Genomic DNA, 72,089 nt, shown 5'->3' on the forward strand with positions numbered 1-72,089 from the left:
TCACTGTTTTACACCACCACAGGAATAACTTGCTCAGGCAAGAATTATCAATGGATGCTAAAACTATGGGCTAGTTTGATGAGGAATAATAAGTTATTTATGTGAACTCTGTGAAAGCCACTCAGTCATGTCCAACTCTTTGCAACCCCATGGTCTATACAGTCCATGGAATTCTCCAGGCCAGAATACTTAAGTGGGTAGCCTTTCCCCTCTCCAGGGGATGTTCCCAACCCAGGGATCAAACCCAGGTCTCCCACATTGCAGGCGGATTCTTTACCAGCTGAGCCACAAGGGAAGCCCAAGAATACTGGAGTGGATAGCCTATTCCTTCTCCAGCAAAATCTTTCCAACCCAGGAATTGAACTGGGGTCTCCCGCATTGCAGGTGATTCTTTACCAACTGAGCTATCAGGGAAGCCCAAATTAGAGTTTATCAGGGAAAGTGAAAGTTAAGTCGCTCAGTCATGTCCAACTCTTTGCAGCCCCATGGACAGTAGCCCACCAGGATTCTCTGTCCATGAGATTCACCAGGCAAGAATACTGGAATGGGTTGCCATTTCCTTCTCCAGGGGATCTTCCTGACCCAGGGATCGAACCCAGGTCTCCCGCATTGCAGACAGACACTTTAACCTCTTGTGCCACCAGGGAAGCCCAGGGAGATAAACCCAATTATCTCCCCCACAACCTACTTATTAGCAAAAGGGAAGATGTTTACTAGATAGTGGAGAGACACAGTACATACCACTTGAATCAAGTATCAAAGTTAATGTCAACAATAATGAGACAACACATCACACACCTCCCAATGTGAGGCTTTGTGGACCTATTATTATTGCTTATGTTGTAGTCAAAATGTAACCAAAAATGTATAGTGAGTCAAGTCATGAGGAGAACAACCCTAAATAGGAGTGGAATTCACAAAATGACTGGCATCTAAACTTCAAAAATATCAGTACTACAAAAGACAAAAAGAACAGCTGAGAAACTATTTCAGACTAAAAAAGATAGACATTAAAGCTAAATGCAATGAACTGGTTTCCAAACTTAAGAATATAAAAAAAAAAGTTGCTATAAAAGGACATTTAACAGAATAACATTTGAATAAAAGCTTTAGATTAAAATATTGTACCACTGTTTTCAGATTTTGATAATTATTTTATGCTTATATGGGTGACTGTCCTTGTTTTAAGAACTATACCCCCAAATACTTAAGAGGGTAAAGGGGAGTGAGGTCTGCAACTTATGTTTTCAAATGGTTCACGAAAGTGTCTGATGAGAGAAATGACAAAGAAGCTGTGGCCAAACGTTAACTACTATAAATCTGGATGAAAACGATTTCTGGGTTCTTCACACTATCCTTACAATTGTCCTACCATCTGCAATTATTTCAGAATCAGAAGTGAAAACACTGAGCGTATTTTTATTTACTCTACATTATCAGTTAATACTTGCGAGTCCATGCTTACCAAGGTGAAGAAGAGCAATAAGCAGTAGGGGAAACGTACTGGAACTCTTCATGAGCTAAGAGAAAAGGAACTGAGGCGCAACCTCGAGGACGGGCATGTGTTCGTACTGAAAATACTCAGTCACAGAAATGTAAATTTTTCATTTTATTCAAAGTTGGTACAGAAGTGCTAACGTTTCCATAAAATAATTACTATACTTCAGTTACAGGACAAAATACCACAGAAAGGAATATACTTTGCAAGAAATGTAGTTCATCTTAAGTTTCCAAATACTTTTAAAGGCTAATGCAGCAGCTGGCAAAATAACACACAGTACACAGAGAACAGTGTATTTTACAGAGTCAGTAATGAAAACTGACAGCTCTTTAGCAGATATGCTTCATTTTTTTTTAAAACAATAACACTTTTAAAAACACATTAAACCAAGATCATACATGTCTACAATTTAAAAAATCAGATTGTATACAATAGAAGAGTCAAGTTAGAATTGTCATGTATGGTTAACAATCCTAAATCTACAATTTCAATTGTATTCCTTTCAATATGGAAGTTACCTGGTTTATACCAAATTCTTCTTTCTGTTCGCAACTAAAACATTATACAATGAGATGGACTTGGTAAGTCAAACCTTAAAAAAGAGAAAAAAAAAAACAAACACGCTGCAGACAATGACGGGTACACTGGAAATCAGTTTACAATTCAAAAAACTCACCAATAACTCAACAACTTCATTTAACATCACATTTGGTCTACAATGCATAACTGACGAAACAATCCATGTACACAATACACACCCCAGTGCACAGACTGGTCTCATAGAACGTGTGAACAAAGCTTTAATAGGCAGGACACTGGGAAAAACATTTTTCATTGTAGACATCTGTTAAAAATGCGTTAATACTTACATATCAAAATTACTAGATAGAAGGCAGCAGTACTCTGCTGACATTTGGCTTAAAAATAAAGGAATGAATGAAGCAATTTCACAGGATATTAGAAAAGGAATTGGTTTTCTTCTTGAAGAAGACTACTAACTTTTGCACAGCAACTATTTTTGATATCCACCTTATCAAAAAAAAAAAAGGAGAAGCAGCAGCAGCAGCACTGAGAAACATAGCACAGTTCACATGTGACTGCCAACATAGGCCCAGGCAACAGAAATGGGACATTCAAGCAAAGAACGGGTAAATCCCTCGCTTTCATTTCTGAACTCTGTTGGCAATCCATCAACTGAAGCAATATTGGTGGGGGGAAGCAGGGCAACAGGTTCCATACCATCATCTGACACGAATGTAATATTCATTATTTAAAAAGAAAATAATAAAGCTTTTGCATATTAACAACCCCACAGAAAAGTCCATGAGCAAAAAAGACTAGTTGATCTGTTTGCCACTCAAAAGAGATCTCATAGTGAAATGAGAAAGTTCTAACTGTACGTATTTACACCGCGACAGCCACGTGCACCTATACTAAAGCAATCATTCATGGAAATTAGAGATGAAAGATATTCTGCCAAAGGCATCTTCAAAAGCATCCTTTAAGTTCTTAAAAACAATTGTAGATTTAAAAACAAAATTTAAAGGTACAGAGCACATTCTATATAGTATATAGAACTAACAGGTTATTACTCCTTTGCCTTATCCCACATGGCTAAGCCAAAGATGTTCCTCACACCTCTCCTTTTCCCTGTATTTCTCGTTCCTCTCAACTCCACCAAAGCCTGAGGTGCTACATTAACTGCTGTAGGGACACACCTGCTGGCTCTTTGCTGTAGGCCATACTCTCTCCCTCAAAGTGCTCAGGCTAATTCTTCTAAACCATGTTCCATTAGTCTACACCCGCTTGAATCTTCTTTCCATATTATTATTACAGTTGACTATCCCTAAGATAAATATATGAAACAGAGCAGAGTGGGAAAAAGGTAGTCCCTTGTCTCCATTGAGAGTTTTCCTATCTTTTGATGTATAGGCAAGATCCAAGAGAGAAATGCATTTATTCATTGCCAATAAACAGGGGCTAACTATTCAAATGAAGTGAGGAGTAAAATAAGGGCAATGCCGAGTGCAAGAAAACACATTATTTTTCTTCTTTTGCAGGCATATTCATAGATTTCATCTAACCTAGTCTTGTAACACAACAGGCAAAAGAATCCTTTAGACTCTTACAATCAATGTGAAAAGCAAAAAGTAGTTGATTTGGCAGATGTCTCACTTTGTTTGATGCTTGTGACACCTGGATCGAATTCTGCTCTATTAAAATGAAGGTAGTCAGGCATATGAAAAAATACCTTCATTAAGCTTATTAAACTTATACAAAGATTAAAGATTAGTATTTGTCCTATTAAAATGTGAGATTTCTCCATGATCTCAGGGTGCTATTGACAGGAGGTAAAATTTCCTACAGATTTATGATTAAAAAAAATAACCCAAAGGCTCTACAGCTTAAAGCATAAGTTTGTCAAAATGCTCCACCCACAGAAACCTACAAGCCTGTTCCTGTTTCTCCAGTTCGATCGTAGGGAAGAGCCCACAGGCCCCATTTTAGCTGGTAACCCCCCAGTACAACTGCAGCAGTCCTGACACTAGTATTCTCTCCTCCACCAAAGCAGAACACAGGCCCTCAGACTAGGACACTGACCCTCTTATGACTGAGGACCCCTGATTCAGGTACCTCTCACTGGCCAGGGCTTGCAGCACTGCGGTGCTCATCCCGACAACTCCGGAGATGACCCATGGCAGGCTTCTTATGCCGGGCACTTGTGGGATGCTGAGAGTACTGTTAGCCTTGTGCTTTCCACACGCGGAGTTACACACATGAGGGAACATGGTTTTGTGCTTTCTATAAAACTTACTTTAAGCTTTGTTATCATGGAATGTGAAACTCTTGTCACATGTATGTTCTCAGACATGCCTACCCAACCTACACTGGAAAATGATAAAAGTTAAAAGATACTCACAGAATAAGTAACCTTAAATCTTTAATTAAGGATATAAAGGAAACAAACACAGATGAATAAATAACATTTAAGCTGCAACACAAGCTAGACCTACCTGGTTCTTTGAACCTAAATAAAGGCTGCATGTAAAATATGTAAATATAAATGTATTTTCTTTACTAGTCATAGCAAAATTTAAAAAGAGGAATTATGTAAGAGTTATGTTTCAAGAAAGGGAAAGGTGTGAACTAGCAGATTAAATATCAGCAACTGAAAGGCGCTAATCAAAACATAAATTTCAGAAGCTGATTATATTAAGGAATACCCTACAGAATGGCCTGTGCCAGTTTGGGATTTCAATACTCTACACAGCAATGAGCTTAATTTCAGTTTCCAACTACTAAAACAAAAAAGTGAGTTATTAGTGAACATTCCACTTACAGAGGTATAGGCGACACTGATATACTGAAAAATTATCCAGACAAGTTTCTCCAGAGGCAATAAAAAAAGTAAACACTCCTTTATCCAGCAGCACTTGGGTATACAAGGTGAATTTACCAGGGAAAATACAAGTCTCCAATAAAGATGTGGTTAGCTACTCTTGATCTGTGCTGTTGCCGAAATCACTGAAAAATGTACTTCCCTCATTGATAGAGTTCACTCTCTGTAAACTGTCTGGGTGGGGGGGGGGGGTGCCATGGCTCCATTATCGGGGAAACAATTACAATCCAGGGCTTCTCTGAGGAGAGCAGGGCACTGCACCTACACTAGCAAGAATCTGAGGCCACTGTGCTTTGTCTGATTTATTCTAGCATCCCTCTACCCAAACACACCATAAATCCAGGTAGCCAAATCGAACCTCAGACGTCATTACATAAATTAAGGTTACTGGTTTAAGTCAAGTCTCAGATTATGGTCCTCCCTCCAAAAAATAAAGTGCATGAGATGAGAAATGATGCAGATATATCAAACCTTTGTGTTTACTTCTGAACAAAAGACTACATGCCAATGGTTAAGGCTATTAGTTACCAGATAAATGGGGCACTTAACCCGAAACAAAAAGCTAAACCCTATCTTTTACAAAGGACTTGAGATGGACACAAACATATAAAATTATATCAATTCACACAACATTCCTTTAAAGGTGAATCAGTAGTTTAAAGCCTTATTCCCAGCATTGGAGAGAGAAGTTTAAATAAAAACATTTATATGACAATGTGAATAATGGTGTGAGACTCAGCACTGGCAAAGCCTATCAATTATTTTGAACCTTAGCTAAATTCTGTTCTGCAGTCAAAGTAACTGAAAGTAACTCTTTCATCAGAGGTGAGAGTTTGACCAAAAAAAATACCAAATTAGGAGAAGTTAGCTTAATGGAGGAAAAGGGGGTTGGCAGCCCTGAGTTAAGTCAACCAAGAAAACCAAGCGTAGTGATTAAAACATCAACCGTAGTGATTAAAAGATTACTTCTTACATAATCCAGCTTCACACCTAACTAGTACAGAAGAGTTTCTCTATATGCCAACTGACTAGTTCCAACTTTTTACCTTTAATTGCTGCAACAAGGCTTTTTGGCATCAAAACAAACCCCATTCCTCTCTACATTGCGATACCATCATTTCCAAGGGACTGGTGTGAATTTTAACTACTTCTGCCTAATTTTTGAAAAGTGAGCTTCGAGAATAAAATTCTGATGAATTATTAGGGCTTTTGTTATTAGTGAACACAAAGTCTGAAAATAAAACTCTGGAGCATTAACAGTTTAAGCTAATAGATATTTTAGTATATTTAAACACAACTACTATTTAGTGAATCATTCTCTGGATCCAGGCCTTCAAATCTGGGGCAGAGCACCACTTGTGCACACCATGGCAATAAGCCTGAAAGTGAATTAAGCTGACAAAAGATCAAAATAGGAACATGTTAAGTGTTCAAACAAAGAATAGGTGAATTAATTAAAGCAACGTGAAAGAAGACAAATCAAGGGGAAAACCAGTCTCTCTCAATGGTAGGTGGGCCGACACACAAACAGGAGTTAAGTCCTATCTCTGACGTCTGCTCAGGCTAATGTCAACATTAAAAGGACAAGCAACTTAACACCCAGCTAATGAGAAATCTTATGAATACTGAAGCCTATGGCTGCTACACCCAGGTACTCTTCTCAGCATCTCATCTAGTAGTTTTTCCGACTTCAGAAAATCTTGTCCTGGCAGGTCTCTGTAGTAACATAATTTAACAGCAATGGTCTTTAAACATCTCTCAACCCAAACTCGGAAATGCAGAGGTGTCACTGCTAAATACCTGTGTGGTCATTTTCAGCCATCATACCTCAGATGAAAATGACACAGGGGAGTACAGCGTGAACAAAGGAATGCCAAGTGGGAACATTAATGGGTCTAACTTTTTAATAGCTAATAATATAGCAGGTCAACAGGGTGGTGAAGAATGAAAGTAACCTGTATCACGTGATCTCTAAAGAGAGAGGATCCACAAAACTCAATATAGAGAAGATAACAAGGGACCGAGAACTGTAGAGACTTAAAGGTTCTAACCACCCTGGACAAGACTTTTCCAAGCCCCTACTCAGCCTCAGGTTAGAGAACTGAGTAGCAACCTTCCTCCCCAATTCTTAAAATGTGAAATTTCATCAAGCAACAGGCCCCTGTTAATTACTTCACGTGCCATCCCTGAGAGTTAGGGCTTTGTGACCCAGGCCAGCCTCTTTCTGCAAAAAGACAATGGCGCCTTTGAGCCAAGTGAAAAAGAAGCCTTGGGAGATGAGATATGCTGGACGGAGGCCAAAGGACACAGCAGCACTGCTACTGCTTGATGCTTCTCTAACCAGAAGATAAGAGTGGTATCTTCACTAGCAAAGAAAGGCTGGGGAAAAGATTGGCTCTGCTGTTTCAAAAGCCACTTACTACCTCAGGGTAGAAAGACAAAATATTCTTCAACAGGGAAATGAGACATTCCACAAAGGAACCCATAATCACTCTGCATGCCAGGGCAACAAGCTCTTCTCATCAGATCTTGAGACTAAGACTGCCCGAGAGGACAAAATCTAAGAACTGGGGATACCAGATGAGACAGTATTTTTCTTCACCTTTGAATACCAGTGTCCTCACTTCATTCTGACTTTTAGCTAACTATTTCAGTCAATCACTCTTAGCCAGTTCTCAATCTTAGCTTGAGCCAATAAGAAAATATATACATGTTAACGTCTAGGTATCAATGTCATCACTTAGGACCCATTTAGTGTAAAGTATGACTATTTTGCTAGCTTTATGAGAGACTATGTATCATTCCATGATCATTCTAACGAAGTAAAGACTGAAGAATGGTCCCTTGAAATGAAGCGGCAATCAGGAATTCACATACTCATTCAAGCATATTATCTATTACTGGGAAGCAATAAGAAGGGCAAGCTTCAGGGACTTCAGTCTAAATAAAGTGATGTTTACACTGGCAAGAATAAACAATCCTAATGGATATGCTAACAACCATTCCTTATTTACAAACATTAGTACTCTAAACTTGACCTACTGCTATATACACACAAATAAGATACAAGATGATGTATTTTACGTATCATACTAAGACAACAGCAGAGAGAAGGCAGGGGGATGCTAAGACCCCAAACTATTAGGAGTCAACATTAAACAAAGCGGGGGAAATCCACTTAGACACCACCTATTCATTTATGCTTTTAACAGAAGAGATAAGAAGGCTGCTCAGCCAATATGTCAAACCTCACTGCTGAGTTACACAGCAATGTGTTCAAAGAAAAATTTTAATTTCTACAACTTAATGGCAATTTGAAAAATCTAAGATCTTATTATTTCCCCAAATACCAAAAGGCTGTCTCAAAAGAAGAACAGTTCCTTTGAGAAAAGAAGAGGACAAACCATAAGTCCAGACTTGGACACCTGGTTTTCTGTTCTTCCCAACAGACTTTGTAACCTTGAATATGTCACAGCCTTGGCCTCCACTTGAGGACGGTCCTTACTTTCATTTGGCCCCCAGCTTATTAAATCTTAAGAATGAAACTAAAAAAAATTTCACAAGGCACTCTAATAAGCTCTCAGAAATCATACTATTCAAACACAAATTATTTTCTCAACTACAGACTCAGTCCATCACAAAGCCCCCTGGAGATGGGAAGACATTATACTACCTAGTAATTTCTAAAACTCAACTTTGAACTAATCAAGTCCATCATAATGAACTTAGTTTACAAATACAAAAAAATTTAAAGTCATCATGACTGAGTTTTGATTCAAAATCTAAAAAGTATCTAAAAAAGTAATAATTTTCCCCTAAAGAATACAAGGTTAATAAAATCATGCAATTTAAAAAATATCAGAGATTACAGAAAAGTCAAAGAAAGTAGATACAAAATTAGTTTCCTTCATGTGCCATGGAGGAAAAAGGACAGCATGCACAAAGAACGACATCCTGTGGAGAGCTTTTCTCAAACGTCTTTTGTACCCTGTGCTCATGAAGGGGAATCCACCTGTGAAAAATGGATTCTCTTCCAGGAACGCTGGAACTGGATACTGAGCCATGCCAAGACAGAGGATCCTACAATTACACAAGTCCTGTAATCTCCATAGGACAAACTACTAAATCCGTAGAAGCTCTCTGGAATCTGTCATCCATTCTACAGAAAGGCTATACTGCAACCCCACCAGTGGCAAAGCATGCACTCTTCTGAGTTTCCTGTTACTGATGGCCTGTTTGCAATGAAATATCCTCATGCTCTAAGTCACTGTAACTGTTTAAACAAAAATGCAGAGGCTGCGTACATACGTTGTATTAAAAAAAAAATTGGAAAAAAACTTATGAAGGATACATTATGATCTCAGAATGATATTTTCACTCTAAAAACTCAACTTCAATGTATCACAATCTAATCAAGTGGGGCAACCCAACACAAAAGCCAAGTTAACTTTTCTTCAAATTTCCGGACATATCTTCCAATGGATCCACTAAGGAAGGTTAACGAATTAATAAAGAATGTTACCAAATGACAAAAACAAAGCTAGAGAATTAATGGTGTACAAGGAGTCACCTGTTCAGCTTAGCTGATCAAACACTGCTTTAGGGGATGCTAATTTTCAAACTATATAAACAATCTTAACTTGGTCAGTAAATTTGGGGATCATCAGCAATGTTAACTTCATTTTCTGCCCCCCCATAATCATTTACAATACAGTCATGACATACAACTTTATAAAGACAAGACTACTTGGTGATCATTTGAGTGTGGTTCACTTAAACTTCAGAGGAGGGAAAAAAAAGAAAAAAGAAAACAAAAACAGCTGGAACTTTCCCCCAACATTCCATATACTGGTGGTACAGGAACAGCTACAAAAAACATTCCTCTTCCTTTCTTCCAGCATACAGAATCCATAGGCTCATGCTAACAAAACGAACCTGGCAAACGAACTTGCCCTGAAACAAGTACTCCACAAGCACATGTTAGATTTTCAGTACATAATGGATTATACAATGTACAAATTCAGTTCTTTAAAATGGGAGTAGGGATTACAGAGACAGAGAAAAAACTTTAAAATGAGCAAGTCTTCTATTTCAGGGTAAGAAGGCCTACCAAGATTTGGCAGTGCAGACAGTGTATCTTACTCACGATACCTTAGCATATAACTCTGCTCTAAGTGCTCTATGAGAATAATTGGTCTCTCCTCACTTTGGTATGGAAAATTTTAAACCACATTTGCACAATTCAGTCTGTTTAAACAAGTTTTACTTCATTTAGGTTGAAAATTTACTTTCATCCATCTCTGGGAAAATAAAAGTCTTGCAAATAGATGATTTTTCTGCTAAGTAAAATTTGGCTAAAATCTACAGCGTAAACAATGCCTGAGAGATGCAACAGTTACATAAGTTTGCAGGGTTTTTTTCTGTTGTTGTTTTCCAAAGACCAGTATTTTCTTAAGTTAGTGTCTCATCATATCCTTAAAAGTTCATAAGGAGAAATAAACAAACATGAAAATTCCAAGTGAACACACAGCAAAAAGTCCAATATTGAGTATTACTTTAACTTGTGGAGGTTCTTCCAACATTTGTAAACAAACAGCCTCCTCCTCCATCAGGTCTCTGAGACTCCTCTTGCTGAGGCTCTTACTTTTAAAGCCACAAAACCAATCGATGAACTTCCAGTACCGGCTTCCGTCCTCTGCTTCTTTCTTTCTCTCTTTCTCACCCATGAGAGCTGCCTGCCCGTTGGAATACGCATCCACGGGTGTTTCTGCCTCCGAATGACCTAAGGAAGCCACTGGGTTGCCCTCCTCTCTGCAGGTCACCAACAGATTCACATCTTCCGGCTGCAGGCCCTTGATGCTGTCCTCAGACTTCCCATTGGGGATGACGTGGTTGATGGCCTCACTATTCTCACTGCATCTCAGAATGCTCTTCTCTTGCATTTTGTATGGTTCATCTTTCGGGGAGCAGCTCTCCTTGACCACCAGGCTCTTCTTAGACCAAAAAGTGGTGGTGCGAATCTGTTCCTTCGTAGGAGGTGGTGTGAGAAGGCTAACAATTACAGTAATGAGTCCTGTGATCCAAAACAACGCTGTGGCCACATACATGTAATGGATGTCTTTAATGAAGACTGGCCTGTTATCAGGTTGGTCACATTCCGGGGCACGGTAGGCAAAGGCCAGTGTCAAGCGGACTGCTCCAAGGATAAAGCCCGCCATTCCACCATAGAAAGCCCCTTGTTCATTGCAGCGCTTCCAGAAAATGGCCAGAAGGAACAGGGCTGCAACTGGGGGCGTCAGGTAGTCAGCTACCTCCTGGATGTAAAGGTACATCTGGCCTCCTTGCATCTCCACGATGATGGGCACCCACGCGATGCTGATCACCACCATGAAGGCCACAAATATCCTGCCCACGATCATCAGTTCCCGGGAACTGGCGCTCTTGCGGATGAGTTTGTACACATCGAGGGTGAATATGGTGCTGGCGCTGTTGAAGATGGAGTCCAAGTCACTCATCAGAGCGGCAATCATCACGGCCATCATCAGGCCCCGGAGGCCCACGGGAACCAGCTTCATCACGAGGCGCGGGTAGGCAATGTTAGAGCACCCAGCTCTGCTTCCACACACCTGCATGCAGTGCTCGGGGTTGATGCAAGCTATGTCATCGGCAAACAGTATCCGGGAAATCATTCCGGGGACCACTATGATAAACATTGGCAGAAGCTTCAGGAAGCCGGCCATCAGGGTGGAGCCTTTGGCATGAGCAATGTTTTTGGCTGCTAGGACCCTCTGCACGATGACCTGGTCGGCACACCAGTACCAGACTGAAGCCGGGGTCTGCCCAAGGATGAATCCAGGCCAAGGAACATCTTCATCTGTTGGGTTCCGCAACATTTTCAGTGCGTCTTTCTTGGGGTGGACATTACAAGAATTTGTGTTGGAAAGGTTGTACGTCAGCAAGATGGAAGTGACATTGGGTGAGGCCAACATGTACCTTCTCTTAACTTCCTCAAACCCGCCAATCTCCATCATGCTAATCACCATAAGTGTGAGTGCCCCAACGATCATGAGCAGAGCCTGCAAGGTGTCTGTGTAGATTACTGCGACAAGGCCTCCGGTGACGGTCAACAAAGCGGTCATGCCAATGAGCAGGATGACAGACACATAGAGGTTCCAACCCAAAGACTCCTGGATAAAGAGGGCACCCGAATACAGATCCACAGAGAGCTTGGTGAAGATATAGAGAATCAGAGACAACGCTGCGAAATAGACCTGAATCCTATGGCCACCAAATCGCTTGGACAAGTATTCAGGCATGGTGTATACCCCCGACCGGATGTAAATCGGGATGAAAACCCATCCCAGAAGTTGCAAAAGCAGCAAGGCATTGAACTCCCATGCGCCCACTGCAAATCCACTTGCCGCTCCAGATCCTGCCAGCCCAATGAAGTGCTCACTCCCAATATTGCTCACAAATAGAGAGGCACCAATTGCTACCCAGGTCATAGAGCGCCCCGCCAAGAAGTATCCACTCACGGTGCTTCTATTAGATTTCCACATGGCAAAAAAACCAATGCACATGACCAGGATAAAATACAGGGCCACTATGGCAATGTCTGCTGTCTCCAGTACAGCCCTCATGTTTGGTAACTTTGCGAATACAAGCGTCCAATGACAGAAGTGTCCGACTTTTTATTTACTCATGAGTAACCCCAGCCAAGTCTGGAAACCATACGTGAACTGGACTACACAGAGCAACACAGCAGGTCAAAGTCTTTGTCCTTTGGTTTGCTGTCTTGATGGTGGTGGTTGTGATAAACTTTGAAGGAGACAGTTTAAATTTTCCTCCGCTTCTTAATTGGGATTGAGAACTTAGCTCGTCCTCTTAATCCACTCTCCACAAGACCATCAGCATTTACTCAGGGGCTGGAGGAGACATTCTGAGTTGCAGCTAAGTCTAGTGAAGCCTACTGTACCAACCCTGCAAGGCAGCAAAGACAAAAGACAAAGATTGAATTAGAGGAGGGGCTCACCAAGCGATGAGGAAACTTTCAGTCTAACAAAACGGCGCAACAAGACATTATTGAAAAAAAAAAAAAACTTTAAAAATATATATACTTTAGTTCCACAGGAAAGAGCAATCCATGCTATCACTTAATGTCAGGAAGAATATTTATCATTTTGAACTGAAAACAAAAATACACTGTCCTAAATAAGTGGTCTAACTTCTCTGGCAACAACAACTGCCCATCATGACACTGCCCTTTCTTCTCTTACTGTGGTAGTCTCAGACTGGAAAAGCACCGAGGTCGTAAAGCAACCTGGGGGAGGGGGACTCTAATTATTCATTATAAATAAGGTCACCTATATGAATCTTCAGTCTTCCCAGGTGGCTCAGTGGTAAATAATCCGTCTGCCAATGCAGGAGACACAGGTCGATCCTTGCGTCGGGAAGATCCTCTGGAGGAGGAAATGGCAACCCACTCCAGTATTCTTGCCTGGAAAATCCCATGGACAGAGGAATCTGATGGGCTACAATCCATGGGGTCGCACACAGTTGGACACGACTTAATGACTAAATGACAACAAAATGAATCTTCAGATACTGCTGAGTTCTAAGAGTAATGAATTTTGTAGCTAAGTTAGGGTCCTGGATAGAACAGGTATTTACTAGGTATTATCATCCACTCCCAAACACAATACCAAGTATTGCTTAATCTAGGTAGACTACTGTCACAAAATTTCCCTAAATTCCTACTACAAATGTACATCTGTGCTAGTCATCACACATTAACCTAGAAACTTGACGTGACTCCTGCCTCAAAGGGAACCAGATGTTCCTACAAAGACAGCAACATACAATTTATAAACAACCCTAAATTTTTATTCTGCTAGCTAGAAAGAAGACACTGAAAAAAGTGTTTTTTCTTGTTGAAGGGTATACAAGGCAAGGAGAGGAGGGAAAAAGAGAAAAATTTTCTGGAAGACTGAAAAACAACATCATTATTGTTGTATCTTCCAAACCTAAACAAAATAGACATCTGTAAGCCATTAGGTAACAAATTATTGTCAATATTAATCAGATTTTTTCAGTCCCGGATTAAGAAAATCACTGAAAAACCGACATTTAAATTTACCTAAAATTGAGTTTATGTGAATATGACAGGTTTTCTCCTGGAAAAAGAGAGAAATTCTGAACCTTCAAAGTAATTATAATTGGAGCTGAGGAACAATATGAAAAACATTTTGTTATTCAATCTAATGCCTTCCACATGTTAACTCCTAAAGTGATTTCTCCTTTTGAGATAAGGCAACCTCAGAGTGAAATGTTTTTCTATGCTTGACAAAGCAGATGCTTTTTGATGAACCTAGATTATTTTCCTTTAAAAATTAGTAGCAAAGTTATCAAGTCCTATAAATGATACTAAAGCCATCTCTTTTCAAAACAGACCACAGTACAAGTCACTTAACAGCATACCTCTTAAGGAGCTGGAAAAAAAGCTTAAATATAAATGCTCTACTGTATTAGTTATTAAGTCTAATTAATAATAGTGCCACATAGAAATGTCTTAAACCCTTCTCTATGCCTTTTTGAAGCTTAACACACTACAACAACTATACTAAAAAAAACTGACCAAATAAAATCCTTCGTCCTAAAACTCAGTGTCAATAATGACTGGCATGAGTAAAACTGCCACAAACAAAAACACACTAAAAGCTGGGACTTGTATCACTTTATTCTTGCCAAATCCTGAAACTGGTAGTATTTCTATGACTACTTTCTCTGACCCTGAAACATTCCAGTTATTTAAAAAAAAAAAAAACAAAAACCTGGATATTATTTAGGAAGAATTACCTAAATTTCAAACAAAATCTAATCAAATAACTAATTAGCAATTATTATTTATAAAGGCACCTTTAATGTTTCACTGTAAGAACTAGGTCCTCAACTACAAAGAAAACTGTAGCTGGCAGTTACGAGATTCTTCCCTGTCATCAACAGAGCTCCCACTGCCACCCAACATCCAGCCACACCCCTGCCATTCTCTTCCAACTTACACACAGATAAGCCTAGTTCACTGGTCCGAGGGCCATTTCAAGTGTCTCTCTTCTCAACAGCAGTAGTTGGCCATCTCCTCAAGAAGGGACAAACACCCAGTGTGTTTATTTTTGTTTGGAGGGAAAGTGGAGTGGGGTACCCACTGTAGTGGCCACTACAGCAGCTTATTCGTTCAAAGAACAAAGCGCTCAGACACAAAATGAGCCCTTCCTTCTCCAATCACTAGGAAGCACTGCAAATCGACCACACTGTTTCCCATTGTCAAACATGATGCAAGTCAGACATCTAACCCATACTGCGCTCCCTGATGAACACTTAGGCTGGTCTAACCCCTAACTTCCCTAGAACAGCAAGCGGGTCAGCTAGAGAAAAGATGTTCTTTCTGCCCAGAGCAGGGGTGGCAGGAAGAGGCAAACACTAGCTCAGGGCTTGAGTTCGCAACGCTTTCTGCCTCCTCAGATCCTTCAAAAGCCACTGCCGGCAGCCCCCATCTCACAGGACACCGTCAGTCTGTGGACAGACTTAAGATTTTTCCAATTTAAACAAAAAACATCCAGAAATCAGCACCTAGTTAAGATTGGAAAAGGAAAATAGGTCAAATCAGTTTATAGAAAGATGTAAAATACTACAAGGCAATGCACCAAATTCATATCTAGTCATTTAGAGATTGTCACAGCCTTGAACTTCAGCCTTTCAGAAAATGAACTGTGCAATTCCTTAAAATGGTCTCAAATAAAACATACAGTATGTTTTGCATATTTTTTCTCACTCTTTTTAAAAGCAAACATTTCTACAACAAAAATATAATGAACACTATCCAGAGTTCCTTTACTGTTAGAAAGAAGCCACATGGAAAAATTTTTTCTCCAGCTGCTAAAAAGAAGCCTTTTAATTTATGTTTTCATATTTCTAGGACTAAGCTGGTTCACAGTTGAGAGAAATCCCTTAAGTGAGAAATGTAGGACAAGGAATAAAGTAGGTATAGTAACGATAAGTATGTGAGCTGGTTCCTTCGTAATGCATTTTTAAGAAAACAATATAAGGTAAGTAATAGTCACAGAATGTATAAAGAAATAGTCCCCTAGTTATAATGGCCACTGTAATAAATTCAGCCAATTTCAATCAAACACAAGGGTGTCGTGAAACAGAGAGACTCCTCCCAACAGGAAGGGGCTTCCTTCTCAAAAAGCAGTGTTTTATTGGGAGTTCTTCACAAAATTAGAATACAATCTTGGTACATGAAAGCACCATTTCATGTACTTGGATGAACTAAATTACAACTGAAGAATTAATCCAGATAGAGAAGCATACATAAATATTTGCTGCTTGAACTAGAATCAAATAGCAAAGACCAAATTAACATCATCTATTAAACTCCTTCATAATATATCAAAACATAATTAGTTATAATGACCAAATCTAACATCTCTCTTCTATTATCTAGGGAGACCATACAATTTATCTTCCAAACTAGCAAGTTATTCTGGGACAGTCCATCAAAATAGGATGTATGGTCACTCTAAAAAGAAAATCATCTGCTATAGAAACCAAAGAATAAGTAAAACAATTCCTAAAGCCATCAGGGCTCCAAATCATAATCAACTCAATGAGGCATGTGGACTGAAAAAGAGTAGACAATGACGATCAAAGTGACCAAACCATGATCTTTTTAGCTTTGGGCTCAAAAAGGACAATCTGAACAGGCAGAATCCAGTACTGTCAAAAGTCGGCTTGCCAAGTCTTGTGCATTTGCTGACCCAATGGTCTGATAAGGAGTAAGTAACACCTAGGAAGTATGTCATCTTGCCCGGTGCAACAGACAGGTGTTCAGTGAATGTCACTTCACCATCTACAACTTGCATAGACTGGAAGTGGTGCTATAAGCCTCTTTCAAAGTAAACTGCCAACGATACCCCTGGCATTTTAGGAGCTTCTTGTGCTGTGCCTGCTACGTGCTCAGTTGCTCCGTCATGTCCGACTCTTGTGACCCCATAGGCTGTAGCCCACCAGGCTCCTCTGTCCATGGGATTCTCCAGACAAGAATACTGGAGTGGGCTGTCATTTCCTCCTCCAGTCCAACTCTTTAGGACCCCATAGACTGTAGCCCTACAGGCTGTTCTGTCCATGGAATTTTCTAGGCAAGAATACTGGAGTGGATTGCCATTGCCTTCTCCACAGGAACATCTCAGAAATTATTTATTGATAAAAGATGAAATAATGTATTAAATACGCAGTTCTCTCACAAATATTTTAAACTGACTCCCAACCACCTCATCAACTATTAGTGCCTATCTACAACACTTCATTCAAATAAAACTCACTCAAGTAAAACTCAAGAAAAAAAAAAAAAACCTCACTAAATTTATATAAAAATCTACTTTTCAGACATATTTTTCACCTTGACTCGAAGTCCAATAAACCCAATTCCACTAGTGGGACAGGTTACTCGTCTGGGTATGTAAATGCTCGTAACAAGACCTTCCGTTGCCCAATCCCTGCTTACCTTAAAAACGTACAGTTGGCTATAAGAGCAGTTTATCAGTGACACCAAAATGAAAGCTGAGTGCTTCTAATAGAACTTAGATCAATTCCAGCCTATTCAAAATTACAAGTGGAGCTGGAGATATTATCTGTAGTCATATAACAGTCCCTAAAACTTTTAAGGAGTCTGCCCTTAAATTTCTTTGGCAAAGTATTTCAACTATGCCTACAATCTCGCTGAGCTTTTCGAAGTATATAAGAAATGTTCGAAGCCCTGAATTAAACTCAAATGGCTTATTCTGAGGGTTTATATTCTGAGGGTTCCTAGTCCCCGTGTCCCATCACAGGGGAGGGAGGTGAGGCGGAATGAGCAGGGATTAAAGCCCCACTCCAGCAGCCTCGACCAAGCAGAACTTTTCAGCCAAGTACTGGTGGGAAGGGGATTAGGAGGGATGGCTTCCCAGGTAAGTAAACTAATTCTTCAAATAAAATCTTCTTCATCTAGGAAAGTTCATAAACCATCAGACTTATCACTTCATCCATATACAAAAATCCCCTGAGATGTAGTCATTTTAATTTGTTTCTACCACTGCACAAGTGTGGCTCACAATGGCTCTTTTTGGTTTTGTTTGTTCTTCTAAAGAAGTCTCAGCGAATGAAGGCGGCCTTTTGGGTATGGGGGCAACTTTGAAACTACCACGGGTTTCAACCTTTATTGGATGATACTAGAACATGTGTATGGAGCAAACTCCAATAACCTATTTCTATGAGAGAAATGAAAACGTAAAATAACAGAGCTGTAGTGCCTATGGTACCGTATCATGTAATCCCAACGACTAAACATTGGTGTTAACTTTGAATGGGGAAGAATTCAAAAGGCTCAGCGCGGTTTGCTTATAAAAGATTGATTATCATGTTAGTTATACATAACGGAGATTAAAAAATAAAACCTTGGCACTAAGTCCTGACACCTTGCAGGTATTGTGCTTAAAGTGCTTTCTGCATTACTTTAATCCTCACAATAATTGTAGGAGAAGTACAATTATTATGATATTACACACAAGAAAACTGAAACCAGTGAGGTAGTGTAACACCCCAAGATACAGTTATTTGTGTTTACATCTGGATTTGTACTCCCATCTGTGTCTAAACTGCTTCTTCACTTAATCACCACACAATACTACCTTTAATGAAAAGGGCAATTTAATAACAGAAACAATATTAATAAAAGATCGTTCAACATCATCATCAAAAAGTTTAAAAATTTTTGAGCTTGCAGAGAAAACACCTGAGATGTATAAATAACAAATGTTAACAGAAGAGACTGCAAAAAGTACATAGGATAAAGTCCAACTTAAATATCTATGTATAATCATACGTGATGGATATATGTACAAAGAAAATAAAGAGATTAAAACAAAAATAAGTCCCAGGTACAGGCTTCCTATATAAGTACAAACATGCAGATCAGAAAATCCAGCTAGAAGACCAAGGTTTAACCAGTTTCTCATCCAAGACGAAGGCTTTTGCTTCCATTCTCTTTTTCAGCGTTAGAATTAAAAAATTAAGTCTCAAAGTCTATTCTACACCTGACCTTGTTACCATGGCTATATGAGTCTCAGTCATCCTTTCTTCTGCTAACTTCCTTCCTCTGCTAACCTCCATCTTTAAGACATTAGACTGAAAGAGTCAGCTCTATGATCTATAAACATGAGTTCTCATAGTAAAACCTAAGGACCACTTTTCTTACTGAATGAACTGTTTGTAACCACCTATCCTTTTCTCGGAGTACGCACAATTTGGCTCATCCACTCTGAAACTATTCCACTGAATTCTTCCTCATCTCAGAGAATGTCAATTCCATCCTTACTATTATTGCTCCAGTCAAAAATTAACAGCGATCCTTGAAGGCTTGGGCTTCCCTTGTGGCTCAGACGGTAGGTAAAGAATCCACCTGCAATGCAGGTGATCCAGGTTCAATCCCTGGGTTGGGGAGATCCCCTGGAGAAGGGAAAGGCTCCCCACTCCAGTATTCTGGCCTGGAGAATCCTATGAACTGCAAAGACCATGGGGTTGCGAAGTCGGACATGACTGAGTCACTTTCACTTGAAGGCTTGCTCACTTTCCCTCCACCCACACACAATCAATCATCAGCAAAATCTGCTGGCTTTATCTCAAAAATATACCCACAATCAGAACATATAATCTCAACTGCTAGCACCCTGACCATTTCCCTAATCATCTCCATCTCTCCTTAACCTGATTTATTTTTTCCCCCACAGCATGCAACACCTTCTAACATACTTTAATAAATTTTCCTTATGTATACTGTCACCTCACTACCAGAATGTAAATTCCAAGAGGGCAGAGGCTAGTTTCTCAGGTTCACAGATGTGGCTGGTCTGTCTAGATCATTATCTTACACACTACAAGGCTCAAATGTTTGTTAAATGAATCCAATATTAATGAGTAAGCACCTGATCAAGAGTATTAAACTTCCAATAGTCTATACAGTCATCAACAACTGGGTTTTAAAGCAGTATAAGAAGGTAGATTAAAAGGCCAAGAAGTAGGTCAGCATTTCCTCCCTGAGGAAAGTGATTTGCAATCTCAAACAGCAGTGGTTGAGAGTGTACAGAATGACAAGGTAAATCAGACTAGGCAAGCATGCTGCCCTTTGTTCCGATAAAAACCTCAATGGGCCATGACACAATAGAAACCTGTCTGGAGCCACCATCTCATCTATCTACCTACATTCCTTCGCTGTGCTAACTCCACTTCAGAACGTGTCCCAGATCTCACCTCTGCAATCATCAACAGCCGCTTCACCATGAGCAGTGACACGTGCTTCGTGTGTTACAGCTGTTTCCATGCTGGTGTGGGCAAGCAGCACCTCCCTCAGCTCCCTCGACACAGGCCCCAGCGTCCTGCTGATGTCAACACAGGAAGAATCTTTCCCATCTCTGCCTCTCCACTAACACCTGAAGAGTTCATTAAAAACTTACTTTAATAACTGCTACTGCTGCTAAATCACTTCAGTCCTGTCCGACTCTGTGCGACCCCATAGACAGCAGCCCACCAGGCTCCCATCCCTGGGATTCTCCAGCAAGAACACTGGAGTGGGTTGCCATGGCCTTCTCCAATGCATGGAAGTGAAAAGTCAAAGTGAAGTCGCTCAGTCGTATCCGACTCTTAGCGACCCCATGGACTGCAGCCTACCAGGCTCCTCCATCCATGGGATTTTCCAGGCAAGAGTACTGGAGTGGGGTGCCATTGCCTTCTCTGACTTTAATAACTAGCACTTCCCAACTCGAGTGCCAGGCACCACTTTTATACAACATGCACCAGATCATTTAATCCTCACAAGAGGTAGGCATGATGACTGCTCCCAATTTACAGATAAGAAAATTTGAGGACATATTAAAAGAATTACTAAGGAAGTCCAGAACCATCCTCTGCGAAGTAAAGATGAAGAATGTATCCTTTCACAACACTCCCCAGGAAGATATACGTAAAAAGTAGAAATAAATACAACTCAGAAAAAAAAAAATCTGCTAATCAATTCAGAGGAAATGAGGCCATCTGAGAATCATCTTCTGTAATCCCTAATGAAATAATGTTCTGAGGCAATGGTTATGGTTGATGCTAAAAGGTGAAAATGTCTGATGGGGACTTCAGAACAGATGGATGAAGTTGACAACAGCTGCCTTCTGACATGATGCTATACCCCAGAACTCTTGCAAAAACATCAAGTAAATACAACCTGTCGACTCTGCTGGGATTCAGATTTAAGCAAGTCAATTGTAGTGACACATCTCAGACAATTTAGGACATTTGTATATGGATATCACATGTTAAGGAATTATAGTTGGGTGGCAAAAAGGCACTGTTTTTTGTTTGTTTTTAAGCCCTTACCTTTTAGATATATACTAAATATTTACAGGTGAATTTTTGTATCTGCATTTGCTTTGAAAGACTCCAGCAAAAACTGATTTAGTATGTGCATGCACATACACACGTGTGTGTGTGAGTTGCTCAGTTGTGTCCAACTCTTTGTAACCCCAACTGATTCAGAATTATCAATAAATGCTAAATCCAATGGAAGACTGCTGGAGAAAAGAATATTCAGCATCAAGTTTGTCACTCCATAAACCACTTAATAATTTCTAAAGGAAAAAAAGTACATTAATAATGGAACAATCTGGTGGATATCACCCTAACCAAATGATTGCATGACATCCCCAAGAGTGGGACAAACTGACCTGTCTCCTGGTATAATACATTGGTATCCCTGTGTAATATTCCTGCCAAAAATGTTTAATCTATCTCTAATCATGAGAAAGCAACTAGACAAATTCAAATCGAGGGACTCTCCAGACCAGAGGTCCTGGACTCTTCAAACTAACAATGTCTTTAATGACAAAGAACGGTTCAAGATCTGTTCAAGATCAAGGAGACTACATAACAACCAAATGCATGAACCTTGATTGAATACTGAATTAAAGAACTAAAGGCTAACACTGGAATAAGGTAACCTTGAACACAAACTGAACATTCTGCAATTGCATTGCAGTAATGTCAAACCTGATTGTAATGGTCATGCTATGGTTAGAAAGTCCTTATTCCTAAGAAAGGCATGACAACAATACCTGCAACAAATGGTACAGATAAAGAGCCAATAGGGCAAATTTTAATCCCCAGTGATCTAGGGGAAAGGCATACAAGTGTTAACTGAATGGTTCTTATAACTCTTCTAAAGGTGTAAAATTTTCAGATGAAAAAATATAAAGTACTCCAGCAAAAAATAAACGAATAAAAGGAAGGGGTGGTGGAGATAAAGCAAGAATGGTAAACACTGATAACTGTTGAAGCTGGGTGATAGGTACAATACAGAGATTCGTTAAACGAGTTACTTCTGTGTATGCTCGAGCCCACGTCTTAATTCTCACTTCTACAAAACGGAAAAAAACATGTACTTCAAGTCAACATCATCAAGACAGATTACTAATCAAGGTGGATTACTAGGTAAAAGTCCTGTGGGAAAGAAGCAAGCATTAAACAACCATCATATACAGTCAATTCTTTCGGGAAAGGCTTGGAGATGACCTATAAAAGAGAAGCCTGCTAGACTGAATGCATGTTAATATAATCACCCCAACATGTCTGCACTCATCTCTGCTCTTCTGCCCACAGCTAGTGGCCAAGGCTCGCTAAAGTCTCAGCCTTGCCTGAGCACTGTAACAAAAATACATTACGCCACATTTTGTCCCTTCATCTTGATGTTTCTCTTCACAGCATCTACTAGTCTGTCTCCCTCATTAGAATGTAAGCTCCAGGAAAGCTGGAACTTTTTCCTATAGTTTACAACACAGGGTAGTGGTAGGCACTCAAAATAGATGTGAAACACTTCCTTCAGTCTAAAGTGACTTTTTAGCTCTAATACTATTACAGTGGATGCAGTGATCAAAAGTTTAGCTTCTAGCTTTGAGACTGCCTTTAGGATCCTAACTTGGCACCTTACTGAGCTGTGTGGTCCCGGGTACCTTTCTGCTTCAGTGTTTTCATGTGTAAAATGGAGAATACACACACACACACACACACACATATAATACACACACACACACAATACACACCCCTTGCTTAAACCAGCCACTGAGGATTAGGTATTACAAGCCGTAAGTTTTATAGATGTGGGACATCCAACCATGTCAACTTGTGGTGGTTTACCTTCATGTTTTCCATCTTATCTTACTTGGTTCCAATTTTATGTTCCTAGAAAAACTGTTCCTAGAAGAAGAGAGGCCAAGAAGTTTCTCATTTTTCCATGAGACTGAGGCCAGAAAACGTAAACACAAGAGTCTTCCTGGTAAACCAGATTCTAACTCCCAGGAGGCCAAGTCATAAAACAGAAGATCCTGAAATTGGGATGATTCCTCAGGCAGATGCTTTTGGTTAGAAAACTTTTAAATCTTCTAATCTTCTCAAAGGTTTGGGGAATACAGGATTTTCAAGAAATAAACAACAGGACCATAAACAGGCTAACGGTTTTTGGAAGGAATGGTCGAGATTATGCCCTGAACAGAACCTAAGAAGTGAACATAAAACTGAGGCATGGTTTTGTAGATTACAAATCCAGCTGATTTTTCTCTTACATTTCAAAGACAGAACAAGTAAAATACAGAGAAATAAGATCAGAAATGCTTTCCTTGGATGTCAGAAGGCAGGAGATCTTGAAATTGTAAGTAACTTCCAATTATTTTATCCAAATCAGGTAAAATATTTAATAAAGGAAAGGCTATTAGGAGGAATTTCTTCACTTTCATCTTCTTAAACTGGATTTGCACAAACTCCTGGTCCTCAGTCTACACATAAGAACGCATTCCTGAAACCAATCAGGCTACGAGAGTCAATGTTACAAAACTGCACTCTCGTGTCACTGCCAACAAAACAGAAAACAAACAGTATACCAGCACAAAGAATGAGAATCAGAACCACCTACTACTGGGTCATAGATTTACCTTGGTTGAAGCCAACTTTTTTAAAACGACACTTAAGTACACCTTCCCTGTAATATGTGCCTGACAAAGATCCTACCTCCAAACTTAGTTGACCACCACACAGCCAAGGTGTTCTCGTACTAAACTGCTGCTGCTGCTGCTCAGTCGCTTCAGTCGTGTCCGACTCTGTGCAACCCCATAGACGGCAGCCCGCCAGACTCAGAGCAATCTGGCTGTTATAGCTGCCCTTGGGTTTCCACACGTGACAAAATCAAAGCATTTTAATAGCCAAGGAGACATTTTCAACACTGAAGTCTAAACAAAGTTACAAAACCAGGAATTTTTTATTTTTTTTGGCTGCACCACGGGGCTTATAGGATCTTCACACTCGGCAGTGATAGCTCAGAGTCCTAACAACTGGACCACCAGGGAATTCAAAACCAGGAATTCTTGATGCTAGGGCACAGACAGGCAAATGCCAGTTTATGAGCATTGAGTGCTTCAGATGGAGGTTTTAAGAAGCCTCTGCTTTCACTTGCGATTCCATTTTTAAGCTCTCATCCATGTCAATCTCTACTGAAATGTTCCCAAAGTGGGTAGGGATTCCCTTAACTAGGGCACTGTAATCGTAATAAAAATGATGAGGGAGATGAGTGGGAACAAGTCAATTGTACCCTGGACTTGAAAGGTAGGGAAGAACAAACTGGACCCAAGTTTATCTGCAATCTGCTGTAGAGTACCTGGAGTGGGAGTGGGGAAGCAACAGTCAGGGTAATGACTTGGTTTCCGTTTATGGAAACATGAAGCCTGGCCAAAAATTGTAATGTCACATCATCCCCTTGATCTACACTCTGACTAGAGGAACACCTAATTTTTTTTCATAGTAATACTATATTCCAAGGATCATGTGTCATATAAGCTAACGTGAATTTCATAGACATACCCTGAGGAAAAATGTCATCTTCTAGATAAAGCAGACTCTTTCAAGAAGCATTATTTCAAACCTGTAGGACTTCAGTACAGCAGTTGTAAACCAAACTGTACTAAGGCATCCTTAAAATAAGCAATCACCCAGATGTCTAAAGACAAAGTGGACTATGAATACCAATTTCTGACAGTTCATACTAAGTCATACCTCAGTCTTTGTGTGACTCTCTGAAGTCTGTACACTTGGCCTAAATGGGCATACATAATCCACTAGTCCAAATAAACTGATACTCCTTTTAAAGACCTGGATGTGTTTGCCATTTACTATTAGTCCTATTGTAAATCAATGGTCAATTAACTAGATGGGTTCTGTCAATGTGAGCAGCAATTTCTGTAAGCTAAATGCTGAAAGAGGTCCAAAGGCAATTAAGGATGTCTTTAAAGAACATCTAAAACCCATTATCTAAATCAGAAATTACAAGATGTTAGCCAAACCTGACCAACAGATACATTTCCTTAGATCCATGGTGCAAACATCTAAAAATGTAACAAAGACAAAAAGTAACCCCAAAAAATCAACTTCCTGTAGTATCTGGAGTTTTGGCTAAGAATAGGATAGATAAAGACAAGCTGGCAAAACCAGGCCCGCACTCCCCATGGCAATAATACACAGTGGTAGTAGGCGCCAGCACCACCAGCATGAGCGAGCACGCACGTGCACGTGCGCACACACACCCCTGTAGCAGCTCCACCATTTTGCCACAGGCCCACTAACTCCTTTCAGTCTCTGAATTACAACATCACAAACTCCAACAAAATAATCTAAGGCTAATTCATACTTACCAGTTTTAACACACCGAAGTCACGAGAATTCAATACATAACCTTTCTATTCCTCAGACAACTTTGTTAACAGTTTTCATTGACTCATGAACATATTTACTTCACACTGCCATCTCCAAACACAATGAAAATGATTTTAAAATTACCAGCATTACTATTCAACCTTCTTGGTCACATTCTTATCTCTTCATCCACTATTATACACTCACACACATTTCTCAAATCTGCTTAATAAGTGTTCAATATTTTGTATCATCCAGTATCTCATTATGGAGCTTCAGAGTAAAATAATCCAGTACAAAGAAAGTCACAAATTAAGTCTGAAACAAAGTTGGGCTTAAGAGGCTGACAGTTAAATATACATCAAAATAAAATGTGCATTCTCTTGTAAATGGTCTTGAAGATTTGGATCATAGGTACCTCTGGCTTACAAGATAATTATTTAAAATTCAATCATGTTAATGATATATATACATTCCAGCAACATATGCTATAATGCAAAATACTTTTAGTTCTTTTATAAAAATAAAGTCTGTACCAATAGGAATGGGAAAAAAAAAACTTTTAAAAAATCAACTATTAAATGGAAAGATGTAGTCTTATAATACATTGCTCCATCAAAAATTAAAAGTTAAAAAAGTAAATGAAAAGAAAAATACTAACTGAAGGTATCACATGGCAACAGAAATCGATTAGGCTATGATCCACCAGCTCCACGCGTCGATTCTACTGAAACAGGGTCATTCCTGAAGTTTCAGCAGCAATTCAGCAAATAGAAATCAAAATTTACTTGAAGATTAAGATACTAAGCTTTCCCCTCACCTGCCTCAAATCATTTTGACACTTACAAGCCTATCTAAAGTAATTCTTTTCTTTAGATTTTCTTCACTTTCTCCAACCTTTCCTTCACTTACAATACACGTAAGTCTAACTAAGTACAAGGTCAGATGAGAGACAGAGATGAACACAAAGTCCAGCTTCAAATAGTTTAGTTCTTGATGAGGAATCCCACCCAGTGCATTCAGCCTGGCAAAGGCTGGCAGCTGCTGAATCAATGCTGCACATCTGTCTGACAGAAAGGCTGTTCCATGTGGTGGAGTTCATTCACCGGACCCCTCACATACATTCTACATTTCACGGAGGCAAAAGCTCAGCCTTACTTAATCAGCATGCAAGCTATCAGGAAGCATGGCTCATGTTCACTTCTAAAACTTTCACGTTCAATTCAAAAACTTCTGAGCAAGTGCTATATGTCAGGTTTGACTCAAGTCTTGGATTCTGGTAACTTACACATTAACAAAATTTATCTTCTGGAGTCTCTTCATTAATAAAGTGGGAATAATGGAAAATTACACAGTAAAGTTTAATACCTTACCTGAGAGAACAAAGGTACCTTAATGACACACTGAACACCTACTGCCTCCAAGGTTATGTTACCAACTTATCTTCAAAGACCCTCCAACTGACGGATCACTCCCATTTCACAGACAGAAATGAGGATCCAAGAGGGTTACGATTCCTTGTAGGCAGGTGCCAGGAACCAAACCCAGGTTCATTGTCTCTAAAGTTCTTTCTGCTGCCCCAGTGTCAGTTCTTTGTTTATTCCAACATAACACAACCAGGACCTTCATTTCAGACCTTTTGCTCTTCTATTCATTGAGAAAACAAAAACTGGAGCACTGACTAAAGTGGAAGCGTCTGTATCCAAAACAATCATACACAAAAGTATTAAGTAAAAAAGGGATTAAAGCTGCAAGAGGAAATTCTTAAAAAATCATACATACCTTAAACATTTTACCTACATTTAACATATAAGTGTATTTCCCAATCTTAGTATGGGGCCAAGCCCTTGAGAGAACGGGACTGATGACGTAGAGCTCCTTGCTGAAGTTCCTTCTGCTTGATCTAAAGCATTATCTATAAATCCATCATCTACCATCTCCATTCCAGTTGCACCAAAGTGCAAAGCTTTAAGGAGTCCTTGTAACGCAGTCTACATACAGAATCATCCTGGACTATTGTTATCTTCTCTCCAACACTTTATGGCAGCTATTCTACAGCCATTATTTTAGGGACTCACCTTCAGCATGTTTTTCCAAAGAATCCAACTTGGTTTTCGGGAGAGGAAAAAAAAAGTTTGTACTCATTTAATCAGTTTACATATTTAAATTATTATAAGAGCAAGACTACCTGCCATGAAATAGTCGTGGAAACCAACACAACTTCTGGTAAGCATACAACTCCCTCAGTGCAACATGCACTGATCTGAAAGCAACTTACTAGCACCAGAGGTCAGCATGCTGTCTCATAGTCAAGAACTGCTTTAGACTGATGAGAACAGGAAACCCCAAGGCAGCTAAATAAGCATCAACCTTGTGGGTAAAGCAGAGCAGACATGAAACAGACCTGTCCCTCAAGCACATGTACCCTACCAAAGGGGATATGAAACATTCACCAATAAACTGTAACACTAACGAGAAAGCTGTCCACGAGATAAGACACAGAAACACACCGTCCAAGTTCAAAAGAAAGATCACAATTCCTAACAGTGCAGGTCCACAGTATTTGTTTCATATACCAACTGAGTCAAAATGAACTTGAGGTATGTTTTCTTGGAGACGATCATTCCAAGAAAAGCAGTGTCACACAAGCACCAAAGGAAATTAAAGGGAATGATATTTATAGGGATATACAGCAATTTTCTTTACTCAGTACTGTACAAAAATGGAGAATGAAAGAAATTAAAAGATGAGGTTAAAATAAAAGACTGGAGTCGTATTACAGGTGGCCTTGGATGTCAGACTTCATTCCGAATATCTCTGAGAAAGAGCAGATTTCTGAACGTGCTGTAATTTGGCAATGGTGTTGACACAACCAACTGATATGGGAAGGTGATGAAGTAATCAAAAAGGCATCACTACACAATGCTTTGTAACAATGGTTTGTATTATTTCCCTAAAAATGCATCCCAATTTAACTTTCAAAGTATTTCAAGAACTTGTATCTCTGCACCCCAGAAAGCATATTTATAGGCATGGATTACCCTCCCCTCAGCAGTATGAGATCGTCTAAGAAACTGCAAGAATCCAAGCAAGAAACCTAAGTAGCTCAGCTAGAGCAGAGAAGACTATATGGGAATGAGACTGCAGGAACAAAGAGTTGGATTGGTTTAGTCCCATGTGACAGAAAACAGGAGCCACAAACAGAAACAACTCAGGCAAGTTTGGGGGTAGGCGACTCATTAAGTTTGAACCAAACCAAGTTAGCAGTGCCATGGGAATATACCAGCACAGAAAAGCACAAAATGCCAGAGTTCTTGGCTTGTTACCAAAGAAAGGCAAACCATATGAAGGTCAAACCATACGAAGGCAAAGGTACAGTATAGAAAGAGGAGGGAAAGGAAGGGATCAAAGCAGAAATCTCAGGATATAGCACCGTAGGAAGTTAAGACAAATGGTGAACCTAGGAAATTATAACTGTTTCCTCTAAATCAGGGGTCAGCAAACTTTTTTGTTGTTGTTGTAAAGGACCAGATAATAAATATAAACAAATGAATATGGTTATGTTCCAACACACCTGTATTTATGGACTCTGATATTTGAATTTCATATAACTTCCATAAAAACTTTTAATTTTTTCCCAACTACTTAAAAATGTAAAATCCTTCCTTAATCCCACAGGCCACACAATGCAGGCAACAGGTTGGATTTGGCCTGTGAGCCATACAGTTCGCCAACTGCTATTTGGAGCACAAGAAGGATATCAGGACTGGATTAACTGTCTTTTTCCAAACTTCTGACGGTAGTTTTCCCTTCAGATAAATTGGTAACTTACCAGATATTCATTAAATGTTAATGACTTCTTTAAATCTGACTAATTCCTTCAATTTGATTTCCCTGAGAAAGATTAACTACATGTGTCGGCAAACAGTCCCTGTTGGTTTAGAATTGCCTTCCACTGAACAGATGCATTCCTCATGATGAACAGATAAATCCTACCTGTACTACAAATACAATGAAGGTACTAGATGAAAAACATTACTCTAGAATTTCTTCATTGCTTTCCAACTTAAGTTTTCCTTAGAGTGATTTTATAATCTAAAGGTTGAGAAGCTTCAATGGTAGTCTGCATTGTGATTTTGAAAGGCAATAAATATCTGCTTTGAATGTGCGAGTCACAAAGAAAAAAAACAAAGTTTAGTACAGAAAGTCAACTTATGACCAGCAGTCTTCACACATACAAACCATGTTTGTTGAGGAAGGCTTCCTCAGCCCCCAGCCACTCCTTGTACCTTAGCTGTAGCTCAGGGGCGGGGACAGCATTCCTTCTTCAATCGCTTGCTGCAGCAATGAGCTGGAACCCAAGAAAATTTTAGTACCAAGTCAAAGTACGACACTGCTTGCCCACAAGGCTCAGTTCTTTCCTTACTGGGTAACTGTTTTAAGTGATCTGATTGCAAGTAGACAAAGCACGAAGGCTGGTTACTGAAGATAAAGATACAAGCTAAGCTGTTAAGGGCAGACTGGTGAGGAGGAAAAAAAAAAAAAGACCAGTCATCTGACAACTAGAACAAGGATGTTTCCATTTGAACTTCTGTCTGCCACCACCTGACAGCAAAAATACCACTAGTTCCTAGTTATCAAATATTGCCAAGCAAGCCAAGCTACAATGACCTACGGTTGGCCACTCTCATAGTGAGTTCCCAGTTAGACCCTATGCCTCCAGAAAGTATCTAAAATGCTAACAGTTTGCGGAAACTACTTTCACAAGACACTAAACTTGGGGTGCTGCTGCTGCTGCTGCTAAGTCGTTTCAGTCGTGTCCAACTCTGTGCGACCCCATGGACTGCAGCCTACCAGGCTCCTCCGTCCATGGGATTTTTCAGGCAAGAGTACTGGAGTGGGGTGCCATTGCCTTCTCCTAAACTTGGAGTATAACTCTAGAATACACTTTTGCCAGGTCTTCTAATCAAAAAAGCTTGACTGAGGAAAAATATGACAAACTCTTCCCTGCATTATCAGAAAACCTATTGCTTTGTTCAATTATAGAAACTAGAATATAATTATACTTCTATTTCTAAATGTATAAAACCTAAGTCATAAACTCGGCACGTCATAAACTCTTTACTTGCAAAGAACTATTTCAATGGGCTACCTTAAAATTTAAAATATAATCTGACTTTCAATGAAATATGAAAGATATTGAACATAAAATAACTTGTGAAATCTGTTTTAATAAAAAAGATTTTCAAAGTAGCCATCTGCTTTTACTTCTATTTGAAAAAATACACAAGAGGATATATAAATGCTATTTTATTGTACACACCTATATTTACTTACAACTAAACTAAGAATTAGAACTAATTATTGTTTAAACCATTAGCCTTTAATTCTTCATGGAAAAATTCCTGAGTAGCAATGAGAAGAGTTCAGGAAAAAATATTTTCCCAGGGCTTTTACAACTCGAAATATTCCAACTGGTTATCATCCTTTGGGCAAACGTGATAACACATGTTAAGTGTTCCTAAACTAAGTAACCAAAAAATATAAATGTTCTGCATAGATATCTTTTTAACCTCAAAATTCCTCTTCCTGAGCCTATCCCAAATGTACAAATTTTTCTACAAAGTTCAGTTTTTCAACACAGTACATGCCTTTAGTTAAAAAACTGTCGATTCATTCTTTTACCTAGCTTAAATGAAGTGCCAATCTTTTATATCAAATTTCAAAGTGAACTCAACAGACATAACCCATTTCTCAAACTCTCAAGAGAAGGGACCTCAGAAATCAGAGTCATATCTCACCCACCGAAGTCAGGACCTCTCATCTCCTCTATCGACCTAAACTTTCCACAGCAAGAGGTCAGCGGGAACGTGGAGAGAAAAATCATCTCACAGGTAATTTGTTAATTTTTCAGTTGTTGAAAAATGTCTTCCAGAGGCTGGACTGAGACTGCTTGCAGTGTATGGTCTTTCCTCTGCAGCCATGTCCTTCCACACTACAGCCTTGAATACTGTGTTTGCAAGAAGTTAATGTAACTCTCACAATGCTAATCTATGATAAGCTTCTCAAAACCTTTTTATTCTGGAAACTCTTCTACATAATGGTCTAATACTGGTCTAAGCATCCATCTTCTCAAATGGCTTTAATCATGACCTTTAAAAGTCTAATTTCACCACGTCCATGACTTTACTGCATCAATTTTCAGAATTAAAGTTATCTACTTTTCACATCAGATTACGGAAATAAGACAACTTTATATATACATGTTTAATAAAACTCAAGCTAAATGGTACCTGCAAATAAATTTCTTCTTGGGAGGTCTGGCATCTACATTCCTAAGTGCACAGACTTGCAAGTGCAAAAAAAGCAGAGACCCATGCTGACTCCCAACTGCAAACAGAGAAAAGGCACTGAAACGTTTAAGTGACTAACATACAACTGAATATAGTTCAATAAGGATTCATTCTACCTACTACACCCTGAAGTCTTCCAATGGGGACTCACAGAGAGACTGCTACAATGCAGTGGGGCTCCAACACAAGAAATGCTATGAAAGCCTCAACACAGTGTCTGCCTGTTAAATTCAACACCTCTTCTATGCTCAATTTTAAGGACTCTGAGCTAGGGAGTCAAAGGAAATTCAAGAGTTGGGAGAAGGAAAAGTAATACACCCTAAAGAGAGGAGGAATACTCTTCAGGCCTACGGTGGTGGTTTAGTCACTAAGTCACGTCCAGCTCTTTTGCAACTGCATGGACTGTAGCCAACCAGGCTCAAACGCTCTTCAGGCCTATAGAATATCCCCCCCAAAAAAGAAACAGGAAAATCTCTCTGGAAATCTATGAAAAGACTGCAAAAATTAGTCTCAATATCCGCATCTAAGAATTACCTAGAGTATTCCCTCCATTCCAAAATACATAAATGACTTGAGGGAGGTGGAAATTAAATCATCAAAAAGGTACACCATAAGAGACATACACATTTCAGAATCTAAAAATATAAAAGATGTGTTACTTAAAATTGGGGAATTACATACAACACGCTACCTACAACAGAACCACAAAACTGCTGCATATTAGAAAGGTTTCCCTAAAGCCTGTCAAAGTTCATCGTCGCATTTTTCACTTATTTCCCCCAAAGTATTGATCTTATTTTAGAACTCAATTTTCCCAAATTGAAAGCAAGCAGAACTTGGAAGACAGGAAGTTTTATGTTTGTTACTCAAATTGACAACCTACTCAAAAGTTTTATGAATACAAAAAAGAGAGGGTTTTTTTTGTTGTTGTTTAATCTTACTTTATTTAGGTCAAGGATCTCTTCAACACAACTTCATCATCGTTACAATGTCCTTATCTGCAGCCATGGAGGCCTGCGCCTCCAGGCAGGAGTTCACCTTGATTATCTGCAAAGCACCCCCACACCACACTTGCCAGGATTTCAAGAAAGGTTAATTGAATTATTATTTTAAACTGCACTATGTAGCTTATGTGAAATAAAAATATGTGTGCTCCACACCACAGATGATTGAATAGTGGTTGGTACAGGATACCAAAAAAAAAAAGTATATAACATAATAAATACATTTAACATACTAGAAGCTCTGTGAACAAATGTACAGTACTTGGCAGCTATGCTAAACATAAAGAGTTCTGAATTTTCATTTCAAAGGTTTATAGAATAAACAAACACTATACACTTTGACTCATGATACTTGCTTTCTCCCTAAAACAAGGTTAAAAGAAATTTCAATACATTTCCCAGGTTCTGATACCTCCTAAAACGGGTAAGTTAAAAGGAAGATTTTTTTTAATTGTTCCTATTCTCTTTAAGCACTACATTTTAGAGGGAAGTGGGCCAAGAAAGCGGTAATACTTAAGAGGCTAAACAATGCAACCTTACCGTCTCCCAAATTCAGGAAGAACAAGCTTGAGGCCACAACAGCATGCCTGACCAGTCTCTCCAGACCTGATCCAGAGACACTGGTGCCTTCCCAGCTCATAGTGTGCCAAGAACGTAAAAATTTCCTAATGCTCTGGGATTGGTAGTTTTCCAATAGCCCCAAATTTAAGTACCACCTAACTTTCTAACAGCTTGTTTTCAAAACTGACCCGAAATATACAATGTGCCCAAGTCTCTGGCGCTGTTAAGAAGCTAGCTATGTTCCCAAAGTCCAAACATTAACTTTTGTTGTTGTTGTCGTTATCTATACCTGCAAGGGAAGGGAGGGGGGAGGAAAAAAAAAAGCATACACCACACGCTACATTACCAAATTCACAGAAGAATGGGGGTTTCGGCGACGGCTTGAGGAGCACCTGACCCAGAACAGAGAACGAAGAGCGGCTCCGGGCTGCGGGGTCCCTGTCCTCGGCCACACCATTCCCTGGAGTAGAAAGGGCTTGCAGGATCGCTTAGCATCCCTCCAAATCTGAAATCCCCTACCTCAAGAGCAATCAAAAGCAGGGCGGGGGTAAAGTGGGGAAGCCAAGTTTCTTTCGGAAGGCGCAAAAATAAAAAATAAATAAGGCCACAACTTGGATGAATGAAAACTGGGCTAAGGGCACCCGGAGCAGGACTGCCGCTGAAGTCAGAAAAAGAGAAAGTCAAAGAATTTTTTTTTTTTTTTAACGTGAGAGCCGGTTCTACGCGACCGTGGTCCAGACACAACCGCGCGCGCACGCACGCACGCACACACACACACACACACGCTTTGGAGAAGGTGTTATTGAGCACGGACGGTTCCAGGGCGGCCGGCGGGCGCTACAGTGGAAGGCGGGCGGGCGGGCGGCGGAGGCAGGCTGAGGCGAGTGGGCGGCGGCGGAGCGGGGCCGGCGACGAGGCAGCTTCGCGACGGCGGGCGCACGGGGGGCCCCGGGCTCCGGGCCCGCGCTGGCGCGTGTCCTCCCCGCGGACCTTCTCACTGGGATCCCGAGGGCCGGCCCGTCCCCCCACCTCCCGCCGCCCGCCCGCCCTCCCGCCCGGCGAGGCCGCGTGCGAGGCACACACCCTCCCGCGCCGGCACACCCCCGCCTCCCGCGCGCACGCGGCCTCGCCGGGCCGGCGGGGGCCTCCCTCCCTCCACAAGCGCCCCCTCAAGCGAGAACGCCCCCCGCCCCGGTCCCCCCGCCTCCCTCCTCAACCTCCGGCCGCGCGGGGACTGAGGGAAGGGGCGGCGGCGGCGGCCTAGCGGGGAAGGCGGGCTCTGAGGAGAGGTGAGATGGTGGGGGGGGGGGGGGCGGTAGGAAGGTCACTTACCCGCTGCATGGCTTTCAAGATCAAAGCCAGCTCGTAGCGGGGCATGCCCGAATGGATGGCGCGCGGCTTCCGCACCGAGCCAGCTCCCGGGACACCGGAGGGGTGGGAAGGGGGTGGGCTGACCCGCGCGGAGAAGCTGACGGGCTCGGCTGACTGGGCCGGAAGGCTCCCGGGCGGCGACAGCACGCTCTGGCCGCGCGAGCCCGGGCTTAAAGGCGCTGGCAGCTGCGCAGACGGAGCTGCCACGCCCCCTCGGCGGGCCACACCCCCCACACGGGCGCCAGCCACGCCCCCTCCTTAAGGCGGCCGCGCCGCGCCCCCATCGAAAAGCCCGGCTCTCGGCGGCGTGCGGGCCCCACTGGGGCCCTTTCCCCGCCCCGCCCCAGCCCCCAGCACCCTAGCCGGGCCGGCGCGACGGAGCGGAGACGCGCCGCGGGTCTCTCCGGCCGGAAGCCGCAGGCAGCCGCCGGCAGCCACCGATAGCCTCCCTCCGACCCTGCGCTGGCTACGTACGCTTCTCGAACCAGCTGGAACTTTCCAGGCCTCCCGTCGCGTCCTGGGCGGCGGGCGATCCTGCCCCCCCGTGTGCGCGTGCGCTGCGGTGCGGTGCGATGCGGTCCGTGCGCGCGCGCGCGCGCGCGCGTCCCTACTCCGCGACTCCGGAGCGCGAGGGGCCTGGTCCACGGCCACGCTTCTCCGCGCGGGAATGTCTGCGGGACACGGGGTTCTCCTTCCCCGCACCCCCCGCCCCACCCAGGTTCTGGAACGTTCTGCGGCTTGGATTTGCGCCCCCCTCCACACACCACCACCCCCGACTCCGCAGGGGGTGCTACCAGGGTGGGCTGCCCTAAGCGCCCTTGCCCACAAGCTCTCCTTTTCCAGCGTGGCTGCCCGGGGGCGGCTTCCCGGGACCCCTTCGCCGGGAAAAGTGGGCGCCTGGCGCCGGCAGTGGTGGGAGGACTCCCCTATTCGCCCCATCCCTCGCGGGCTGCCTGACCTTGGGGCCGGCTCCTGCATAAAAGGGGGATGTGAAAGACACTTTCTAGGGGCCGTGATAACCTGCGAGTGACTTGATGCTCATAAGCCGCTGAGAACGATGCCTGGCACACACTGGCATTTGTTGTTGTGTCGCATAGCCTGACCCACGTGTTGTTGCTAAGGACAGGCTAATACTCCGGCTCAAACCGATATTCTTTGAATGTTTACTGGGCGTTCACTTAGAGAACCAAGCTGAAAGCTTGGAAGGCCATTTGGTAACCGTCTGGGATCGTGCGTGCCCTGGACGCAGTGCCACTCCACCCCCCAAACATGCACACAGCTCACTGCCCAACAGCCTTGGCTGTGCTCGCCCTGGCACGTGGTGGTGGTGGTGGTTTAGTCGCTAAGTCGTGTCCGACTCTTGTGACCGCATGGACTGTAGCCCGCCAGGCTCCTCTGTCCGTGGGATTTTCCAGGCAAGGATACTGGAGTGGGTTGCCATTTCCTTCCCCGGGGGATCTGCCAGACCCAGGAATAAAACCAGGAAGGGAACCGGGGGTCTCCTGCATCACAGGCGGATTCCTGCATTGCAGGCGGATTCTCTACCAACTGAGGCAGGAGTTGGACTCAATGCATCTTTCTCAAGCTACGCTCCTGATACCCCTGCAACTGTCGCCCCTGCCCATGCTTGCCCCATTAAAAGGGTCTATAGGCAAGATGTTGTCAACATTTCAGTGCTTTAATAATAAGGAAAGCTTACTGAGCGCTTACTATGTGCCAGGCACCACAATGCGGCTTTTATATGTGTCTTATTGGTGCAGGCTACTATCCGTGGGGTCACAAAGAGTCGGGCACGACTGAGCGACTTCACTTTCACTTTTCACTTTCACTTTATCAGTCTCAAACAGCTCTATGAGGCAAGAACTATTATGGTAACCCCTCCTTAGGGATTTAGAAACAGGCACGCAAGACCGGCCCCAGGTCTGATAGGAACAGGGACCGAGTTTGGAGCCAGACTGACTATATGGAGGCTGAGCTCATACTGTTTTGCAGTAGGTCTACCATGTACTCTGTGTAAACCAAAATTGAGACTCCATTTACCATCTTATCCAGACACCTTATTGGTTCTTATCCCCAACCTCCCATCCACCACCAAAGGTGAGGATGGTTTGAATACAACCACTTCTGTGATACCTGGATTTTGACATTTTCTTTGACCTCTCCATCACCTTGTCCTTTCAGGGAGAAACCATGGAGGCAGTAGTACAAATTACCTGGTTAGTGTATTTCGCCTTTGGTTAAAGAGAGTAGGATAGTGTAAATAAATAAAAAGAAGGAAGTAAGAAATTTCTGAACCTTCAGAAGTGAGTTAGGTACAGGTTTCCCAGGATGGTTCCTACCTCAGCTGTCCCTCTTGATGTGAACCACATGTCCAAGTTTAAATGAGAAAATGTGGACCCCCGAAAGATACGCCAAGCCAAAGACCAGGGCAATACCATGAGCTGACCTTAACTTTTAGCATCTCCTCTAGAGTCGCCATAATTTCCCCTAATGCCCAGGGTTGCTTGAGAATCTGGTTTCCTCCCCTCCTCCCTCTAACCTGAAAAGTAGCATAAGGAAATTAGCCTGATTGCATAATATTTCAACAGTCAGCACCCCCAACTCTCCCAATCTGGTGACTGACTGCCTGAGGGCTCATCGGTTTCTTCTGAGAAGGAGAAAAAAGAGTTGTACTCCTTTGATTACTTGAAATGTTGGTTAAAACATGCTTACTGCAGTTGAAACATGTAAATAAGAAAATATATTCAGTAGCCATTTACTGTTCCTTCTTTTTTGGTTGTTAGTAAATTTTCTGCTGTGTGCTCAGTTGCTTCGCTGTGTCTGACACTTTGCAACCTCATAGACTAGCTCGCCAGGCTCGTCTGTCCATGGGATTGTCCAGGCAAGAAATACTGGAGTGGGTTGCCATGTCCTCCTCCAGGGGATCTTCCCCACCCAAGGATCGAACCTGAGACTACTGTGTCTCCTGCGTTGCAGGCGTATTCTTTTACTGCTGAGCCACTGGGAAAGTCCCATTAATACATTTTACAACCCTTCAAAAAATTTTTTAAGCACAGTAGCAGAATACTGGTGGGTTCATTTAAAAAAAATAATAAAATCATAGAGAATGCTGCTGCAAATTGAGTGTCTTTCTATGATAACTATAAGTGTTAATTCACCAAAAAAGACTTTTTGAATTTTGTACTATGTGTAGACAGTTAGTGGGCTTCCCGTGGTAGCTCAGATGGTAAAGAATCTGCCTGCAGTGCAAGGAATCCAGGTTCAGTCCTTGAGTTGGAAAGATGCACTGGAGAAGGGGATAGCTACCCACTCCAGTATTCTTGCCTGGGAAATCCCATGGACAGGGGAACCCGGTGGGCTACAGTCCAAGGAGTCGCAAAGAGTCACACACAACTGAGAGACTAATACACACACACACAGAGTCATTTAGAATTACAAAATGTTTCTGCAGTATTCATTTATTAATTTTAAAAATTGCTCTGATACTTAGAAATAAGCTTAACCAAAAAAGGTGAAATGTCGATGTACTGAAAACTACAGAACACTAATGAGAAAAATTAAAGCAGACACAAATAAATGGAAAGAGATCCATGTTCATGAGTTGGAAGAATTAATATTGTTAAGATACCAGTACTACCCAAAGCAATCTACAGATTCAATGCAATTCTTATCAAAATCTCAATAATAATTTTAGAGAATTTTGAAAAACCAATCCTAAAATTCATATGGAATTTAAAAAACAAAACAAAACAAAACCTGAAAAGCCAAAGCAATTTTGAGCACGAAGAACAAAGCTGGAGGCATGGTACTTCCTGATTTCAAACTGTATTACAAAGTTATAGTAAGCAAAATAGTACTAGCATAGAAACAGACACATATACCAGTGGAACAGAATAGAGTGACCTGAGATAAACCCACAAGTATAAGGTCAACCAATGACCTTAACAGGGATCCAGGAATAGATAATGGGAAAAGGATAGTTTCTTCAGTATATTGTGCTGGAAAAACTGCATGTCCACTTGCAAAAGAATAAAAATGGACTTGTCTTATACCACCCACACATGTGCTGGGTGCTAAGTCAATTCAGCTGTGTCCAATTCTTTGCGACCCTATGGACTGCAGCCCGCCAGACTCCTCTGTCTATGGGATTCTCCAGGCAAGAATACTGGAGTGGGTTGACATTTCCTCCTCCAGGGGATCTTCCTGACCCAGGGATCGAACCCACATCTCCTGTGGCTCGTGCATTGCAGGCAGATTCTTTACCACTGAGCCACGAGGGGAGCTTCATACAACCCACACAAATCAACTCAAAACAAATTAAATATATATATATATTTGAACTGTGGTGTTGGAGAAGACTCTTGAGAGTCCCTTGGACTGCAAGGAGATCCAACCAGTCCATTCTAAAGGAGATCAGTTCTGGGTGTTCTTTGAAAGGAATGATGCTAAAGCTGAAAATCCAGTACTTTGGCCACCTCATGCGAAGAGTTGACTCATTGGAAAAGACTCTGATGCTGGGAGGGATTGGGGGCAGGAGGAGAAGGGGACAATAGAGGATGAGATGGCTGGATGGCATCACCGACTCGATGGACATGGGTTTGGGTGAACTCCAGGAATTGGTGATGGACAGGGAGGCCTGGCGTGCTGCTATTCATGGGGTCGCAAAGAGTCAGACATGACTGAGTGACTGAATTGAAGACTTGAAACCATAAAGCTCCTAGAAGAAAACATGGAAGAAGCTTCTTAACATTGGCTTTGGTAACAATTTCTTGGGGACTTCCGTGGTGGCCCCATGGTTAAGAATCTACCTGCCAATGCAGGGAACCTAGGTTTGACCCCTGGTCTGGGAAGATCCTTGGAATTACCATCTGGGAAATGCAAATCAAAGCCGCAATGAGATGTTACCTCACACCTGCTGAAAGGACTGTTACCAAAAAGCCAAGAGAACACAGTTATGGCAAGAGCCTGGAGAAAAGAGAACCCTATACACTATTGGTGAGAATGTAAATTGGTGCAGCCACTATGGAAAATAGTGTGGATGATCTGCAAAAAAAACAAAAAAAAAAAATAGAAGTACCATATGACCTGGAATCCTTCTTCTTTTTCTATATCTAAAAGAATTAAAATCAAAGTCTTAAAGAGATATCTCACTCATGTTTGTTGTAGCATGATTACAACAGTGAAGACAGGAAATAAAATGTCGAAGAATGGGGCTTCCCTGGTGGTCCAGTGGTTAAGAATCCAGCTCCCAACGAAGGAGGTATGGGTTCGATCCTGGCTCCAGGAAGATGCTGCAGACCAACTAAGCCTGGGTACCACAGCTACTGAGCCCACTCTGGAACTACAGAAGCCCAAATGCCTGGAACCTGTGGTCCCCAGCAAGAGAAGACACCATAGTGAGAAGCCCAGGCACCACAACAAACAATAGTCCTGGCTCACCACAACTATAGAAAGTCCATCGCAGCAAAAAAGACCCAGCACAGCCAAAAAATAAAATAAGTAAATAAATCTTTTTTTAAAAAAAGTCCAAGAGTAGATAAAGAATATGTGGTAAATGGGATATTATTCAACCTTGAAAAAGAGGAACTTTGCTGTTTGTTTGCAAAGATGGGCTCAATAAAGGACAGAAATGGTATGGACCTAAAAGAAGCAGAAGATATTAAGAAAGAGGTGGCAAGAATACACAGAAGAACTGTACAAAAATGATCTCCATGGATGAACCTGGAGGATATTATGTAAGTGAAATAATCCAGACACAGAAAGACAAATGCTATACGATGCCACTTACATGAAATATCTAAGGTAGTGAAACACACAGAAGCATACATGGGAAGTGATTGGCAGGAGCTGCGAGAAGTGAGGAACCAGAAGGTATTAGTCAAAGAATACAAAGTCTCAGTTTGACAAGAAAAAAAAATTTTTTTTTCTGTAATTTAGAGTTTCCTCAAAATTCTCCAAGCCAGACTTCAGCAATACGTGAACCGTGAACTTCCAGATGTTCAAGCTGGTTTTAGAAAAGGCAGAGGAACCAGAGATCAAATTGCCAACATCTGCTGGATCATTGAAAAAGCAAGAGAGTTCCAGAAAAACATCTACTTCTGCTTTATTGACTATGCCAAAGCCTTTGATTGTGTGGATCACAATAAACTGTGGAAAATTCTGAAAGAGATGGGAGTCCCAGACCACCTGACCTGCCTCTTGAGAAAGCTGTATGCAGGTCAGAAAGCAACAGTTAGAACTGGACATGGAACAACAGATTGCTTCCAAATAGGAAAAGAAGTACGTCAAGGCTGTATATTGTCACACTGCTTTTTTAACTTATATGCAGAGTACATCATGAGAAACGCTGGACTGGAAGAAGTGCAAGCTGGAATCAAGATTGCCGGGAGAAGTATCAATAACCTCAGATATGCAGATGACACCACCCTTATGGCAGAAAGTGAAGAAGAACTAAAGAGCCTCTTGATGGAAGTGAAAGAGGAGAGTGAAAAAGTTGGCTTAAAGCTCAACATTCAGAAAACGAAGATCATGGCATCCGGTCCCATCACTTCATGGGAAATAGATGGGGAACAGTGGAAACAGAGTCAGACTTTATTTTTTTGGGCTCCAAAATCACTGCAGATGGTGACTGCAGCCATGAAATTAAAATATGCTTACTCCTCGGAAGGAAAGTTATGACCAACCTAGATAGCATATTCAAAAGCAGAGACATTACTTTGCCAGCAAAGGTCCATCTAGTCAAGGCTATGATTTTCCCAGTGGTCATGTATGGATGTGAGAGTTGGACTGTGAAGAAAGCTGAGCGCCAAAGAATTGATGCTTTTGAACTGTGGTGTTGGAGAAGACTCTTGAGAGCCCCTTGGACTGCAAGGAGATCCAACCAGTCCATTCTAAAGAGATCAGCCCTGGGTGTTCATTGGAAGGACTGATGCTAAAGCTGAAACTCCAGTACTTTGGCCACCTCATGCGAAGAGTTGACTCATTGGAAAAGACTCTGATGCTGGAAGGGATTGGGGGCAGGAGGAGAAGGGGATGACAGAGGATGAGATGGCTGGATGGCATCACCGACTCGATGGACATGGGTTTGGGTGAACTCCAGGAGTTGGTGATGGACAGGGAGGCCTGGCGTGCTGCAATTCATGGGGTCACAAAGAGTCAGACACGACTGAGCGACTGAACTGAACTGGATTGAAACGTTTTATATGGTATATGTTTAAGATTCGATTAGCCAGAAATTGTAATTCATTTTCAACTAAGTTTTTGTGATAGGGAATAAGTGGTGCAGTGGTAAAGAATCCACCTGCCAATGCAGGAGATGTAAAAGACTCAGGTTTGATACCTAGGTTGGGAAGATCCCCTGGAGAAGGAAATGACAACCCACTCCAGTATTCTTGTCTGGAGAGTCCCATGGACAGAGGAGCCTGGTGGGCTACAGTCCGCAGAGTCACAAGGAGTGAGATACAACTGAGCACACACACTACATTACATTATTAGAAAAGAAAAAATAAGAAGGGAAGTCAAGAGAGTTCCCTGGTGGTCAGTGGCTACTCCGTCCTCTCAGTGCAGGGGACGCAGGTTTGACCCCTTGTCAGAAAGCTAGATCCCACGTCACAGCTAAAGACCCCACGTGCCACAACCAACACCTGGTGCAGCCAAAGAGAAGCCCAGGTGTCAAAATCTGATCCTTTTCCAAAAAGGAACTTCAGTGCATGCCCTAGGCCAGTGTAATCACCTCTGCCTTCTTATTTTATATTCCTGTATAAGGAGACTTGACCTTGAGTTCACACAAGATCATTAATTCTCAAAGATACCTCAAAACTAGACCTGAGTTTCTAACTACAGCCCTTAGAAAGTGAAGAAATGTGAATGTTTCCAATCAATGGAGAAAAAAAATCCCATGGTGTCACCGAGTCATATTTAAAGCTGTCAGTCATGGCTCTCATCAGCCTATCAGCTTCTCCGTGGTGAAAAAGGGAGCCACCATTTCTGGCCAATTCAAGCTCTGTCTCCCAAATCCCTCCTCACTGAGACCTGGGGCTGTTTTCTTCGCTAATTGCTCAGAGCCAGACTGTGGCCCTGTAAAATCCTGTATCTCTGCCTGGCTGCTCAGTACCACCTTTGTTCCTCAAACAGTGGCTCATACCCAAGTCACAACATTTCAAATGTATCTTGTTCCTAAATGTTTTACCAGTGAGCCAGTGAAAGAAAAAAAAAAGCGTTAGTCACTCAATCGTGTCCGACTCTTTGTGACCCGTGGACCATAGCCCACCAGGCTCCTCTGTCCATGGAATCTCCCAGCAAGGATACTGGAGTGGGTTGCCATTCCCTTCTCCAGGGGGATGTTCCTGACTTAGGGATCAAACCCAAGTCTCTTGCACTGCAGGCAGATTCTTTACCGTGTAAGTACCCGGGAAGCCCCGTGAACCAGTGGTGTTTCCTGTCCCCCACTCCCGACACCCTTGCCCCCACGTTTAGATCCTTTCAGCCGTGTTGATTTGCCTGCGGTTGTCTGTCTTCTCAGCAAGCCTCCCGGAAATATCTAGACTAATCTTTACCTCTCTCTCACCCCATCAACTTGCATGTGCTATTGGTTGCGTGCCTTGCGGAATGAAACCCTGTGGGCAACATACATTATTAGGTAGGCATTAGGCAGTCCCTAAACATTTTCCTCCCTTTTGATCCACCAATTTCAAGTTATTTTTTAATTTTGAAAAAATAAGGGTTGTTTTTTTTAATTTTTTTGGAAGAGGGGCAGCTCAACTCTGGGCTTCACTTACAAAGAAAAATAAAAAGATAAAGCAAAAGTTTGCCTAAATGAAATGTCGGAGAAGGCAATGGCACCCCACTCCAGTACTCTTGCCTGGAAAATCCCATGGACGGAGGAGCCTGGTGGGCTGCAGTCCATGGGGTCACACAGAGCCGGACACGGCTGAAGCGACTAAGAAGCAGCAGCAAATGGAATGTTCTCTTATTTTCACCTTTGCCCACCCTCTCCTGCACATAAATTATGGGATGTTTGTGGGAGACATTCTCCTTAGCACAGTATCTTTTTTTTTTTTTTTAGGAAACAAATACTTAATGTATTTTTTAATTTTATGACTGTAAAGAGACAATACTTCCTGTATCTCCACTTACTGAAGCAGTTAGTTTTTCTTCTAACTTTATCATGAAATATCCTCAACTGCCTGTTGGAGGCCTTTAAGTGTTCTTAATGTTAAACGTCAATAATGTGGGAGGTATTAAACAGCTTTGTGTTCTTTCTCCACAAGTGCAAAGTCCAAAAGAACACATATAGGAGGATTTTAGATTTATAATAGTAAGATGAACAAAGGCCATGAGCTGGAGAAGCTTGCAGATGGATCAGACAGCATCTGCAGAGGTCTTGGAGGGGCCAGGCTTCCAGGGTGAGGTGAGAGCACCCAGAAAAAATAAACTAGGGGGGCAGTCATTCAAGGGTAGGCCTGCTCAGCATGGGGGAGTTTCTAAGCTGGAGGTAATTGGGGCTAAATGGATTCAAAGGGAGCAGGTGTGCAAGTGTGCACCTGTGTAAGCAGGAACACACTCAGAGGTCACCGTGAACCGGGCTCGTGGAGGTTGAAGGAAGGAGTGTGAGGGATGGAACCTGTCAGATTGGGAGACTGACAGGATATTTGAGGGGCAGCTAGAAAGGCAAGGGTCAAGAATAGCGAAAACATTCAAAGGCTTCCCCTTGTTTTGGTCATACTCCCGGGTGATGTTTCCTCAGCTCCTAATTCATCACGCTTATATTACAACTCAGCGTGTTGGTGTTTTTTCCTCTGGTTGTTTTATCTTCGTAAATCTTCATAGCAAGTGTATAATCTTCTGTAGAGCCCAGGTGATGTCTTTTACTGCTCAAAATAATCTCCCCTTTCAGAGAACTTTAACCAAAGGAAGGAAGACGATAGTCCTGAAGCCTGCTCAAGAAGCACCCCCAAAATGACCTGGCCACCCGAGGGATGTCGAAAGGTGGATGTTGTGACACCATGGGTCAGCACTTCCTGTGGTAAGAAAGTCAACATATAAGCACCATCTCAAAGTCTAGCCCTCTGGGAGGAGCATCGCCCCCTGTGTTACTTGGGCTCTGTTGATGGACACTGGCGAGAATGTCCCCATTATCATCAGACAGGACTGAAGAGACATTTAGTAAAAAAAGCAAAGCACATAGGCACTAGATTATAAGTAATAGCTATGCAGCCCCCTGCTGACGCAAGGTCAAGTTTGCCTTGGCAAAACAGATCTATGCCCTTGTTCTGAACTTTGTTGACCATCCTTGTATAAAGGAAGAAGAGGACAGCCAGCTGAGAGGGTGTAGGAGGCAGAGGGGATTCCAACAGAGAAGATATTCAGAAGGTAAATGATTATTTTTACTGGAGAAGGTATTTAGTAAGTAGCCAGCTTCCTCAAAAGCTGCTATGAGGAAGATTCTGTACTTTAGAATGTATCAAATCTAGATAGAATGTTTTCCTATTAGATAGTATCTATTTTTTCAGATTGCCCATATTTTTTGAGAGTCTCTAAAAGAAATTCATTAACTTTATAATGCTTGAAGTTATTTTCTTTGAAAGTGAAAACTGCTCAGTTGTGTCCAACTCTTTAGGACCCCATGGACTGTAGCCTGCCAGCTCCTCTGTCCATGGGATTCTCCAGGCCAGAATACTGGGATGGGTAGACATTCCCTTCTCCAGGGGATCTTCCCAACCCACGGATGAACCCAGGTCTCCTGCGTTGCAGGCAGATTCTTTACCACCCAAGCCACCAGGGAAGCCCAAGAATACTGGACTAGGTAGACTATCCCTTCTCCAGGGGATCTTCCTGACCGAGGGATTGAACCAGGGTCTCTTGCATTGCAGGCAGATTCTTTACCGGCTGAGCTACCAAATACTGGAGTGGGTTGCCGTGCCCTCCTCCAGGGAAACTTTCCGACCCAAGGATCCAACCCAGGTCTCCCGCATTGCAGGCAGATTCTTTACCGTCTGAGCCTCATAAAATCGTAGCATATTATTAGCTTCTACAGGTAAACCTCCTTCCTTGTGCTGCTGCACTGTGCTGTCTTTTTAGTCATGTCCAACTCTTTGCGACCCTATGGACCATAGCCCATCAGGCTCCACTGTCCATGGGATTCTCCAGGCAAGAATACTGGAGTAGGTTGCCTTGCTCTCCTCCAGGGGATCTTCCCAACTCAGGGATCAAACTCTGCTGTCTCTTATGTCTCCTGCATTGGCAGGTGGGTTCTTTACCTCTAGCGCCACCTGGGAAGCCCAACCTCTTTCCTTACAGAACTGTAAACCAGGGGTTGGTTTGCAAACCCTAAGCAGTGGGCCAAATCTGTTCTGCCGTCTGTGTAAATAAGGTTTTATTACAAGAATACAGCTAGGTGACTTTTTCACACATTTTCAAGGGGCTGCTTTCATGCTATAACTGCAAAGTTTAGTTCTCAACAATTTTACAGGCCACAAAGCCTAGAATATTAAGTATCTAACCTTTAACAGAATGTTTGCTGACCGCTGTTACAGATAAAAAGACACATAAGAAACATGCCAACAAAATACAACCTGTGGAACTTTTCTGAATCCTGATTTGAACAAACCCAAGATAAGAAAACATTTTTAAGATAGGAAAATGGACATGGGCAGATAGATTATAATAAAGAAATATTGTTAATTTCATCAAATTGGCCATATTTTAAAAAATAAATACAATGGCAACAATAGCAACTATTTATGCTGCCAGAAGGAAAATAATTTTCCTCACATGCAATTAAGATTACAGGATAATTGGGAGCCATTGGGTGGTTCCTCCCACATTACATCAGCTTGAACTTTCAGCCTAGGTTTACTGAGGTCTTAGGAGAACATTGAATAAAGAAGTCCACAACTGACCTTAAAATCAAATATGTAATCACTAAAAAAAAAATTCCCCATGTTAACTAAACACTCATCTATAATATTATTGCAGATGGAACAAGTCTTTTTAGCAATAAAGAATCGTTACATAGAGCGCTATTATTAAATGATTCCTACAAAGGGTGAACTTTTGGGATAATTAGTTACTTACAAATCCTTTCACTTGTTTTTCTTTACCCCTCTCCACCAAAATGTCCAGCATGTAAATGAGAGGGCCCTTGGGACCCAGAATTACAGTTCACCTCCATCAGTAATATTCCTGATTGATGTTGGAGAGTAGCCAGGTAGGGACTCTCCTCCAGTTACAAATGATTCTGTGATTAAGAAATGACAAGTCCCTGGATGCAGCAGAGCAGAGCAGTTGGCCTGATGGTGAAGAAGACCAGCCCCTGACTACAGCGAGGACCAGGCACCCTCCTCCCTTCCCCAGCTCATCCCACTCACCTGGATCTCTGAGGCACATCCTCATGCCAGGGCCGAAGGATCTTTCTGGAAATAGATCTCATTCCGTTTCTCCGCAGCTTAAATACTGCAGTGGCTCCCTATTGCCCTCCGGCTCAAACTCCTCCTTGTGCGGGGTCCTCCATCTACCTCCGCCACCTGCCACTCCTCACCTCGTCACCCCACTGGATTTGCAAGTCCCTAACCCCTGCACGCACCTCCCCTCCTGTCCTTTGCCCTCTGCTTGGAACACACTCCACTTCCTCCACGTAGCCTACTCCTATCCTCCTTCCTTTTTGAAAAAAAAGAAAAAACTACGAGTTATACAGACAGAGATTGCATGAAGCACATATGAAGAATTTAGGGAAAAATTATTCAAGACAAGCATCCTGGATTCCCCCATCCCAGAATCCTCTTCTGTGCCTCTCCAGAAACAGCCCCAACTTGCCCCCACTTTCCCTGCTTTTCTTTTCTTTTCTTTTTTTTTTGATATTTATTTATTTTATTACCACAGATCTTAGTTACAGGGCTCAGGCTTAGTTACTTTGAGGCATGTGGGATCTTGGTTACCGGACCAGGGATCAAACCCAGGTGCCCAGCACTGCAAGACAGATTCTTAATCACTGGACCAGTAGGGAAGTCCCTCCTTGTATTTCTTTATGGTCTTACCATCTATGCATATATTCCCTAAGCAGTATCTTATTTCTGCCTCCTTTTAAAATGTTGCATTCGTGACTTGATTTCCACCCCCCAACATTGTGTTCGTGATCCAAGTTACTGAGTGTAGCCATAAATTCACTTCCTTTCCTTGCTGATACTATTCCATTGGACCACAAGTCTTCTGTTCTGCTGATGGACATGGACTGTTTCCTTTGTGGGTGCTGAGTACCAGTGATACTGCTGGGCACATTTTTGTACACACAGACCAGAGCATCCATGTGCATGGGCAAAAATTTCCTCTAATTGCCATCCCCAGGAGTAGAGCGCTACCACCCAGGCCATGCAACTACTTCAGCTTCCTACATACCGCCAGTGGTTTTCCCAAGCGGTGGTACCAGTATGCACCTGCATTAGCAGCATGTGTGGTTTCGCTAATTCATCTTCTCTGCTCCTGTGTCAGTTTTGACCACTGCACTGCAGAAAAGGAAAGGAAAGTGAAGTCACTCAGTCGTGTCCGACTCTTTGCTACTCCATGGACTGTAGCCTACGAGGCTCCTCCGTCCGTGGGATTTTCCAGGCAAAGGTACTGGAGTGGGTTGCCATTTCCTTCTCCAGGGGGTCTTCCAACCCAGGGATTGAACTCAGGCCTCCCACATTGCAGGCAAATGCTTTACAGTCTGAGCCACCAGGGAAGCACTGCAGAAAGTTTTGCCCTCATCCTGAAAGTCTGGATGAGATGCCTTTGTGCTCCTTTAGCACCTGTGCTCACCTCATGGCCACACGAATCCGACCCTATGGCATATGCACGACAGGTGTGAAAAGATGCGGCTCAGATCCCTAGCTGCTGGCCCCTGGGACCCTCTGCTCCACTCGTGCTAAGACCACACGTCCCTCAGACTGCTCCCAGCCAAGGACTGAGCACAGTGAGGGTACCATTCCAGGCTCAGTTCTATTACCCCCAGGACTCCTCTGATGGATGACGCGGGCTCAAGGACTTCTCAGTGAGCTGGCACGTCCTTTCTTGGAATTGCACTGCAGCACAACACTCTCTGTCCCCACCTCCTCTCCCCCACCTTGCACAGATGTACTGTAATGCAATCTGAAAGCTCTCCCACCTTCTCTGGTTCCCTCCTTCATAGGTCTGTCCTCGATAGGCATTTCCTCCAAGAAATCTCTTACGTGAACATGTTTCTACTCTCATCTGAGGGCAGAAGAAAATTGCTCGGCCCAACCTGGATACCTCTTTTATTTCCATGGGTGTAGTCCGAAACTGTACTTCCTTAATTAAAAGGTGTGGCCAATGTGCAGCAGTGAACGAAGGAGCTAAGATTTTCTTTTCAGGAGGAGAAAGCAAAGTCTCCTCCTAGGTCATTGGCTCGGGAATGCTCTGACCTCTCATTCCACAGTTCAAAATCCTCTGAGCACAACCCCACCTATCAGACTTGTGAGAATCCTAGAAAGGGGAAGGGGCCAGTCATCAGTGGCCTCTCAGCTGGCTCCTGTGATCCCCACCTACTGGTGTTATACTTTAGATAATTCCCTGTCCTTGAGTGTGAGCCAGATTTAAAGACTAGCTTCTAGAGTAGTGAATACAGCAGAAGTGACAGAACATGACTTCAGAGATGAGGTTATAGAAAGACTGAGGCCTCCATTATAGTCTCAGAGATGGAGTAGAAAAGACGCTAGGTTCTGTATCAGAAGACTTAAGTGTAGTTTTTCTCTGTGTGGCATGGCCAATACTGATAATACCTCTTTTCATCTTAAGTTCTTTATCTGTTAAAAGGAACAATAAAAAAAAATTAAAAATTAAAAAAAAATTTTAAAAAAGGAACAATAATACCCAACTAGCTCCTATTTTTGTTTTATACAGGAAGTTATATAAGAGAAAACTTTCATTGAATGTTGCTCTATCTACCTTTTTTGGACCAACACAATGATCACAGCAATCTGATGAGTGGATACTGTCATCATCCCCATTTTATAGATGAGTAAACTGAGGCACAGAGATATTAAAGAATTTGCCTAAAGTAATATCTGGATAAGGGAAAGGCTACCCACTCCAGTATTCTGGCCTGGAGAATTCCATGGACTGTACAGTCCATGCGGTTGCAGAGTCAGACACGACTGAGTGATTTTCACTTTTCAAAATAATATAACCAGTGGGCTTGCCTGTTGGCTCAGCAGTAAAGAATCTGCCTGCAATCCAGGAGCTGCAGGAGATGTGGGTTTGATCCCTGAAGAAAGACCCCCTGGAGAGGGCACGACAACTTACTCCAGCATTCTTGCCTGGAGAATCCCATGGACAAAAGAGACTGGTAAGCTACAGTCCATAGGGTCACAAAGAGTTGGACATGACTGAAACAACTTAGCACGCAGGCACGATATAGCCAGTAGTGCTGGAGCCAGGATGTGCCCATAAGTAATTTGGCTCCAGAGTCCACATCATGAACACAACCCTATTATCTATGGGTGAAAGCACTTTATCTAAAACATTATAGGAATATAAATCATGCAGTGACATATTGGTGTAAAGATAGACACAACAACCATCGGAGCAGAATAGAGTTCATAAACAGACCCACACACATATGGTTAACTGATTTTCAACATGCTTGCAAAGGCAATCCAGTGGAGAAAGGATCATCTTTTCAACAGATGATTCTGGAGAAACTTAATGTTTTTATTTGAAAAAATGAACCTCAATCAGTACCTCACACCATAGGCAAAAATTAACTAAAAAAATTTATCATAAACCTATTTAGGTAAAACTTAAAGCTATAAAACTTTCAGAAGAAGAAAATCTTTGTGACCCTGAGTTAAAGATTTCTCAGTTGCAATACCAAAAGCACAACTCATAAAAGAGAATAGTAATAAACTGGACTTTATCAATATTTAAACCTCCTACAACTTGAATAGACATAGTTAAAAAGCAAGCCAGGGACCATGAGAAAATATTTCCAAGTCATGTGTATGATAAAAAATTGCGTCCAGAATCTACAGAGAAACTTGAAACACAACAGTAAGAAAACAACTCAGTTTTAAAAATGGACAAAAGATATGAACAAACGCTTTGTCAAAGAAGATGATGAATGAGCTCGTGAAAAGATGTTCTTCATTAGTCATTAGGAAAATGCTAATTGAAACCACAGTGAGCTACCACTCACTACAATGGCCTGAGTTTGTTTTTTAAAGCAACTATTGGTGAGGAGAAGGAGCAACCGCAATTCTCCTGCATTGCTGATGGGAATGAAAATGGTGCAATCATTTTGGTAATTCCTTAAAATGTTACATATAGACCTAGCCTAAGGCCCAGGCATTCTACTATTGGGTGTAAATACCCAGTGTAAATACCTTAGGTGTAAATACCTAAGATGAATGAAAACATATGTCCACATGAAAAGACCTGTATAAATGTTCATAGCAGCTTAACTTGTAATAGCCAAAAACTTGAAACAACTAAACAACTCAGATGACCTCAATAGACAAATAAATTGTGGTATGCTCATGCGATGGAATACTACTCAGCAATAAAAAGAATAAGAGTGAGCTATTGATCTGTTCAACAACATGGGTGACTCTCATTATGTGGAGTGAAAGAAACCAGACAAAAAGAGTACATACTGAATGATTATGTTTATATAAAATTGTAGGAAATTCAAACCATAGTGACAGAAAACAAATCAGCAGTTGCTTGAAGGCTTGAAGTAGAAGTGAATGAAAGAGTCTATGAAGGGGCATAGGGAAACTTTTGGGAGGAGATAGATATATTTATTATCTTGATTAGGGCAATGGTTTCATGGATGTATACATATGTCAAAACTTAACAAATATGTGCAGTTTTGCATATCAATTATAACTCAAAAAAGCTGTAAAGCATAAATCACTCACAACATTATTATAGCCTAAGAAGTAATTGTAAGTCATTGCCTGACTTACCTCTTCCCTCATCTTCTGCTTCCTCTTCCCCAAATTCCTGGATAAGGAGTCAAGACCATATTTACCTCTGGTATTCATATCAATTAAGGAAGAAAAAGTCCATGTGGAAAGAATTTTGTTAAGTTCTACAGGAGATACAAAGTTGGATAAGAAATAGTTCATGTCTTCAAGAAGTTATAATCCAGTGCTCACTTCAGCAGCACATATACTAAAACTGGAACGATACAGAGAAGATTAGCATGGCCCCTGCACAAGGATGACACACAAATTCATGAAGTGTTCCATATTTTTAGAAAAACAACAATACAGTATACTAACGCATATATATGGAATTTAGAAAGATGGTAACGATAACCCTGTACGTGAGACAGCAAAAGAGACACAGATGTAAAGAACAGTCTTTTGGACTCTGTGGGAGAGGAAGGGGACGGATGATTTGGGAGAATGGCATTGAAACATGTATAATATCATATAAGAAACGAATCGCCAGTCCAGGTTCGATGTATGATACAGGATGCTTGGGGCTGGTGCACTGAGATGACCCAGAGGGATGGTATGGGGAGGGAGGTGGGGCGGGTTCAGGATTGGGAACACGTGTACACCCGTGGCAGATTCATGTTGATGTATGGCAAAACCAATACAATATTGTAAAATAGTTAGCCTCTAACTAAAATAAATAAATTTAAATTTTTAAAAAAGAAGTTATAATCCAGATAGAGAGGATATAAGTATGTTTAAAGTTAAATTATCTAACAAAGTATAAATATCAATTCTAAAAAATAGAAAACATTTAAAAAGAGAATGATTAAATGCCTAGTGAAGCATACAGGCAAACGATTTCCAAAGAGTTACTTTGAGCTGGGATGGTTCAGGAATGTTTCGTGTAGGATGTGGGATCTGAGCTGGAATGTGAAGAATGGGTAACATTTAGATAGACAGGAGAAGTAAAGAGAATAAACATAAGATGTTTTGATGGGGTCAGAGGATGGTGACATTGAGTGAATAAGTTGGATGGGAAGAAAGGCTTTTATAGAAGAATCACAGAATTTAACTGTTCAAAAGTAGAACCAGAGTTGGAGGGTCTTGAGTGTCAGGCAGTCTAAACTCCCAGCCTTTATTTCATCTTAACATGAAGAAGAACTTGTGAACTAGTGAATTTTTCAGGGTTGGAATCATTCAGCAGAGAGTATACAAGCATTAGTGAGGAATATAGAACAGAGATAACTTCCCTGAACAGACAAGTTCTTCCCAATCACAAGACATGGGTCACAAATTCACAGGCTTTTCAAGAATCATTAGGGGTGGCCCTGGAAATTTGTCTGATAGTTATCTTGGTTCCTCCTGGAGGTGGTGCCTGACTTCCACGTGAGAGTCAACAGGGACCTTATTTTTCCCCTAATCCACCCTGCCTTCCTTCAGCCAGGGAATGGATGATCTAGGTGCAACCATAAGACTCTCTCCCATGATTCTGACTCCTGAATGAATGACTCAGGGACATGAGGACCAGTTAGAAGTCATTCATCATTCTGGTCAAACCTTGGTCTGCTCCATGGCTGTGGCTATTCTTCCTGCTAACCAGCACTCCGGATACTATTGATCCCTGGCCAGTACTCTGTGTGCTTAGTTGCTCAGTCATGTCCAACCCTTTACCACCCTTTGGACTGTAGGCCACCAGGCTCCTCTGTCCTTGGCATTTTCCAGGTAAGAATACTGGAGTGGGCTACCATTTCCTTCTGCAGGGGAATCTTCCCAACCCAGGGATTGAACCCTCATCTCCTGTGTCTCCTGCATTGTATGCAAATTCTTTACCTGCTAAGCCATTGGAGGCCAGTACTCTGGTATATGGTTAATTCTGTGATTTCCCCCCAAAATACCATTCTAGCAAGTTTTGTTTTTGCCTAAGACATGAGAGTCTGTTTCTATTGCTTAAAGCCAAGAACCAGAACTGACATGGAAACCTTTGGATCTTAGTGCTTCACTTCCCTACATGCTTTACTGGCCTTACTTCAGCCACCTGGGATCATATGGAGCAGATGGAGCTATTGTCTTTTCCACATGAGTTCTTCCTAAGTCTTATGACATCTCTCCAACCTATCCTAACCTTTTCCCTCCCTAGGCTAAATGGTCCATGTTCTTTTGGGCGTTTCTCATTTCGTATGAGCTGGATTGCTTCACTAGCCTGCACACTTTTTCCAAGGGTACTTCACATTCACATTTAGACCTCTGTGACTCAATAAATCTTTGTTGAATGAGTGTTTCACGAATTTAAAGTCTTCCTTTTGGCTGCACTTCCTGTTGTAGAAAACTATGTAAAGACTGTGTTATAGTTAAGGGACTGGCTCAGCTACTGAAACATAAGTCAAAATAATAGGGACTTAAAGAAAATGGTTTATTTCTCTCACGTGGAAAGGTCTAAATGTGAGTAGGTCTGGGGACCCTAGCTCTTTCTAGATTTTTGATCTCCATTTACAATACATGACTTTCATCTTGAGTTCCGGCATGGCTGGACCTGCTGCCAGAACCACGTTCAAATTCCAGGAGAAAGAAGGGAAAAAGAAGAAAGGGACATTCCTGTAAGGAATGTTCTGAAAGTTACTCCTGTCATGTCCACTCCTTTTTTAATGGGTCAGAACTTAGTCTTATGGCCTTGCCTTGCCTTCAAGAGGGGCTGGGAAATGTAGTTTTTGCTGGGAGAGAATGGTGAACTAACAGCTTTAACTACAGACCGTGTAATGCAATTTGGGGATCTCCCAGTAGACTAAGTATAATGAGATGCTATACAAGTCACAAGTGGTTAATTGACTGTAACTTTCTTACACCAGTTCTGGGCATTTTGCAAGTGAAGAACTGACTCATTGGAAAAGACCTTGATTCTGGGACAGATTGAAGGCAGGAGGAGAAGGGGACAACAGAGGATGAGATGGTTGGATGGCGTCACCAACTCAATGGACATGAGTTTGAGCAAGCTCCGGGAGTTGGTGACAGACAGGGAGGCCTGGCATGCTGCAGTCCATGGGGTTGCAAAGAGTTGTACATGACTGAGCCACTGAACTAAACTGAACTGTCAGAAGTCACAAGTGGTTAATTGACTGTAACTTTCTTATACTCAGCATTGGGTATTCTGCAAGATTTATCAGGCCAGAGTTACTCTAATAAATGAGTTTTAGGTAAATGCAATTTTGTGAACTTCTCAGGGGACCCACCTTGGACCAGTACTTATAACCCTAAGGTCAGATCCACACCGGAAAGTTCCTCTCATTGAGACAACCAAGTAGCCATTTCTTTTTAAAATAAAACCCTTGAGTTTGCTTAGTATGAAGTGTATATTTTCAGGCATATTATATAGCATTTTTTGGTTACAAATAATAGAAACGGACTGTTTTGTTCAGAAGGGAGAGATGAATTATTATTAGTGTACCAGATGTCTCCCAAGACTCAAGGCTATGTGCAGCTGACTGGGCTTCAGGAACAGACTAGAACCCAAATGCTCCCCATCTATCTTTGCTTCAGTTTCTCTGCCATGAGCTTGATTCTTCTGTCTCTAAAAGGACCCTTTGCCCCTGCTCTCCAGTCTCCAAGAGTAGACAAGAGCTAGTCCCAGTTCCTACATATGATTCTTCTAGCCACCTAGAGAGAGTCTGAGGCTCTCTTTCAGCTGGCACTCCTATTAACCTTGCTTAGGTTAGTGGTCACCTTGGACCAAGGTGGACCAAATCACATCATTATGACAGCTAAGATACCTCTGAACTCTGTAGATACGGGGATTTGGAGTGGGGAGAAACAGTATGCAGCCAGGAGAAGCCTAGACAAGCATCCCAATAGGCATCTTGTGCGCCCATGTGTGCATGGAGGAGTATCACAAGCAGAATGAAATGTACAGATATGACCGTGAGACTATGACACAGACAAACTGGAAACATGATGTAATGGGGTTAGGGAGAAACTGAATCTCCCTCAAGACATTCTTGGTTGTAAATAACAGAACCTATCGAAAGGCTCATAAACATGGCACTCGAGATTTTTGTAACATCTGATGAAGGCTTTTACGTGTCAAGGATCAGGCTTCCCTGGTGGCTCAGTGGTCAAGAATCTGCCTGCCAGTGCGGGAGACATGGGTTCAAGCCCTGATCTGGGAAGCTCCCACGTGCCACAGAGCAAATAACCCTGTGCACCACAACTATCGAGCCTGTGTTCTAGGGCCCGTGAGCCACAATTACTGTGCCCATGTGCCTCAGCTACGGAAGCCTGAGGACCCTAGAGCCTGTACTCTGCAACAAGAGAAACCACCGCAATGAGAAGCCCATACATCACAGCTAGAGAGTAGCCCCCTCTCGCCACAACTGGGGAAAGCCCACCTACGGCAACGAAAACCCCAGTACAGCCAAAAATAAAATAAATATACGCAGAGAATCACCTATACCTACTTGTTTTAATTAATATTCAAATTGTTGGATTTTTTTAGATTCCTGGAACTTATTTATCTTAGATTCCTTGTACTTTGGAGAAGGAAATGGCAACCCATTCCAGTATTCTTGCCGGGGAAATCCCATCGCAGAGGACCCTGATGGACTGCAGTCCACGGAATCTCAAAGAGTTGGACATGACTTAGCAAACGAGCATGCCTAGTACTTACTTATCTTATAACTGGAAGTTTCTGCCTTTTGGCTACCTTCATCCAATTCAACTTCCCCCAGCAGCCACCCCTGGTAACCACAAATCTATATTTTTGTCTATGAGCTTGTTTGTTTGTTTTTGAGGTGTAATTGACCTACAAAACTATGCTATTTCCTGTTATACAACATAATGAGTTGAAATTTCTATCTATCTCAAAGAGATCACCATAAGTCTAGTTATGATCTGTCAGCATATAAAAATATTACATAATTACAAAGATATTATAATTATTCTCCACATTGTACATTTTATATGTGTGACTCATTTATTTCACAAATGGAAGTTTGTACCTCTTAATTTCCCTCACTTATTTCTTTCCTCCCTCACTCTCCCCTCTGGCAACCATCTGTTTATTCTCTATAACACTGTTTCTGTTTTGTTCTGTCTGTTCATTTGGTTTATTTTTTCAGATTCTCCATATAAGTGAAATCGTGTAGTATTTGTCTTTTTCTGCCTGATTTGTCTCACTGAATATAATACTCTGTAGGTCCATCCACATTGTCATAAAGGACAAGATTTCATTCCTTTTTATGGCTGAGTAATATTTCACACACACACACACACACTCCATATCTTCTTTATCCATTCATCTATTCATGAGCATCTGGTTGCTTCCACAACTTGGCTATTGTAAATAATGCTACAATGAACATAGGGGTGCATATACCTTTTCATATTAGTGTTTTTGTTTTCTTCAGATGAATACCCAGGAGTGGAATTGCTTGATCACATGTTAGTTCTATTTTAATTTTGGGGTGGTCTCCATACTGTTTTCCATAATGGATGCACCAATTTACATTCCCACTAACAGTGCATGAGGACCTGCCTTACTGCAAATCCTCTCCAGCACTTGTTGTTTCTTTTTTTTTTATAATTGCCATTCTGACAGGCATGAGGTATTCTACAGTAACGGAAGTTCAGAGAAAGCTGGAGTAATAATACTTACATCAAGCAAAATACATTTTAAAACAAAGGCTGTGACAAGAGACAAAGAAAGATATTATATAATGGTCAAGGGATCAACCCAAGAAGAAGGTATAGCAATTGTAAATATATGTGTACCCAACATAGGAGCACCTAAATACATAAAGCAAATATTAACTGACAGAAAGAAATTGACAATAACACAGTAATTATAATAGGACTTTAACACCCCGCTTACATCAATGTGACATCAATGTGACAGATCATCCAGACAGAAAAATCTAAGGAAACACTGGTTTTAAACAACACATTAGGACTTCCTCAGTGGTCCAGTGGTTAAGAATCCTCCTGCTAGTGCAGGGGACACAGGTTCAATCCTTGATTCAGGAAGATTCCACATACCATGAAGCAATAAAGCTCATATGTCACAGTTGCTGAGCCTGCTCTCCAGAGCCTGTGAGTTGCACAAACTACTGAAGTCTGCGTGCCCTGGGGCTTGTGCTCCACAGCAAAAGAAGCCACCACAATGAGAAGCCCATGCATTGCGATGAAGGCCCAGCACGTTAGACCCAATGGACTGTATATATAGGGAGACAGCATTTCATTCAGAAGAATACACATTCTTTGCAAGTGCTCCTGGGAATATTCTCCAGGATAGATCACATGCTAAGTCACAAAACAACTCTCAGTAATTTTTAAGAAAATTGAAATCATATAAAGCATCTTTTCCAAACACAACACTGTGAGACTAGAAATCAACTATAGGAAAAAAAAAAACCTGCAAAAAACACAAACAATTGGAGGCTAAAAATGTGCTACTAAACAAGCAATGTTTCACTAAAGAAACCAAAGAAGAAATTCAAAAATACCTGGAGAGAAATGAACATGAAAACACACTGATCCAAAATCTAGGGAACACAGTAAAAGTGATTCTAAGAGGGAAATTTATAGCAATACAAGCCTACCTCAGTTCAGTTCAGTCACTCAGTCATGTCCGACTCTTTCCGACCCCATGGACTGCAGCACGCCAGGCCTCCCTGTCCACCACCAGCTCCCAGAGTTTACTCAAACTCATGTCCATCGAGTCGGTGATGCCATCCAACCATCTTATCCTCTGTCATCCTCTTATTCTTCCACCTTCAATCTTTCCCAGCGTCAAGGTCTTTTGCAATGAGTCAGTTCTTCACATCAGGTGGCCAAAATATTGGAGGTTCAGCTTCAGCATCAGTCCTTCCAATGAATACTCAGGACTGATTTCCTTTACAATGGACTGGATCTCCTTGCAGTCCAAGGGACTCTCAAGAGTCTTCTCCCACACCACAGTTCAAAAGCATCAATTCTTTGGTGCTCAGCTTTCTTTATAGTTCAACTCTCACATCCACACATGATTGCTGGAAAAGCCATAGCTTTGACTAGATGGACCTTTGTTGACAAAGTAATGTCTCTGCTTTTTAATATGCTGTCTAGGTTGGTCATAACTTTTCTCCCAAGGAGCAAGTGTCTTTTAATTCCATGGCTGCAATCACCATCTGCAGTGATTTTGGAGCCCCCCCAAAATAATCTGTCACTATTTCCACTGTTTCCCCATCTGTTTGCCATGAAGTAATGGGACCAGATGCCATGATCTTCATTTTTTGAATGTTGAGTTTTAAGCCAACTTTTTCACTCTCCTCTTTCACTTTCATCAAAAGAGGCTCTTTAGTTCTTCTTCGCTTTCTGCCATAAGGGTGGTATCATCTGCATATCTGAGGTTATTGGTATTTCTCCCAGCAATCTTGATTCCAGCTTGTGCTTCATCCAGTCCAGCGCTTCTCATGATGTACTCTGCATATAATTTAAATAAACAGGGTGACAATATACACTTTGACATACTCCTTTCCCAATTTGGAACCAGTCTATTGTTCCATGTCCAGTTCTAACTGTTGCTTCTTGACCGGCATGCAGATTTCTCAGGAGGCAGGTCAGGTGGTCTGGTATTCCCATCTCTTTAAGCCTACCTCAGAAACAATAAAAATCTCATAATAATTTAACCTTACACCTAAAAAAACTAGAAAAAGAATTACAAACCAAAAACAAAGTTAGAAGGAAATAAATCATAAAGATCAGAGCAGCAATAAATGAAATAGAGGTTAAAAAAACAATAGAAAAGATCAAAGAGCCAGTTCTTTGAAAAGTTAAACAAAATTAGTAAACCTTTAGCTCGACTCTTCAAGAAGAAAAAGAGTCAAATCAATAAAATCAGAAATAAAAAAGAGAAGTTACAACTGAAACCTCAGAAATACAGAGAATGATAAGAGATTACTACAATTATATGCCAATAAAATGGACATCCTAGGAGAAATGGATGAATTCCTAGAAATGTACACTCTCCTGAGACTGAACCAAGAAGAAACAGAAAATACGAAGGGAGACCAATTACCAGCAATGAAACTGAATCAGTAATTTAAAAAATTCCCAGCAATGTAAGTTCAGGGCCAGAAGACCTCACAGGTAGTATTTATTAAGATTATTTCTTTAGAGCTGTTTTCGATTCATAGAAAAATTGAACAGAAGGTACAGAGATTCCTCATAGACTCCCTGACCTCACACATACATAGCCTCCAGCACAGTCAACACCCCCCACCAGAGTCATACTTTTGTTATAACTGATAAACCTGCATTAACACATCATCACCCAAAGTCCAGAGTTGTATTCGAGCCTTCTATGGGATTGGACAAATGTGTAATGCCACGTTTTCACTGTTACAGTATCATGCAGAGTATTTTCACTTCTCTAAAAAGCCTCGTGCTCTGCCTATTCATCCTTTCTTCCTTTCTAACCCGTGGCAATCATTGAATTTTTTTTTTTACTGTCTCCATAATTTTACCTTTTCCAGAATGTCACATAATTGAAATAATACAGTGTGTAGCCTCTTTAACAGAGAAGGCAATGGCACCCCACTGCAGTACTCTTGCCTGGAAAATCCCATGGACAGAGGAGCCTGGTAGGCTGCAGTCTATGGGATCGCACAGAGTCGGACACGACTGAAGTGACTTGGCGGCAGCAGCAGCAGCCTCTTTAAACACAATACCAAAGGCACAGTCTATGAAAGAAAGAACAACTCAGTTGTGAAATAGGCCCAAGATCTTAACAGACACCCTATCAAAGAAGATATACACATGGCAAATAAGCATGAACATACGCTCTACATCATGGGTTACAGGAAAATGCAAATTAAAATGATGGGAAAATATTACAACACACAGATTAGAACGGTCAAAATCCAGAACGCTGAGAGCGTCAGATGTTGGTGAGGATATGAAGCAATAGGAAATGTAGGAATTCAAAATCATACCAATCATACAGCCAGCATGGAAGACAGTATGGTGATTTCTTATAAAACTAAACATATTTTTAACATACAATCCGTCGTATTTCTTGGTGTTTACCCAAAGGAGTTAAAAGCTTATATCCACACACAAACCTGCACATGAATGTTTATAGCAGCTTTATTCATAACTGCCAAAACTTGGAGCAACCAAGATGTCCCAGAGCAAGAGAATGAAGGAAGACACTGCGAAGTAAAATGGAGCCGCTTTTATAAAAGGGTTTTTAAATGAAGCTGAGAGAACATTAAGATCATACATACTCATCCTCCCCAGGTGGAGCCATGAACTTTTGAACTGGGCCAAAACACAATTATTCCAAGGACTCTGCAAAAACACCTGCAACTTATCACATTAATGAACTTTTTCTTCCCTCTAGCAATCAATCATGTCTAGCCAAGACTTACTTCTGCCTCCAACTCCAGATAAAATTCTTTGTAATGCAAACTTCTCTTCTTTACCTTTAAAAGCCCCTGACTTTTACTCACTAGTGGGACTCTGTTTGGATTGCTAACTGAACGTGTGTGTCTTGAATTGGAATTCTTCAATCCCCAATAAACACTTTTTGTTTGATTATTGCCTCCTAAGTTTATTTAGGTTGACAAAACTATGGTACATCCAAACAATTGGATATTATTCAGCAATAAAACATACATGGACTGTGAAGCCACGAAAAGACATGGAGGAAATATAAATGCTATTAGTAAGTCTAAGACGTCCATCTGAAAAGATGTACATTTTTAAACATTTTTAAAAGGTAGGATTTTTGTAACCATTTATGTTTAAGGGGTTTTGTAACCATTTATGATGGTGACTACAGCCATGAAATTAAACAAACGCTTACTCCTTGGAAGAAAGGTTATGACCAACCTAGATAGCGTATTGAAAAGCAGAGACATTACTTTACCAACAAAGTCAAGGCTATGGCTTTTCCAGTGGTCATGTATGGATGTGAGAGTGGGACTGTGAAGAAAGCTGAGCACCAAAAAATTGATGCTTTTGAACTGTGGTGTTGGAGAAGACTCTTGAGAGTCCCTTGGACTGCAAGGAGATTCAACCAGTCCATTCTGAAGGAGATCAGCCCTGGGATTTCTTTGGAAAGAATAATGCTAAAGCTGAAACGCCAGTACTTTGGTCACCTCAAGCAAAGAGCTAACTCATTGGAAAAGACTCGGATGCTGGGAGGGATTGGGGGCAGGAGGAAAAGGGGACGAGAGAGGATGAGATGGCTGGATGGTATCACCGACTCAATGGATGTGAGTCTGAATGAACTCCGGGAGTTGGTGATGGACAGGGAGGCCTGGCGTGCTGCGATTCATGGGGTCGCAAAGAGTCGGACACGACTGAGTGACTGAAATGAACTGAATAGAACTGATGATTGAAGGGAGAAATATCAATAACATCGGATATACAGATGACCCCATCCTTAGGGCAGGAAGCAAAGAGAAATTAAAGAGCCTCTTGATGAAGGTGAAAGAGGAGAGTGAAAAAGCTGGCTTAAAATTCAACATGCAAAAAACGAAGATCATGACATATGGTCCCATAACTTCATGGCAAATAGATGGGGAAACAGTGGAAACAGTGGCAGACTTTATTTTCTTGGGCTCCAAAATCACTTTGGACAGTGACCGCAGCTATGAAATTAAAAGACGCTCCTGTGAAGAAAAGGCATGACAGATCTAGACCATGTATTAAAAAGCAGAGACATCACTTTGCTGACAAAGGTCCGTCGAGTCAAAGCTATGGTTTTTCCAGTAGTCATGTACGGATGTGAGAGCTGGACAATAAAAATCACTGAGCGCTGAAAGATTGGTGCCTTTGAACTGGTGTTGGAGAAGACTCTTGAGAGTCCCTTGGACTGCAAGGAGATCAAACTAGTCAATCATAAAGGAAATCAGTCCTGAATATTCACTGAAAGGACTGAGGCTGAAGCTGAAGCTCCAATACTTTGGCCGCCTGATGCAAAGAGCCAACTCATTGGAAATGACCCTGATGATAGGAAAGATTGAAGAAGGAGAAGGGGATGATAGAGGATAAGATGGTTAGATGGCATCACCAACTCTATGTACATGACTTTGAGCAAACTCTGGTAGTTGGTGATGGGCAGGGAGGCCTGGCGTGCTGCAGTTCATGGGATCACAAAGAGTTGGACATGACAGAGTGACTGGACAACAAATGTTTAACACAGAATTTTTTCTTAATTAATATAACATTATTTGTTTCCATTTTTCTCTGATTAATGTTGAACTGACTCTTAAATTTAACATAGGTCAATTCAGTTGCTCAGTCATGTCCGACTCTTTGCGACCTCATGAATTGCAGCATGCCAGGCCTCCCTGTCCATCACCAACTCCTTCGAGTCGGTGATGCCATCCAGCCATCTCATCCTCTATCGTCCCCTTCTCCTCCTGCCCCCAATCCCTCTGAGCATCAGAGTCTTTTCCAATGAGTCAACTCTTTGCATGAGGTGGCCAAAGTATTGGAGTTTCAGCTTCAGCATCAGTCCTTCCAATGAACACCCAGGACTCTCACATCCTTTAGGATGAACTGGTTGGATCTCCTTGCAGTCCAAGGGACTTTCAAGAGTCTTCTCCAACACCGCAGTTCAAAAGCATCAATTCTTCGGTGCTCAGCTTTCTTCACAATCCAACTCTCTCATCCATACATATCACTGGAAAAAAAATAGCCTTGACTAGATGGACCTTTGTTGGCAAAGTAATGTCTCTGCTTTTGAATATGCTATCTAGGTTGGTCATAACTTTCCTTCCAAGGAGTAAGCATCTTTTAATTTCATGGCTGCAGTCACCATCTGCAGTGATTTTGGAGCCCCCAAAAATAAAGTCTGACACTGTTTCCCCATCTATTTCCCATGAAGTGATGGGACCGGATGCCATGATCTTCGTTTTCTGAATGTTGAGCTTTAAGCCAACATTTTCACTCTCCTCTTTCACTTTCATCAAGAGGCTCTTTAGTTCCTCTTCACTTTCTGCCTTAAGGGTGGTGTCATCTGCATATCTGAGGTTATTGATATTTCTCCCAGCCATCTTGATTCCAGCTTGTGCTTCTTCCAGCCCAGTGTTTCTCATGATGTACTCTGCATAGAAGTTAAATAAGCAGGGTGACAATATACAGCTTTGACGTACTCCTTTTCCTATTTGGAACCAATCTGTTGTTCCATGTCCAGTTCTAACTGTTGCTTCCTGACCTGCATATAGGTTTCTCAAGAGGTAGGTCAGGTGGTCTGGGACTCCCATCTCTTTCAGAATTTTCCACAGTTTATTGTGATCCACACAGTCAAAGGCTTTGACATAGTCAATAAAGCAGAAATAGATGTTTTTCTGGAACTCTCTTGCTTTTTCAATGATCCAGCGGATATTGGCAATTTAGTCTCTGGTTCCCCTGCTTTCTCTAAAACCAGCTTGAACATCTGGAAGTTCATGGTTCACGTATTGCTGAAGCCTGGCTTGGAGAATTTTGAGCATTACTTTACTAGTGTGTGAGATGAGTGCAATTGTGCGGTACTTTGAGCATTCTTTGGCATTGCTTTTCTTTGGGATTGGAATGAAAACTGACCTTTTCTAGTCCTATGGCCACTGCTGAGTTTTCCAAATTTGCTTGCATATTGAGTGCAGCACTTGCACAGCATCATCTTTGAGGATTTGAAATAGCTCAACTGGAATTCCATCACCTCCACTAGCTTTGTTTGTAGTGATGCTTTCGAAGGCCCACTTGATTTCACATTCCAGGATGTCTGGCTCTAGGTGAGTGATCACACCATCGTGATTATCTGGATCGTGAAGATCTTTTTTGTACAGTTCTTCTGTGTATTCTTGCCACCTCTTCTTAATAACTTCTGCTTCTGTTCAGTTCAGTTCAGTTCAGTCGCTCAGTCATGTCCAACTCTTTGCGACCCCATGAATCACAGCATGCCAGGCCTCCCTGTCCATCACCAACTCCCGGAGTTTACTCAAACTCACATCCCTCGAGTCAGTGATGCCATCCAGCCATCTCATCCTCTATCGTCCCCTTCTCCTCCTGCACCCAATCCCTCCGAGCATCAGAGTCTTTTCCAATGAGTCAGCTTTTCGCATGAGGTGGCCAAAGTACTGGAGTTTCAGCTTCAGCATCAGTCCTTCCAAAGAAATCCCAGGGCTGATCTCCTTCAGAATGGACTGGTTGGATCTCTTTGCAGTCCAAGGGACTCTCAAGAGTCTTCTCCAACACCACAGTTCAAAAGCATCAATTCTTCGGCGCTCAGCCTCCTTCACAGTCCAACTTTCACATCCATACATGACTACTGGAAAAACCATAGCCTTGACTAGACGGACCTTTGTTGGCAAAGTAATGTCTCTGCTTTTGAATATGCTATCTAGGTTGGTCATAACTTTCCTTCCAAGGAGTAAGCGTCTTTTAATTTCATGGCTGCAGTCACCATCTGCAGTGATTTTGGAGCCCCAAAAAATAAAGTCTGACACTGTTTCCACTGTTTCCCCATCTATTTCCCATGAAGTGATGGGACCGGACGCCATGATCTTCGTTTTCTGAATGTTGAGCTTTAAGCCAACTTTTTCGCTCTCCACTTTCACTTTCCTCAAGAGGCTCTTTAGTTCCTCTTCACTTTCTGCCTTAAGGGTGGTGTCATCTGCATATCTGAGGTTATTGATATTTCTCCCGGCAATCTTGATTCCAGCTTGTGCTTCTTCCAGCCCAGTGTTTCTCATGATGTACTCTGCATAGAAGTTAAATAAGCAGTGTGACAATATACAACCTTGACATACTCCTTTTCCTATTTGGAACCAGTCTGTTGTTCCATGTCCAGTTCTAACTGTTGCTTCCTGACCTGCATACAGATTTCTCAAGAGGCAGGCCAGGTGGTCTGGGATTCCCATCTCTTTCAGAATTTTCCACAGTTTATTGTGATCTACATAGTCAGAGGCTTTGGCATAGTCAATAAAGCAGAAATAGATGTTTTTCTGGAACTCTCTTGCTTTTTTCATGATCCAGCGGATGTTCTCCTAAATAATCAACCCTATTTATAAACTTATAATTTAATTTCCTGAAATATTTTAAGTGCATTTAAAATTAAAATATATCTGTCTCTCTAAAACACTTCAAACATCTGCCATGACAAATGTATAAAACTGACAAGTGAAATCTTTCTACGTCTTTAAGCAATTACTGAAATTTAATAATTTAATCTACTGAATGAAGTTTCTTAAGACTCATGGTGGATGACTGCCAAATATTTTCTGTTGTTAATTCTCCCATTTCTTCCTTTAGCTAAAATCCCCGGGTTTCAGCTGGATACATGTCCACCCAACCGTAGGGTGCGTTTTGCAGCTAGTGTGACCATGTGACCAATGAGACATGAGCAGATATGATGTGTGCTCCTTTAACATCTTGCCCTGGACTCACTTCTTTCCCACTTCCCTTGGATGTCGTGGTGTGCCAACATTATCCAGGTTGATAAAGATAACCCCTCAGGCCATGGCAGCGCCAAAGTACAGAAGGACCCAATTTCCTAGAGACCTCACATAGCAAAGTTGCTTGGTCCACTGCTCTGGACCACACACCACCTGACTGTTACAGGAGCATGAAGTAAACTTCTATCATCTTTTAGCTATTGTACTTTAGGGAGCCCCTTCCCTGCTAGCCTAGCTTATTCACAGATGAACAGCTTCCCTGATAGCTCAGTTGGTAAACAATCTGCTTGCAGTGCAGGAGACCCCGCTTTGATTCCTGGGTCGGGAAGATCCGCTGAGGAAGGGATAGGCTACCTACTCCAGTATTCTGGCCTGGAGAATTCCATGAACTATATAGTCCATGGAGTCGCAAAGAGTTGGACACAACTGAATGACTTTCACATACACAAATGAACGAATTGTTCTAAAACATGTATGTCATACAGTATTACAGTCACAGTCATAATCCAGTATTGGAAACATCATTACATTCTTTAAAAAACACTAACCTGTGAAGATAGGTTGATACACAATTTCTCCAATTACAAAGGAGAAGGGTGTTCTGTAAGACAATGTAATTCTTTTGAAAGTAAAGTGGTAAAACAGTAAGAAAACTAAGGTATTACTAATTTGATGTTCGCTATCACTCATCCTATGTCCACGTAAGGAGAGGCTATCCACTTCTATATTAGTCTTGTCCGTGATGTTCTACATGATGAACACTTAGGCCATGATGATGGCATGAAAGTGTTCCACACAGTTCTTGATGCACAGTTATTAGATTTTCATACAAAGACACTCACATACACACAAAAGATATGTTCATGAACTGTATGGCTTGATGACTGTTTACTGTACATTAAGTGGAAGTGAATCATCATAAAGGTCTTTGTCCTTGTTGTCTTCATGTTCAAGAGGCCAAGAAGAAGAGGAGGAAGAGGCAGCAGAGGCAGAAGAGGTGGAGAAGTGGGGAGGGGAGCAAGGAAGTGCAGACACACACGGTGTCACTTTCTGGAAATGCATCCTGAGTTCAGTCTGACTTCTTTGTTTTTTCAATTCTCTAAAAGTGTTTCTACCTGGTTCCGATCATTCTCCCACTGTTTTTTCAGTTTTGTCCATATCATAAGAGGATACACATTGTAAAAGAAGTCAAAAGCAGTCTTCAATAATCAGAACTCTTTTATTCTTCTACCAGATTGTCTGACGTCAACTTGTTTTCTGGCACTGTCTTTTCTGTCTTCTTCTTCATCATTTGACACTCATCTCCATCAAGTCATCTTCTGTTCATTCCTCTGGTGTGGTGCCTATTAGCACTTGAATTTCTCCAAGACCCATATCTTGGAACCCTTTATCCCAACTTTTTTTTTTTTTAATTTTCCCATATCCACAATCTCTTTCATGATTTCCTTGATTGGCTCTGTCATAAGTCTTGTGAAGTCATGCACAACATCTGGACAGAGTTTTCTCCAGCAGGAATTCATTGTTTCAGGCTTGACGGCTATCGCAGCTTTCACTACAAAAATGATGCCATCTTCAATGATGTAATCCTTCCAGATGATCATGATGATCTTTCTCCTGGGGGTCCCTTCTATAGCACTGACAATCCCTTCCATAGAGTACTGGATATAATGATACTTCAAGGTTCTTACGATCTAGAGGCTGAATTAGAAAGGTGACCAATAGACCAATTCAGCATCACGGTGAGTTCATGGGATTCTGGGTGGCCAGGAGCACTGTCCAATTAACAAAAGGATTTTAAAAGGCAGTCCCTTACTGGCAAGGTAACTTCCTAACTTTAGGGATAACACATTGGTGGAACCAATTCCAGAAAAAAGCGTGGTTGTTCAAGTTTTTTTGTACAACCAGCAGTCCTGATCAGAAACCCACCTGCATTTGCACAAAACACTAGAGTTGGTTAGTCTATCACTTCCTACCTTAAATCATGGTGCTCACTTCTCTTCTTTACTAATAAATGTTCTTTGTGGCATTTTATCCCAGAATAGGGCACTTTCATCTGCATTTAAGACCTTCTCAGGCACATTTCTTTCTCCTCAATGATGTCTGGGAAGTCATCTGCCTCTTGGTCAGCAGAAGTTGCTTCTCCTGTTATCTTGACCTTTTTTACGCAAAGTCTCTTTCTAAAATGATCAAACCATCCTTTGCTGGCATTAAATCCTCCTGTGTTAGATCTTTCACCTTTCTTTTGCTTTAAGGTGTCATACAATGACTATGCCTTTCTCAAACTATGTTAGAGTCCATAGGAATGCTAATCCTGCATTCCCACAACAGCTGCATTTTCAATACCAGATAAAAAGATACTTCATAAACCTCAAGGTTTTCACACACACTGATGTAGCTTTTTTTTTTTTTTTAACCAGAGTCCTTACATTGCATTCATTTGTCTTGAAATGGTGGGCCACTGACATCTCCATGGCACATGTCAAGCAAGTCAGCCTTTTCTTGTAATGTCATGGCTTTCCTCTGCTTCTTGGGAGCACTTCCAACATCACCAGTGGCACTTTGTATGGGTCCCAGTGTGTTATTCAAGGTTTACAGTATTGCACTAAACCCAATGAAAAGTGAGCCAGAACCATGGTCACTTTTTACTTTGAAACACAATATATTTGAGAGAGGAACTGCTCACTTGGAGATGATAAGCATCACATGGTGTTTTAACCAGATATCACAGCTCTTGAGCTCACATACAACAGAAAGTGGCTATGAAATCGTTACAGTAGCACAGTATATACCACAGTTTATTTTATGCAGTTATGATTTATTACTGTATCTTTACATTTGTTTGTATTTCTCTTAGCAGCAAATGGTACCATGTGTGGTCTGTAAGTGTTGGTGTACATGCTTTGATAAAATTTAACTCTTTATAATAGATTTTTGCATATTTTACTGTACAAGAAAAATCTTCACTATCCAGATCATCACGATGGTATGATCACTCACCTAGAGCCAGACATCCTGGAATGTGAAGTCAGATGGGCCTTAGGAAGCATCACTATGAACAAAGCTAGTGGAGGTGATGGAATTCCAGTGGAGCTATTTCCAATCCTAAAAGATGATGCTGTGCAAGTGCTGCACTCAATATGCAAGCAAATTTGGAAAACTCAGCAGTGGCCACAGGACTAGAAAAGGTCAGTTTTCATTCCAATCCCAAAGAAAGGCAATGCCAAAGAATACTCAAAGTACCGCACAATTGCACTCATCTCACACACTAGTAAAGTAATGCTCAAAATTCTCCAAGCCAGGCTTCAGCAATACGTGAACCGTGAACTTCCAGATATTCAAGCTGGTTTTAGAAAAGGCAGAGGAACCAGAGACCAAATTGCCAACATCTGCTGGATCACTGAAAAAGCAAGAGAGTTCCAGAAAAACATCTATTTCTGCTTTATTGACTATGCAAAAGCCTTTGACTGTGTGGATCACAATAAACTGTGGAAAATTCTGAAAGAGATGGGAATCCCAGACAACCTGATCTGCCTCTTGAGAAATTTGTATGCAGGTCAGGAAGCAACAGTTAGAACTGGACATGGAACAACAGACTGGTTCCAAATAGGAAAAGGAGTACGTCAAGGCTGTATATTGTCACAGTGCTTATTTAACTTCTGTGCAGAGTACATCATGAGAAACGCTGAGCTGGAAGAAGCACAAGCTGGAATCAAGATTGCCGGGAGAAATATCAATAACCTCAGATATGCAGATGACACCACCCTTATGGCAGAAAGTGAAGAAGAACTAAAGAGCCTCTTGATGGATGTGAAGAGGAGAGTGAAAAAGTTGGCTTAAAGCTCAACATTCAGAAAACGAAGATCATGGCATCCGGTCCCATCACTTCATGGGAAATAGATGGGGAAACAGTGGAAACGGTGTCAGACTTTATTTTTTTGGGCTCCAAAATCACTGCAGATGGTGACTGCAGCCATGAAATTAAAAGACGCTTACTCCTTGGAAGGAAAGTTATGACCAACCTAGATAGCATATTCAAAAGCAGAGACATTACTTTGCCAACAAAGGTCCATCTAGTCAAGGCTATGGCTTTTCCAGTGGTCATGTATGGATGAGAGAGTTGGATTGTGAAGAAAGCTGAGCACTGAAGAATTGATGTATTTGAACTGTGGTGTTGGAGAAGACTCTTGAGAGTCCCTTGGACTGCAAGATCCAACCAGTCCATTCTGAAGGAGATCAGCTCTGGGACTTCTTCGGAAAGAATGATGCTAAAGCTGAAACTCCAGTACTTTGGCCACCTCATGTGAAGAGTTGACTCATTGGAAAAGACTCTGATGCTCAGAGGAATTGGGGGCAGGAGGAGAAGAGGACAACAGAGGATGAGATGGCTGGATGGCGTCACCGACTTGATGGACGTGAGTCTGAGTGAACTCCGGGAGTTGGTGATAGACAGGGAGGCCTGGCATGCTGCGATTCATGGGGTCACAAAGAGTTGGACACAACTGAGCGACTGAACTGAACTGAACTGATGGTAATAAATGATCAAATGGACTAGCATCTATATGTATTTTGTACATTCATGACTTACCTTTTCCTTTCTGTCTTTTTTTTCCTTTGGGCTATGCAATTTACAGAAAAATTATGTAAAATTTTCAAATTGTTGCAAATATCAAGAAAAAATTTTCCAATGTATTTATTGAAAAAAATCCACATATAAGTGAACCTGTGCAGTTTGAATCCGTGTTGTTCAAAGGTCAACACTATTTCAAAGGATCTAAGATATCTTCAATTATAAGATGCAACATTATTTTAATATCATTCAGTTCAGTTCAGTCGCTCAGTTATGTCCGACTCTTTGTGACCCCATGGACTGCAGCACGCCTGGCTTCCCTGTCCATCACCAACTCCCGGAGTTTAGTATCCTAGAGCTCTTAATATCATTAAGAAAGAAGAAATAGCACCATTTATAATTATATGATATCATTGACTGTAGAATACACTCCAATTTCCAAGATGCTAAAATGGATAAAATACAGCAGTACTCTGGTCTTGATTAGTTCATTTTCTATTCTGATCTCCACATTTTCCAGAGGTTACAAAATCACTAACCCAACAACCAAGAAGAGGATATTTGCTATCTCAGGCCAACTGAGTCTAGTTGTGAAAAATTCAGGACCTTGAAGTAGTTACAGATTCAAGTTTTTGGTAGAGATGTGAAGACTGGTAGTGGACGTGGGAGCATGGTAATTCTAAAATGATTCTTCCTGAGCAGCTGTGAAAACTAGGGTTGAGACATTAGAGTTGGAATCTATCTGCTGGGTCAAAAGGAATTTCCTTGCCTACACATTTCACCTACAATTTTGTTTTCATTAACACTATATCATATGTTCTCTGGGTGGCTTTCAAGTTTCTCCTTTATACTCTTTTAATTGAAGTCTCTTTCAACTTTTTGTCCCCTGATATGAGTAGACATACCCTATAAATATATGCAGATTCACACCCACATACAGACAGCAGATTGCAGCTCATCACTTATCTGTAAGATGAGAGTTAATTAAATGCTGACATTCTTTTTATGTTTTTGCCTGTCTCATTGACCATCATTTTGTAATTATTGCAACAAAGAAGCAAAACCCAGGAATTTACTAAGGATTCCAGAGTATATCCTAGAATCCAGAAACAGAAGGTGAAGCTGAGGCTACTAGAACTAGATGAGACTAAAGAACTAGATGTGACAGTCTTGGTG

The 72,089-nt window shown here is 41.6% G+C and overlaps 1 protein-coding gene and 1 non-coding gene across 4 annotated transcripts; one reads left to right on the top strand and one right to left on the bottom strand.

Moving 5' to 3' along the window:
• Positions 1–1,392: 1,392 nt before the first annotated feature.
• SLC5A3 (solute carrier family 5 member 3) lies at positions 1,393–35,098 on the bottom strand. Of its 3 annotated transcripts, XM_070365502.1 has the most exons (3): positions 33,974–34,657; positions 32,003–32,099; positions 1,393–12,881 (listed from the first exon to the last, which is right to left on the bottom strand). In XM_070365502.1, the coding sequence occupies exon 3, from the start codon at positions 12,539–12,541 to the stop codon at positions 10,385–10,387; it is 2,157 nt and encodes a 718-aa protein (XP_070221603.1). In that variant the 5' UTR covers positions 12,542–12,881; positions 32,003–32,099; positions 33,974–34,657; the 3' UTR covers positions 1,393–10,384. The 3 variants fall into 3 exon arrangements, with proteins under 3 accessions (XP_070221603.1, XP_070221546.1, XP_070221656.1); XM_070365445.1 differs by lacking the exons at positions 32,003–32,099; positions 33,974–34,657 and adding an exon at positions 34,960–35,098; XM_070365555.1 differs by lacking the exons at positions 32,003–32,099; positions 33,974–34,657 and adding an exon at positions 13,265–31,922.
• A 17,045-nt stretch (positions 35,099–52,143) lies between these two features.
• Positions 52,144–52,250, top strand: LOC138989563 (U6 spliceosomal RNA). Its single transcript, XR_011465842.1, has one exon. It is a non-coding gene; the product is annotated as a U6 spliceosomal RNA (small nuclear RNA).
• The last annotated feature ends 19,839 nt before the right edge of the window (positions 52,251–72,089 follow it).

This window comes from Bos mutus, chromosome 1 (genome assembly GCF_027580195.1).
Source record: "Bos mutus isolate GX-2022 chromosome 1, NWIPB_WYAK_1.1, whole genome shotgun sequence".
Classification (NCBI taxonomy): Eukaryota; Metazoa; Chordata; class Mammalia; order Artiodactyla; family Bovidae; genus Bos; species Bos mutus.

What these genes read in the sequence shown, in the direction of transcription:
- SLC5A3 (XM_070365445.1), bottom strand. Translation starts at nt 12,541, where the DNA reads ATGAGGGCTGTACTGGAGACAGCAGACATTGCCATAGTGGCCCTGTAT.